The sequence below is a fragment of the Zea mays genome, chromosome 2, assembly GCF_902167145.1.
Source record: "Zea mays cultivar B73 chromosome 2, Zm-B73-REFERENCE-NAM-5.0, whole genome shotgun sequence".
NCBI classification, from domain to species: domain Eukaryota; kingdom Viridiplantae; phylum Streptophyta; class Magnoliopsida; order Poales; family Poaceae; genus Zea; species Zea mays.
The window spans coordinates 6,325,626-6,396,307 of NC_050097.1; the positions used below are offsets into that span (position 1 = coordinate 6,325,626).

General features: G+C 46.6%; 2 protein-coding genes, 2 long non-coding RNA genes and 3 other non-coding genes across 29 annotated transcripts; 5 read left to right on the forward strand and 2 right to left on the reverse strand.

Annotated features, from left to right (window-relative positions):
- Positions 1 to 17,622: 17,622 nt before the first annotated feature.
- Positions 17,623 to 29,445, forward strand: LOC103645863 (uncharacterized). 22 transcript variants are annotated; one of them, XR_004856077.1, is made up of 20 exons: positions 17,623 to 18,254; positions 18,343 to 18,460; positions 18,572 to 18,679; positions 18,845 to 18,948; positions 19,841 to 20,564; positions 20,680 to 20,899; positions 20,987 to 21,108; positions 21,280 to 21,577; positions 22,458 to 22,887; positions 24,778 to 24,911; positions 25,171 to 25,239; positions 25,557 to 25,700; positions 25,914 to 26,084; positions 26,163 to 26,306; positions 26,374 to 26,486; positions 27,985 to 28,144; positions 28,423 to 28,575; positions 28,708 to 28,768; positions 28,860 to 28,949; positions 29,110 to 29,445. It is a non-coding gene; the product is annotated as an uncharacterized lncRNA (long non-coding RNA). The 22 variants fall into 22 exon arrangements; XR_004856073.1 differs by having other exon boundaries at positions 22,458 to 22,533; positions 22,795 to 22,887; positions 28,860 to 29,445; XR_004856075.1 differs by having other exon boundaries at positions 25,557 to 25,760; positions 28,860 to 29,445.
- Positions 23,065 to 23,838, reverse strand: LOC118476277 (uncharacterized). Of its 2 annotated transcripts, XR_004856090.1 has the most exons (4): positions 23,652 to 23,838; positions 23,437 to 23,514; positions 23,272 to 23,340; positions 23,065 to 23,184 (listed from the first exon to the last, which is right to left on the reverse strand). It is a non-coding gene; the product is annotated as an uncharacterized lncRNA (long non-coding RNA). The 2 variants fall into 2 exon arrangements; XR_004856089.1 differs by having other exon boundaries at positions 23,065 to 23,340.
- Positions 27,188 to 27,285, forward strand: LOC111591067 (small nucleolar RNA snoR99). Its single transcript, XR_004856830.1, has one exon. It is a non-coding gene; the product is annotated as a small nucleolar RNA snoR99 (small nucleolar RNA).
- On the forward strand, positions 27,457 to 27,554 carry LOC111591068 (small nucleolar RNA snoR99). The gene has a single exon (XR_004856831.1). It is a non-coding gene; the product is annotated as a small nucleolar RNA snoR99 (small nucleolar RNA).
- Positions 27,668 to 27,767, forward strand: LOC111591066 (small nucleolar RNA snoR99). The gene has a single exon (XR_004856829.1). It is a non-coding gene; the product is annotated as a small nucleolar RNA snoR99 (small nucleolar RNA).
- Positions 29,446 to 34,843: 5,398 nt separating the features above from the next.
- On the reverse strand, positions 34,844 to 38,701 carry LOC100279501 (uncharacterized). Its single transcript, NM_001152502.2, has 8 exons — positions 38,523 to 38,701; positions 38,265 to 38,333; positions 38,060 to 38,146; positions 36,708 to 36,814; positions 36,498 to 36,619; positions 35,924 to 36,000; positions 35,606 to 35,719; positions 34,844 to 35,188 (listed from the first exon to the last, which is right to left on the reverse strand). Exons 1-8 carry the CDS (start codon positions 38,628 to 38,630, stop codon positions 35,072 to 35,074), a joined length of 801 nt encoding a protein of 266 aa, NP_001145974.1. The 5' UTR covers positions 38,631 to 38,701; the 3' UTR covers positions 34,844 to 35,071.
- Positions 38,702 to 62,708: 24,007 nt separating this feature from the next.
- LOC103645864 (ABC transporter B family member 19) lies at positions 62,709 to 69,718 on the forward strand. The gene is made up of 9 exons (XM_008670571.4): positions 62,709 to 63,316; positions 63,460 to 63,514; positions 63,930 to 64,306; positions 65,858 to 66,117; positions 66,219 to 66,535; positions 66,629 to 66,852; positions 66,935 to 67,760; positions 67,841 to 68,082; positions 68,210 to 69,718. The coding sequence occupies exons 1-9, from the start codon at positions 63,026 to 63,028 to the stop codon at positions 69,416 to 69,418; spliced, it is 3,801 nt and encodes a 1,266-aa protein (XP_008668793.1). The 5' UTR covers positions 62,709 to 63,025; the 3' UTR covers positions 69,419 to 69,718.
- The last annotated feature ends 964 nt before the right edge of the window (positions 69,719 to 70,682 follow it).

Sequence of the window (70,682 nt, forward strand, 5' to 3'; positions counted from 1 at the left end):
ATTAAGTCAGCCCTTTAGACTTCATTGAATAACCATGCATATTATCCATGTCATTCAAAATATATTGTGCATGAGGGCTCAAAGGAAATTTAGTCCATATTATGATGTTTCTCTATTTTAGCAACTCGTTTGCCCTTCACATATAAAGGGTTGCTAAATAAGAAACTAGTGCTTGTGCTACTAATGTCATCTCTTGTGTTGAGTTTATCCATAGAAAATCTATGTTAAGAGATGGTGCTTGTTTTAAATTGGATAAATCACAAGCTTAAAGGATACTATTCAACTAAAGTAAGATGAAGTTGATAAGAGGCCAAGGTATGAAAACTTCCTATCCTTCAGTTGTTTTAGTATTCTATCCTTAGTGGGATGTACCATAGTGTAGGTTAAATTCATTGCATTATAAAATGTTCAATAGTGCATATAACTTTGACATCAACTATATGTGTGCACTAATTTAAAGGAATTTAGTCTATCCTTTTGGGTTTCAAGAATGATGGTTCATTTTCATCCACATATAAGGATCATCATTTGTGAAACCTTCCCATGTGTTTTAATGCTCTCTTTTCTAAGTGTTTGAACAAGGTCCTTCCAAGTGCTTTCAAGATGGATTCAAAATCTACGGATATTAGAGTCTTGGTGATTTCAATCATTGAGTTTCAATGGGTCTCATATCATGTATGATTGAACCATGCCAAGATGAATGAAGTTCAAGATTGCCTGGTTGGATGAAATCATAAAGAGAAAAGAAATCATAGTGATTCAAGAAGGGAGTTACACTTTTTGTCAACCAAATAATGAAGATGTAGTGACATATTTATATGATATCCTTCATTATGAGGTTTGAGGTTCATATTAGCATGCTTTACCCTTCAGAATTTCAATTGATATACTTTCAGTTCTTAAACTTTCAATTGGTTTAATTTTTATCATCTATGTAAAGCATGTTATGTTAAACCAAGATATAGTACAAACATCTCCTTTAACCTCGTATTGTTGATGTGCATAAGTGTACTTTGTGTACTCTTGCATGCACAAATTGAGGGAGAGTTTAGCCTATATCTTGTGAGACTAATGATTTCTTTCAAGTTCATGTTGTGTAGTCTCACACCTTGGTGAAAGAAGAACATCAAATGAGGATGAGTGGTTTCAAAGAAATGATCAAATAATTACCACATGTCACCCCATGGATTAGTTCTTTTGGGGAACAATATGTGTTCTCTAGCATAAATTCAATTGTTTCAAATATATTATGCCTTGACCAAGATATATGATGAACTCCTCTAAGAATCTTAATTGATTCAAGTGCATGTTACAAGTAATTCGAGTACTTGATGTATACATTTAGGGGGAGCTCACTCTATATCTTGTGTCCTTAAAGACTAACATTTTCTTTTAGTGAATTTGTGTAGTTCTTTGAAGAGAATGAGTTTCTCTTGATCATTTAAAGAGGATAAGTTTCTCTTTGAAATGTTAAGCCAAACAAAAGCTAAGATAAAAATTCATGATTATAATGAAGACCATATGGCATAGAACAAAGGTGTGTCACTCCATAAACTATTGTATTGCATTTGTGTATCTAGGATCCTACAAGTTAGTGTATGCATGTATATGCAATATCTTAAGTCACATCATAAGGTAAAACAAGTATTCATCACTTGTATGCACACATTTAGGGGGAGAATGGTCTATAATTTGAATCTTTGAGACTAACTTCATTTTCAAGTCTATTATGTGTGTAGTCTCAAATTAGAAAGGAATCTTCAAGCAAAGACAATCGCTTCCACTGCAAATTTTGATGGGTATCAAAGATTCTTTGCTCCAATAAATGTATCTTCTATACATTTCATAAGAGAATGAGTTTCTCTTGTATATGCTACTCCAACGTCATCTAACATTGGTAAATATGTATCACATCCTTTTGGATTGCAAATATCTGAAGTAGGATGGCTTATAAATTCTCTTGTCTAGAACTCAAATTGATTAAATAGTGCACATGTTCCTTATGTTGCATGATTATGTTCAATTGATACTCCTTGTATGCCAATGGTATTTTAAGTTGCAAATAAGTACTTTCAACAGGTATCAATTGAATTCATATATATGTGTGCACTAAAACTTGAGGAGAACTTAATGTAATATGAAATTAGTGATATGTTTATCTATCAAATTATATCAATTGGTGTTTTTCAATTGATATTCTCGTAAATGATCACTAGTTGTATAATCCATACTTGTGCAATTTTCATGTTGCCTCTTGTTATGACAAGAAAATGCTAGGTGACATCTAGACTCCAAGTATCAAGATTTATCTTTCAATTAGTATGACAATATTCATTTGATATCTTGGACCTATGTCAAAATTATACCAACAAGAGCTTGCAAATGAATTGTAAATCCAACACAAGTTTTGAACTCCCCTTGAAAAGGTAAAATGCAAAGGTACATCACTTCATGTCACTTATCCATTACCTTTGTGCCATCTAAGGACCCTCTTCATGATAGTGTGTTCAAATCTTGCTTAATCATAATTTCTACCCTTTATATTCTTTGTATCCTTTTTGGAGATTTATGACAAAGGGGGAGAAATTTTGCATTAAAGCTTACCTTTAGTCTTATGTAACTAAGTGTTAGAAGGCTTTAAAAAGGGGAGAAATAATTAAAAAAAAGGAAGTCATAAGAAAAATAAGATGTAGAAAGTTGATGAGTGCATACTATGTCATGATCATCACGTTTATTTTATGACACACTGCACCCTATGAATAGTATGATATAAGTTGTCTCCATACTTCGACCCAAATATGTGCTTTTGGCATTTGAGTACAAAATTGGTATTTTCTGAAATGCACATATTTAGGGGGAGGAAACTATATCATAGGATTCAAAATCTTATTTATCAAATCTTATGTAAGCTTTAAATGTGTTGTCATCAATCACCAAAAAGGGGGAGATTGAAAGTGCATTCATCCTTTTTGTGAGTTTTGGTGATTTGGATAACAACACATTTAAAGGTCTAACAAGTTTGCTAAGTGTTGAACAGGAAATTCAGTATGATGAACATACTTGAATAGCGTATAATGATCAGTGAACAAGGTTCAACACAAGGTCAAATAACCAGTGAGACAATGCAAATGGATATAATATGGTCTCTATATTGGTTTGGATATATGGACAAGTCCTGAGAAATCACTATGCATAAATATGATCATAATAGAGGTTGAAGTGATTAAGAGGATTGGTCAAGCCAAAGTGAATAAGACATGAGGAATCGTGAATTGGCTTGACCATATTACTATTAGTCCATATATGAATATATGAGAATCAAACTAGAGCTTGATTGATCTTAGCAGTTATATCTAGATGTCATTCAAGCAAGGTTCGCAATATTGAAGAAATGATTCTCTCAATGGATGCTCAATAGGATGTGACTCAAGAATGGCTTGATAGGGTGAAGATAGCAAGGAAAGGGCTTCGAGGAACTAAGCGAAGGTGAAGGCCAAGCGACGGCTTGTAGACCAAGGTACCATGGCTAAGGTGAAGAAGAGAGTACTTGCACTAAGTCGATGAACTAATCAGCTATAAAGAGTTACAACATGTTGATGCATCAGTAAGGTGACTTGAAGCCATGATTTGAACTCATATATGGTGAAATGGCACAAGTCACAGGCTCGATTTGTGTTTGCTTCAAAAGGTGAGACAAGGATGTTAGTGATCCTTATGAAGCAACACCATGGAGAAATCACACATGAGACACCAATTACTCAAGGAGTTTACTTAATTATATTTTATTTAACTTGAGTATAGGAATCGTCGTACTATCAAGGGAGATCCAAAAAGAAGGTTGGTGTTGGTACTAAAGCTCAAAATCCTTGATCTAAAACTCCCATTTTACCCTGGTTTCACTTCGGTTTTCTCAAAATCTGTGCAACAGTTCAAAAACCGGTTCAACCGGATCTAAAACCGGTTCAACCGGTTTCTGCACTGTTCCCCTCTGTCACTGCCAGTCTGCCAGTCAGTCCTGTCAGAAAAAGTCATGTGCAGTTTTTTGGAAAACCGGTTCAACCGAATTTTGAATCCGGTTCAACCGAATTTGAAACCGGTTGAACCGAATTTGAAACCGGTTCAACCGAATTTGAGTCCGGTTCAGTCTCCGGCTGAGTCCGCCAGTGAACCGAAAACCGACTGGTGGAATCCGGTTTAACCGGTTTTAGAACCGGTTCAACCGAATTTCAGTCAGATTTCCCCAACGGCCACCAGCTTTTGGGGCACCTTTATATACACCTCCCACACTCTTCCCCACAGGAGAGCACGCACAAAACTTCATTCCTAACCTGAGAAACACCTCCCACTCTCTCTCACACACCTCTTGCCTCTCCCATTTCAAATCTTTGGAGAGAAATCTTTGAGTGAGTTTGAGAGCTGCAGTTTTTGTGCTTCATCTCCAAATCTCTCTTGCTCTTCTTGATTCGAGCTTTGGTACTACATCGAGTTCTTTGTGGATTCATTACTCTTGGAGCTTCTAGCTCCTAGACGACTAGGTGTCGCTTGTGAGTCTCCAAATCTTGTGGAAGACCACAAGAAAGTTTGTATTACCCGCTCGTTTGAGCAAAGATTAGTGTGTGGGCTTGACCTTTGTGGTCGGCAAAGGGAGGACTAGGGTTGAAAGAGACTCGGCTCTTTGTGGGCGCCTCAACGAGGAAGTAGGGCACCTTGGTGGTGTGACCGAACCTCGGGATAAATCTTGTGTCTCTTGTGTTCTTGCTCATTGTGTGTTTGTGTTCTTCACTCTCTCACCATTACGTGGAAGATTTGTTCATATCTTTTTGGTGTGTGGATTTTGAGAAGTGCCCTTCTCAGATCTACTACTTTGAACCCTGTGGATCATTTAGAACATCTCATTTCCAAAGTTAACTAGGTGAATTTCGAGATCAATTCAGTTTTACCAAGTTTGCTTCTAGTTTTTGTTGAAAAAGTTTTAACTTGCCTATTCACCCCCCCTCTAGGCAACTTTCACTGGCCTTCAAGCCAGGTGAGGATGTTGATGACTTTGCTCTCCGCCTCAACACTCTGTTGCAGAAGATGGTGCAGTTCGGCGACGACACCTACGATGAAGAGAGAGCTGTTGAGAAGCTCTTCCGTTGCATCCCTGAGAAGTACAGGCAGATTGCTCGCTCGATCGAGTCTCTACTAGACCTCTCCACGATGACGATCGAAGAGGCGATTGGTCGCCTCAAGGTGGTCGACGGCGACGAACCACAGGCTCTCTCTGGGCCTATCACTATCGGCGGGAAGCTACATCTCACTCGGGAGCAGTGGGAGGCCTGCCAGGGTGACAAGAAGAAGGGGGAGTCCTCCTCGACACGAGGCCGCAAACGCGGCAAGCCGCGCAAGGCGCGTGGAGGCGCCCAGGCCGGGGCGCGAGGACATGCTGAGGGTGGTGCACGTGGAGGTGCCCAAGGCGGCGCCGTCGGCAACAAGAAGCCGACACGAGACGACGGCTGCCACAACTGTGGCAAGCTTGGCCATTGGGCCAGGGATTGTCGGCAGCCACGACGTGGTCAGGCCAACGTCGCACAGGCGGAGGCGGAGGAGGAGGCCCTGCTCCTGGCACATGCAAGCATCGAGCCATCTCCAGCGGCACCGGCCGCAGCGGCACTCCTCCACCTTGATGAGTCGAAAGCACGCGCTTTCCTCGGCGACGGCTCCAACAAGGGCATGATCGAAGGATGGTGCCTCGACACCGGCGCCACTCATCACATGACCGGCCGACGGGAGTTCTTCACCGAGCTTGACTCTAGCGTCCGAGGCTCCGTCAAGTTTGGGGACGCCTCCGGCGTAGAGATCAAGGGCGTCGGCTCAGTCGTCTTCACCGCCGCGTCTGGTGAGCACAGGCTGCTCACCGGAGTCTACTACATCCCCGCGTTGAGGAACTCTATCATCAGCTTGGGACAGCTGGATGAGAACGGTTCGCGCGTGGAGGTCGAGCACGGAGTCATGAGGATCTGGGATCCCTCTCGTCGCCTTCTTGCCAAGGTACGTAGGAGTGCAAATCGGCTTTACATCCTCAATGTGAAGGTGGCACAACCTTGCTGCCTTGCTGCTCGTCGAGACGATGGGGCATGGCAGTGGCACGAGCGCTTCGGGCACCTTAACTTCGAAGCCCTGAAGCGGCTCAGCGCCAAGGAGATGGTACGAGGCCTGCCGTGCCTTGACCATGTGGAGCAATTCCGCGATGTCTGCGTGTTGACAAAGCAGAGACGACTCCCCTTTCCCCAGCAGTCGAGCTTCCGAGCCAAGGAGAGGCTCGAGCTCGTGCATGGGGACTTGTGTGGCCCGGTGACACCAGCCACACCAGGAGGACGACGCTACTTCTTGCTGCTCGTCGACGATCTCTCCCGCTACATGTGGGTGATGATCCTTGGCAGCAAGGGAGAGGCTGCGAACGCCATCAGGCGTGTGCAGGTCGCCGCGGAGGCGGAGTGCGGCCGCAAGCTGCGCGTGCTGCGCACCGACAACGGCGGCGAATTCACGGCGGCTGAATTCGCGTCGTACTGCGCGGATGAGGGCGTTCAGCGCCACTACTCCGCGCCGTACAGCCCGCAGTAGAACGACGTCGTCGAGCGGCGCAACCAGACGGTTGTGGGGATGGCTCGGGCTCTCCTCAAGCAGAGAGGAATGCCAGTTGTCTTCTGGGGAGAGGCGGTGGTGACAGCAGTTTACATCCTCAACCGCTCGCCCACCAAGGCTCTCAACGGGATGACACCGTACGAGGCTTGACATGGGCGCAAGCCGGCGGTCTCTCACCTACGGGTCTTCGGCTGCCTCGCGTTCACCAAGGAGCTTGGCCACATCAGCAAGCTCGACGATAGGAGCACCCCGGGGGTGTTCATTGGCTACGCGGAGGGCTCGAAGGCCTACCACATCCTTGACCCAAGAACACAGCGTGTGCGCACGGCGCGCGACGTAGTGTTCGACGAAGGGCGAGGATGGGCGTGGGACAAGGCGGTGGACGACGGCACGACTCCGACGTACGATTTCACCATCGAGTACGTCCACTTTGAGGGAGCTGGGGGAGTAGGAAACTCTTCTCCGAGCAGGTCTACCCCAGCCCCCAAGTCTCCACCGACTCCAGCGCCACACTCTCCAGCTCCTGCTACAACGAGCTCTTCACCACCACGCACTCCAGCCACGACTCCGGCTACAGCGAGCTCTTCGCCACCACGTACTCCAGCACCGATGGTACCCTCTCCGGGAACGTCCTCTCCGACACCATCTCGGGTCGAGCACGACCCAGTGGAGCTCGTGACCCCTCTGTCCCGCGACGAGGAGCGCGTCGACGCGTGCTACGATGGCGAGCCGTTGCGGTATCGAAGGGTGGAGGGCCTTCTCATCGACCCGTCAGTGCCAGGCCCTGCATCTCGCATTCTGGCAGGAGAGTTGCATCTTGCATGCGACGATGGTGAGCCTCGGTCTTTCGCGGAGGCCGAGAAACATGCGGCTTGGCGTGCTGCGATGCAGTCGGAGATGGACGCGGTTGAGACGAACCGCACTTGGGAGCTCGCTGATCTCCCTCATGGTCATCGCGCGATCACCCTTAAGTGGGTGTTCAAACTGAAGAGGGATGAAGCCGGCGCCATCGTCAAGCATAAGGCTCGCTTGGTGGCACGCGGTTTCTTGCAGCAGGAGGGGATCGACTTCAACGATGCCTTCGCCCCTGTAGCACGGATGGAATCCGTGCGACTCCTCCTCGCGTTGGCAGCCCTGAAGGGCTGGCATGTTCATCACATGGATGTCAAGTCGGCGTTTCTTAACGGCGACTTAAAGGAGGAGGTCTATGTACACCATCCGCCAGGTTTTGCGATCCCTGGCAAGGAGGGCAAGGTGTTGCGCCTGCGCAAGGCTCTCTACGGCTTGCGACAGGCACCAAGGGCGTGGAATGCCAAGCTGGATTCCACGCTCAAGAGGATGGGCTTCATGCCAAGCCCGCACGAGGCGGCCATCTATCGGCGGGGCAATGGAGAAAATGCCCTGCTGGTGGGTGTCTACGTCGACGACTTGGTGATCACCGGCGCCAAGGATGTAGAGGTGGCAGCGTTCAAGGAAGAGATGAAGGCCACCTTCCAAATGAGTGACCTGGGGCATCTCTCCTTCTACCTGGGGATTGAGGTGCATCAGGGAGACTCCGGGATCACACTTCGCCAGACCGCCTACGCCAAGCGCATTGTTGAGCTGGCTGGGCTCACCGACTGCAACCCAGCTCTCACTCCGATGGAGGAGAGGCTGAAGCTGAGTCGCGACAGCACGACGGAGGAGGTGGATGCTACACAGTACCGGCGTCTTGTGGGGAGCCTTCGCTACCTCGTCCACACACGGCCTGACTTGGCATACTCCGTCGGCTACGTTAGTCGGTTTCTGCAGCGACCGACGACGGAGCATGAGCAGGCTGTGAAGAGGATCATCCGCTATGTTGCGGAGACTCTCGACCACGGTCTCTACTACCCGAGGTGCCCTGGGGAGGCACACCTTGTCGAGTACAGCGATAGCGACCACGCCGGCGACATCGACACCAGCAAGAGCACAAGCGGGATCCTCTTCTTCCTCGACAAGTGCCCCATCAGCTGGCAGTCGGTCAAGCAGCAGGTGGTGGCTATGTCCAGCTGCGAGGCCGAGTACATAGCGGCGTCCACTGCTTCGACTCAGGCTCTCTGGCTGGCTCGACTGCTCGGTGATCTCCTCGGGAGAGACACTGGAGCGGTGGAACTCAGGGTGGACAACCAGTCCGCTCTGGCATTGGCCAAGAACCCCGTGTTCCATGAACGGAGCAAGCACATACGGCTGAGATACCACTTCATCCGAGACTGCTTGGCAGAAGGGAGCATCAAGGCGCGCTACATCAACACCAAGGATCAGCTTGCAGACCTGCTCACCAAGCCCCTTGGGAAGATCAAGTTTGTTGAGCTTTGCTCCAGGTCCGGGATGGCCCAACTTTCTCACAAGACGACGCCCAAGACTTAGGGGGAGAATGATGGAATAAGTCTTGAGCATCTAGAGGACAGCCTGCTTTTGACTGTCCTCTGTAGTCCTTTAGCATCTAGAGGACAATCCTGTTGTGTAGTGTGTGTGAGAAGGTGTGGTAGTGCAGCCCCTAGGGCTATAAATATGTGTCCCCAACCCCTCTAAGGGTATGACATTGTGTAGTGTTTGAGGAAATAAACAGAAAATTGCCCCAACTTATAGTGAAAATTGCCCCAACTCATAGTGTCATCCTCTTGATGAGAGTTAGAGTCCCTCTACTTACACGCCGAAGCGACACAACACCACCAACTCCGCAGCATATGCCGACTGCTGCCACGCTACGGGTCTTGGTTGTCCAATATCTCAGACCTGGACTCCTCAACGTCAAGATAACCTAAGCGTGGCAGGCGCCACCATGTCCTCCTCGATGACACGCACAGGAGCATGACCGACTCGCCCCGTACCCGCGTCGACGAGCGTCGGTCGGCTCGCGGCTGCAACCGTGGATGGGGGCAGCAGGTTGGGGAGGAAGAACAGGGCGAAGGTCGGGAAGGCGAATGGGACGTACGGACGGCGAAAATGATGGTGCGCGCATGATGTGAAACGTCTTCGTGGACGTGCAATAGCCACTGCGCGAGTCGGTGTTGGGGCTGGTGTCGGACGAATGCGGGGAGGAGGCGCATGCTTCTACGCCCTCTGCCGAGAATGGGGTGGTGCGGAGGTGGAGGCATGAGGGGAGAGAGAAAAGGAGTAGAATGGCGAACGAGGTGGTGGCCGCTGAGGCGAGGACCATCATTATCGTACGGAGGTATAGATGGCCAGATGGGCCATGTCAGCGTGTCTGGCGAGCCGATCCGAGGCACGACCAATTTAATAGTGCCTGGGCCAACCCGACACGAGTGTCATGCGGTGCTTGGGCCGTAGCCTTGGCCCGTAGTACTGGTCCGGCCTGACACGATTATTTTTTTTATTTTACAAAGAATCATATATACATATGTACAATTTATATTCATTATTATAAACACCTGAGTATGATGTTCTACTTGTTAGACAACTTTGTCTAGTGTCTCCCACCCTTCTTCCATCAAGGTGTGGATTCAATCCTCAACTCCTGCTTTGCTTTTTAATATAACCCACCTTTTCCACCGCTTTTTAACATTTTATGCTGAATTGATTTGGAAAAAATGTAGGGCCTTTTTTGTAAAAAGATGACCGTTGAAACTGGTGCTTTAAGTATAGTATAGAATTGAACAAGTAAAGATATCAGAATACTAATATTTTTTCTCAATGGCTTTCCCAAAGCAATATACTTCACTTTTTTTGAAAATTAATCTTAAGTCCTGACATTTGCTCAAAAAGGACCAGGATAAATTTCAGATTTCTTGCTTTTTCAAGGCTTTCCTGGAGAAGGAAAATTGTACATCTCCATACTATAAGAAGGCACAACCATTTTCAAATATATGAGGCACCAAACTAACTACTAGTCCCATCAACTGAGCTTTTTTAATGAGACTGGCCAGACCATCAGCAACCAGGTTGAAAAGGATAGGTGAGAGAGGGTCACCTTGCCTGACCCCTTTGTGAGTAGAAAAAAGGGTCCATATATGTCATTTGTCCTGATAGCAACTTTGCCACCTCTAACTGTCTTCATCATCCAGTCTTTCCACATGTCATCAAACCCTTTGATCTCTAGCATTTTATACAGAAAATGCCAATTCACTTTGTCATAGGTTTCTCAAAAACAATTTCGAGCATGTTGCCTCATTTCCTCACAGGATGGGATTCACCCTCGAAGAATCAACAAGTTTAGTTGTGACAGGGGGCCTAGATGTTCACTCTGTGTATGCAACAGTGCTTCCAAAGGCACATCCTAGTTTTTCTCTCCAGCATGCCTTGAAAATGTCTGAAAGGTGGAAGGCTCGCCTTGAAAATGTTTGAAAGGTGGAAGGCTCACCTTGTGCCAGAGGAATCAATCCATCTTTTCATCGGCATCCTGTCTGCCACAAACCATTTGGAATGACAAGGCGGTAAAAGTAACCACGACTTGCATACGGGTTCCTGTGATGTGTGCGCATGATGAAAGTATCAATCTACAGTTTGAAAAGCCACTTGATGAGGATACTACAAGAGAAATGTTGAGAGCAGCTTTTGGTGTTACCATTATTGATGATCGTGCTTCCAATCGCTTCCCTACACCTCTGGAGGTATCAGCTAAAGATGATGTAGCAGTGGGTACGATTTGTGAGGACTTGTCCCTAGATGATAACAAAGGGCTGGTGCGGAATCCAGGGCTTCCGCTATATTTTCAAGCTCGTTGAGCGTTCGACATGCTTGCTACGGTTCTCTGCACACTTGCAGAAGCTGAGTCCTCTATCATTGTCTACACTATCAGCGGCTTGGGGGCAAATCGCATTTCAAGCAGTCGGGAATGTCAGCAGCAGTACAAGGAACATGTTGGGAAGCTGAGGATGGAGCATAGCGTGAGGAATCAGAAGACACCGGTGCAGAGCCACGACAGAAACCAAGGGTGCGTTTGGTTGGGGAGCCAACTAGGATGGAGCGGCTCCATTCCATTTTCTAAGAATTGAGCCATTTCATTCTGTGTTTGGCAAGCAGAACGAAATCGCTCCATTTTTTGTTTGGTTGAAGAGTAGAATAGAGCGGAGCCGCTCCGTTTATTGTTTGGTTGGAGAGCCATATGACTGTTGAGTGGAGGAGAGAGATGAGAGCGCTCGCATCCGGTCGTTTTGGTGGAGCGAGAACATCCCAAATATTTGCTATTTATAGACTCCAGGAGCCGCTCCGCTCTCCTCCATGGTAACCAAACATCAAAAAAATAAGAATGGAGTCGTTCCATTCCCCTCCGCTCCTCAACCAAACACACCCAAGTGACGATGGAAGACGCGCGAGGAGAGTTAGACGCTACAATACTCACGTGATTGGGCTCCAATGGGTCGTGTAATGCGTCATGGGCTAAGCCGGTGCAGCTATATAGCATCAGGGCTATAAGAGGAAACACTATCAAAGAACTAAATGGTTGTGCAAGACACCCATACTCCTCTTCCTCCTCCTGTTCCTGTCTCCTTCCTTCGTTCTTCCCCTCACCGATCCCTTCTAGCTGCCACTACCATAACCAAGGTGCTAACACGAAGGAAGCTAGAGCAAACACAGGTAAATAGTCGGCGTAGGTCTTGATTAAACACCGTCATAGATGCAATTCGCGAGATTTTGTAGGTCCCGTGGATGCTGGAGCTGCTGCACGCCCACAACATCCATCTCGATCGCATTCCATGCTCGACAACATCGATCCCTCTTTGATGATGTCTGAATGCCCGCAATTGCAACTTCGACCGCAATCGATGTTTGGCAACAACGATCTGTTGAGCACCAAAATGAGCGGGCGGACGGTCCGGAGGCCGGACGGTCCGCGCGTGCGCAGAACCGATTAGGGTTCCGAGTTTTGTGCTACGGTTGTCAGCTAAATTCGCGGAATTAGCCCGAAAGATTAGTTTGTAAAGGGACCAGCCCCCCTCCTCTATAAATATAGAGGATTACGACCGATTAAGAATCAACAATTGAACCTACAATCAATACAATTTACATTTTATCTTGTACATTTAGGAGTAGTTCTAGTTTAGTCTTCCAATCCCCAAATCCTCCGCTTCTCCTCGACTCTACGTCGATCAGAGAAGTCTAGGTCGACCTGCCGAGCCTAGACAACACCTAGGATCTCTCCTCCCCGACGGGATCCCTCCCGGGAGCAAGATCCAAGCGCCGCCGGTGAACTCCGCCGCCCCTGCGCACGTGTGGACCGTCCGGCCCTAGGGCGCGGACCGTCCGGCACGTCAGGCAGGGAACCCTAGCCCTGCGCCAGGTCGCGGACCGTCCGTCCACTGGCCGCGGATCGTCCGCGCCTGTGCAGAGAGCACCACCGCCGGTTCTCATTATAGTGATTGGCGCCCGAAAAGGTGTCAACACGATCTTTCTTGGATGTGTGATCGTAGGTTTGTATTCCTAGACCTTCAGTTTACTGATTTGATTCGTGCATTGTTTGGTTGGTAGTCTTGTTAAAAATACGTGGTACTGATTATGTGATGTCTGATTAGTGTAGTTATTTATAGTGGCACTGTCTTGCTTGTTAAACTTGTTGCTTGTGCTTGTTTGAACAATACTTGCAATTTGCTTCATGTGGATGGAATGCTAGGATCATGATATGCTATTATGTATTCATATTTTGCAACACTATGGAGTCCCAGGATGGGTACTTCACTTCTTTATTGAACCAAGAATGTGTAGATGGATTTGGCTCTTATGATTGTGTGGAAGTTGACAATGCAGTGGCAGAGTTGCCGATGGCGAATGAAATGAACTTGCAGCCGATTAAAAGGGGTCGATCCAAGAATTTCAGTGAAGAGGAGGACCTAATGTTGGTTTCGGCATATATGAATGTAAGCAAAGATCTTATTACTGGAAGAGATAAAAAAAGAAGGCACATTTTGGGAAAGAGTATGGAAATACTTTAACAAGAATAGGACATTCGAGTCCGATCGTAATTGGTCATCATTAAAACATCTCTGGCTTCCTATTGAGAAGGAAGTGAATATTTTTCAAAGTTACTATGATGCCATAGAAAGGAAAAATCATAGTGGCAAGATGAGCGATGACAAGGTGAATCATACATATTGAACCAATATTTATACTTCTTCACATTACATGCAACTTCTCACGTGAGTGAATCTGTGTTTTTTGTAGTTTGCTGAAGCGAAAGCAGAATTTCGAGAAAAACAAGGGAAGACATTTTCTGTCTTCCATGAGTGGGTGATTCTTAGGCATGAGCCAAAGTGGGCGTTCAGAGAATCAAAGCTCAAAGACCACCATGAAGCCAACAATGGTAATAGTGATGCACCTGTCAACATTGACATATCGCCGGGGAGGAAAAGCCGAGAAGGAAAAAGCACGCGAGAGAGAGCATGGTGCTTGTGATATTAATGGTGATCCTTTCTCTACTAACTATTAAGACTGCAGTGTAGACTGCCCCCGCCAATCCACTTCGCCGCAAACACCCGCACGCCCCGCCGCCAACCGCAAGCCTCGATTCGTACGCCGCGAACCCCGCCTGCCATCCCGTCGCCGCCAACCGCAAGCCTCGATCCGTACGCCGTGAACCCCGCCCGCCATCCCGCCGCCAACCGCAAGGCGCGACCCCGTTAGCCATCCCGCGGCCAACCGCAAGGCGCGACCGCCGCGAACCGCGCCATGCCGCACTCGTGTCGCGAACCCCGACCGCCGCCGTGAACCCCGCCCGACGCTATCCGCCCGACCCGTACGCCGCCAACCCCGCCATCCGCCGTGAACCGCCGCGATATGCCAGCCGCGAACCACGCCGCGAAGCGCCAAGTGGATGAGGCCCCGAAGCTTCCAAAACCCTAGCCGCCTGAAGCCTTTGGGTCACAGTAACGACACCAGTGGAGAGAACACGGAGAGAGAGAGAGGGGTTGCCGCCACGACGATTCCTTGGAACGTTGTCGTTCTTGCTTCGGGGAAGGCGAGATTGGAGTTCACTGGCGCGTGCGGATCGTGTGGGTGTGCGCAATTTGGTGTGTGCACCACCGGCGTCAACCGGATTTCTCGCCGGTGTTGGGTGGCGCCGCGGATTCGTCTGCCGTCGTGGCCTGAGCTCTACACTGCGAACGCGCCGGTAAGAATCCCCTCCTTGTGCTCGCTTGGTTCTCCTACTTGTGTATGCGTCTCTGATTGGGTTATGGGGCACCGGAGGTCGAGCTGTGGGTGCTCCGGCGGGCGCTCCGCCGTGGTGTTTGGTCACCGCCGCGATGCCTTCTACTTGGGCTAGGAGGACGGTTTGTCTGAGTTAGAGGCAGGAGGACGGTTCTAAATCATGACTTCAAAGGGCCATCATATTTTCCTTCATTTCTTGTTGACTCGATGTTACTAAAGCAATAAGCAGCCTTTGCATCTCTGATTCTGTTGTTTTTATTTCAGACTGGTCTTCGGTAAGGTTCTAAATCTTTAGATGAAGCCCAAGCAGCAGGATTCACTAAAGAGAGTTGAACTTTGGGTGATATATGGGAGACTGTACCAAGCAGTGATCCTGTTTTGCTACTAATATCTGATTCTGCTCAGGTTTGCTTCTTCACTGATCTATATATGTGTTCATAAGCTTTGCACTTTGTATTGATCATTCCTGTCAATGAGACAATTGCATTTTTGGGACTTCAAATATGGCGTTTCGCAATAATACCATCCAAAACATTTATTTTGTAAAAATGGGACAATAAACATCTTCCAATTGATTATACTACTATTTATCGTATTTTTTCACTTTTCTAATTTCTTTCCACATATTTTATACTCACATTTACCCTTACATCTCTTCGTCACCTGCTAATCTGCTATGCGCCGCCATGGACGAGGAGAGAAAGGATCACTCGATCTCTCAAGAACTGCCCGACGCCAGACGGTCGCCCCTACCCCCCATGCTGGCTAGAGACGTGCAGGCCGTCGGGCTAGCCCTCGCCGTGGTGATTGGGTTATGGGGCACCGGAGGGCGAGCTGTGGGTGCTCCGGCAGGCGCTCCGGCGGGCGCTCCGCCGTGGTGTTTGGTCGCCGCCGCGATGCCTTCTACTTGGGCTAGGAGGACGGTTCATCTGAGTTAGAGGCAGGAGGACGGTTCTAAATCATGACTTCAAAGGGCCATCATATTTTCCTTCATTTCTTGTTGACTCGATGTTACTAAAGCAATAAGCAGCCTTTGCATCTCTGATTCTGTTGTTTTTATTTCAGACTGGTCTTCGGTAAGGTTCTAAATCTTTTGATGAAGCCCAAGCAGCAGGATTCACCAAAGAGAGTTGAACTTTGGGTGATATATGGGAGACTGTACCAAGCAGTGATCCTGTTTTGCTACTAATATCTGATTCTGCTCAGGTTTGCTTCTTCATTGATCTATATATGTGTTCATAAGCTTTGCACTTTGTATTGATCATTCCTGTCAAAGAGACAATTGCATTTTTGGGACTTCAAATATGACGTTTCACAATAATACCATCCAAAACATTTATTTTGTAAAAACGGGACAATAAACATCTTCCAATTGATTATACTACTATTTATCGTATTTTTTTCACTTTTCTAATTTCTTTCCACGTATTTTATACTCACATTTACCCTTACATCTCTTCATCACCTGTTGATCTGCTATGCGCCGCCATGGACGAGGAGAGAAAGGATCACTCGATCTCTCAAGAACTGCCCGTCGCCAGACGGTCGCCCCTACGCCCCATGCTGGCCAGAGACGTGCAGGCCGTCGGGCTAGCCCTCGCCGTGGTGATTGGGTTATGGGGCACCGGAGGGCGAGCTGTGGGTGCTCCGGCGGGCGCTCCGCCGTGGTGTTTGGTTGCCGCCGCGATGCCTTCTACTTGGGCTAGGAGGACGGTTCGTCTGAGTTAGAGGCAGGAGGACGGTTCTAAATCATGACTTCAAAGGGCCATCATATTTTCCTTCATTTCTTGTTGACTCGATGTTACTAAAGCAATAAGCAGCCTTTGCATCTCTGATTCTGTTGTTTTTATTTCAGACTGGTCTTCGGTAAGGTTCTAAATCTTTTGATGAAGCCCAAGCAGCATGATTCACCAAAGAGAGTTGAACTTTGGGTGATATATGGGAGACTGTACCAAGCAGTGATCGTGTTTTGCTACTAATATCTGATTCTGCTCAGGTTTGCTTCTTCATTGATCTATATATGTGTTCATAAGCTTTGCACTTTATATTGATCATTCCTGTCAATGAGACAATTGCATTTTTGGGACTTCAAATATGATGTTTCGCAATAATACCATCCAAAACATTTATTTTGTAAAAACGGGACAATAAACATCTTCCAATTGATTATACTACATACTATTTATCGTATTTTTTTCACTTTTCTAATTTCTTTCCACGTATTTTATACTCATATTTACCCTTACATCTCTTCGTCACCTGCTGATCTGCTATGCGCCGCCATGGACGAGGAGAGAAAGGATCACTCGATCTCTCAAGAATTGCTCGTCGCCAGACGGTCGCCCCATGCTGGCCAGAGACGTGCAGGCCGTCGGGCTAGCCCTCGCCGTGCTGGGCACGGGCACACGACCGCGCCCTCCGCCTTACTGGTCAGCGAGATACTTTAACATTTTTGCTTGCTATCCTGCGTTAGAAACAAAAAATACTTTAACATTGGCAGGTAGTTGAATAAGTTGATTCTAAATTTGCATTCTTCTGTCTTGGAACATGGTTTCATGCGCTCACTGCTGGCATTTTTGCACGATGTGGATGTTGCAGCTGAAGTTCTTAACAATGATGCCCTACAAGGATTAGAAAGGAAACACATATCTGGAAGAAAAACTTCACACAGCCAATTCGAGAGAAATATGCGGCCAATGCATGGGATGCGGCGGCGTCTGCTAGTGGCCGGAGAACGGGCGGACGCGCTGACCTCGTCGGGCGTGACCATGGCAGGGTATGATTAGATCATTCTATCGCCGACCGATTTAGCGTTTATAGTGAATATCTCTACTACTCCTTAAGTTGTTAGCGTAGGCGTCCACAGGTTAGGTTGGTGCACGGTTCTGCCATACCCCCTCCTCCGCGATTCGCGTCTCTGCCGCCATGCCCGCTCTCCATCGAAGGAAGGCGCCATTCCAGGGATTATCGCACCATTCTCGCCCTCGTCCGCTCTCCGGCACCATTCTAGCATTCCAGGGATTACCGCCTCCCCCTCGATCCGCGGCACTCTCCCCCGTCCTTCTCGAGTATGGCACCGCCAGTCCGCCTCGCGACCCCTGCCTCCTCCCCCCTCGCTCTCTTGTTCCCCCAGCCACCGCGAGGAACTCTGAACCCCATTCCCCACCACCGTACCAATCCCCGCATCTACGCCGCTCCCCCCGCCCCCTGTCAACTACGCCAGGTCCTCGCCATCGATGTCGCCCAAGCGCGTCGTCCTCGCCCCCGACCTCGGCGTGCGGGATTCGGTACCGAAAGAAGAGACAGGAGGAGAATACAAGCCCTCAGCCTCGGTGTTCCCCATTCACCGCTCAGGCGCAGTCCATCGCTCCTTCGACGAGGGCTCCAGCGACTACGGCTCCATCGCTCCTCATGGTGATGCCGCCGAGGGTTGTCCTACGAAGCCGTCCGCGATGCCGAGGGTTGTCCTACGAAGCAGACACGCCCTGCGGCTGCCCACACAAAGGGTGCGTCCGCCGCTGCTCATACACGCGATGAATGCACAGTCCCTATGAGTTCTTGGATCCCGAACTGCTTCTTGATTCGTGATCTTAGGTTTGGTTCTTGTTCCTCCAAGCTACTGCGCGTGTGCTTTCACATTCGGCACAGTGGGAGCCCTCATGGCAGCAGACGACGTGTGACTCCAGACTCGGCGTAGACGACCCACAAGGAGGTTTGTCCCCCCCCCCCCCCCCCCCCCCCCCAAATTTTTGGTTCGTTTCCCTCATTTTTGGTACTGGCATCATGTTAGTTTTCACTGACCCTCATGATTTGCTGCTGGCAGCTGCTAATGGCGGAGGCTGAGCGCCGCCATGGATCTGACACGGTGTGGAATGGGAGGAGCCGAAGCGGAGATTGGATCAAAGTGCACTGGGCAGGAGCCAAGCAAATCGTGAGTATTTTTGTTTTGTGGCTTTGAGTATTTGGATCCCCGTATTCCCTCCCTATTGTGCAAAATTAAGCACCTGAACCCTAAATTGAGCTATTTGTATTCGAATCATTCTTATTCCCTCCCTATTGTGCAAAATTGAGCTATTTGTATTCGAATCATACTTAGTGGTGGACGCCTAAGGATCAGGACGTGGTGCCTCCCGCACTGGTCCGCGGCTGCTGGAGCAGCTGCCACGGCTGGCATCGCAGTGGTCTTGTTAACCTCAAGAGGTAATCTGGTGGTCCGATGCGCGGAAGTTTTGATCTGCTGCTATGGCCTATATGAGAATGGGTTAACCGTTTTGTTAGTGTCACTGGAGTCGTAGTAGTAGTATCTTTACTATCAGCTGGATAATAGACTAGATGAACATGTATGGCAAGTACCTTTACTTTCTGAAGTTTTCAATGGTAATAAGAGTTGTGAACACAAACATGAGGTATAATTGAGTTCTTGTCTGATCTTTTGAGTTGCACCTGATTCCAGACTTTGAATTATTATGACTTGGATGGTTTGTACTGTTAGAGGAAAGATGGTGCTACTTTGTTTAGTTGATGCCTGAGATGTTTTTTATTGCAAATTTGAAATATGCATGATTGTTTGCATGTCTCTCACAGCTTGATGCTTGTAGAGATGTTTGTTGGATGATATGCTGACTGCTAGGCTATCTCACAACCCCATATGTACTAAAATTGGCAACATGAGAGCCATCATATGCATTGCCTCTTGAAGTCTTGATGGATCGAATCCAAAACAGTAGGAGTTGTCCTTGACTGAATTAACATCTCTACAAAGTTGAATCCAAACAGAGTAACAATAAGCTCTCATGTTGAATCCAAACATATCAACAGTAGAAGTCTTGAGGCTGGTGCACCTTGTGGGCTGCCACAAAGTTAAGATATAGTTTTTTTTCAGTCCCTAATACATGTTATCGTCATGTTCATTTTGCACTTAAAAATGATATTAATTAAACCAAAGCATGGATAGTTGAAGTTGTTTTTCTTCATGTTTTACTGTGTTCCTATATATTACTAATAGGGTCTTGGTACAGAGCTACAACAAGATAGCTGATTTAGTGTCTTGGTACAGTCCCTAATACATGTTGTCTGTTTATATGTTGTGCAGCCAAATGATTCAGCTGAGTTTCGGTCTCATATTGGTGGAGCTGTTGTATCTGCAGCAAAGGTGATGTTTCTGAACATTAGTATGTGCTTAGAAGACAAATTTGTTGCTCTCAGTTCACTATTGTTGGTTAAGATCTTTTCATTATCTACCCGCTAAATTTTCTGCACCAATATAGAATGACAAATGCGCAAGCAATTTGCTTCACATGAATGCCAATTCAAAGTTATATGTATTATCTAATGGATCATTTTAGTAGAATTTTTTTCTAATAATACTCAACAGTTGGCAAGCTACCTAACATTTTCATGCTATCTATCATAAAACAAGTGGTTCTTTCTTTGTTTTCTCTGTTGATACGTTTTTAGCAGTTATTCTGTTTAATCCTTCTATTTCACATATAGGGTCATTTATTGGATTGTTTGTGTTGAAGGCAGTTGGTTACTACAATGCTGGAACAGTGGAGTTTATTGTGGACACTCTTTCTGGAGAGTTCTACTTCATGGAGATGAATACTCGACTCCCTCCTCCCCTCCTAGATCCTGTGATCTGCTACGAAGCTGCCATCAACGCCCTCCTCCCCCTCTCCGCTCAGCTCCTCCTCGCTCTTTCGTAGAGGAGAGGATTTCACACTGATGCAAGCGCTCATCAAGGCAGATTTCTGGCTTCTGTTTTTCTCGTCTACCAGATAATCAAGAAAGATTTTAGTATTGCAAGATTTGCTCAGGTGCCTATGCTACCTCATCAGTCTTATTTTGTGCTATGTCCTAATGAGTTTAGTCTCCTGTATTTCTTGTTACCGCCTTTTAAGCACTAGACCAATAACTATACTTTCCATGCAGATGATGCGGAGGTTAAATTTCTTTGTGGCATTCTGTTGCATTGGGCATATATAATAGAGCATGAGATCATTGTCAAGGATCACTTGGTCTGTTTAACACATACAATGAGGTACCATCAATCATGGCTATTAAGATTGCTTGCTGCTTCTTGTCTGTAATTTTGATATGGGAAATCCCTGGGGTATTTGAATTATTGTGGACCCCTTTACATTTCTGCTAGGTAAGTTATTGATGTAGTTTTGTATGACATTCTACCTACCAGTCATGCTCAGGAGTTCAGGACCAACCTTAATTATTTCCTATTCAGGCTATAAAGATCCATCACCATCCAAGGCACACTTACCCCTGCTACATGAGTGGCATTTCCGATCTGGCCTCGATCGATACATATGGATTATTGGAATGATTTATGCTTACTTCCATCCTAATGTAAGTATTTCAGATATGGACCTATATTACCCTGATCACCCTCTGCGACTGTATCTGCGAGATTTTATTGGATACGTCTCGATATATTTTCCCTAATCTCTATATATATTAAGCATCGTTTCTTTTGTTCAGATCATGCTAACTTTAACATGTAGCTTTTGACGTAAACAGGTTGAAAGATGGATGGAGAAGCTGGAAGAATCTGAGACTAAGGTTAGATTATCAATCAAGGGAACCATTGTCACTCTTTCGTTGACGGAAAGTTTCCACAATCTCTTACCTTTGTTGTTGTGGAAACTGTTGGATTTCTTTAAATCAAGTACTTGACACCACTGTGTTGTTAATACTGTACTGACTTGGTGTTGTGTCTCTTCTTCTAGGTTGGCTTTCTATGGTATGAACATATATACAAGCTAGACAAAGGTACATACAACAAGTAGCATCCCTACACATCATGGATCCCTATAACGTACGTATAAGAAATTTAACATGTATTCATAATCGATGTGGCACTGGAAATTTAACATGTCAGTTCGATGTCATGATTTTTATGGGTGGCAATTCATTGCTACTGGTGGTGTTAGGACATAGGAGTAGGATCCCTTTTTTATAGAGAAATGTAGGCACTTCAAGTGTATTGATATTTTTTCTTCTTATTTTGCTGTTCGGCATGTGGTAGATGGGAATAGATGAGTCTTGTTAATATTTATATCTGGGGTAATGCTCTTAAGTTAACTGAAAGCATCCTAAATTCTCTGCCAGGTTCACTAATCTTTGGATTGTTTATGTTTAGAGTACTATGATGCAGTCTGCCCTTATGTGATTCTGGATGTTTCCATAGGACGCTTATCTTATATTCCTGAATCTTCAGCTTTACTTGAATGAAAAACTAATTAGAAGAAAATGTCCTTGTTTGACATATTAGCTGTTCAAAGCCCGAAAAATTATATTAGTATTTGAAATTGTATAACCAAACTATCAAAAGGTTTCATATCTGTAAGGTTATATCAAATATTTATATATTAGTAACTTCCAGCATTGTCCTCTGAACATTGAGCCAAAGGCCCACTGTAGAACATACCACCTGAAAAATTCCAGTTTGCGATTAGCGACGATGTATGGCCCAGGCCCACTGAAACTGATTTCAGATCAGAGGCTCTCTGAATCATTTATTAGAGACGCCTCTGGATTTTATGACGGTTCAAAATAGCTTTCTGATTTAGAGATCCCTTCCATGGTTAACATTGCCCAGTCTTACTTCATGTTAGCTGTCTGATTCAGAGACGATCTTTATATTTCGCTGGTTTCCTATTTTATCATGTAAGCTGTAAGCAATATAAACACCACAGATTGCCGGTCTCAGACGAAGAGCAGCAGTAGCAGCATGTTCTGCTTACCACAGCATCAGCAACGAAGTATTTTATTGTAAGCAAGCTGGGGTAGACTCCGGTTAAGAAACTCAGTAGAATGCACGGTTCAGGCATATAGATAATTGTTTTTCAAGAATAAATCTTAGATATATCCTTCTTCTTTTATTGCTTATTTCCGTATCAACTTCAGTTTTATCTTCATCTTTTTCTATTGTTATCACGCCTTAAAATCCTACTATGCTTCTTCAGCTTGGCTCAGTCTGCTTATATTTCAGATTATCTTGCAATAATTGGATGTTGTTTTTGGCTGAGTTAGAAGCCCCGTGTAGGTCGGCTCAGGCTTCTTATGTTTCAGATTCTCCTGCAACCATTTGGTGTTGTTTTTGGCTGAGTTAGAAGCTCCGTCCAGGTTGGCATATAAGAGATTTTTTTCTTATAGTGCCGCTTGCTGCTACTTACTAGCATGAAGAAGTTCCCTTAGTTTTTTAGCTGTCAGGAATTCTAAAATCTTACATGAAGTTCACTGCCATTAAAAGGCCCAGAAACACAAATGCACACCCTTGCCAAAAACATCGCTGGGACTTCTTTGGTCTACACAAAATATTTTAAAATGATAGAGGAAGGCACCTACTACATACTGGAGATATGCAGTTGCACAAGCCATGTCATCGTTCAGATCCACAAAGGCAAGCTCAGGTTCAATCATCTTGACCCACAACAATAAAACAGCAAAAGATGTGAATTCAGTGTTTATGTCGGATTCTAAAGATAGAGGTTTGAGGATTTCAAATACCCAAAATTCAGCCAGATGCCTTGAAGTGTTTGAATTTTCAGCCCTAAACGTTGGACCAAATGTGTAAATCTGGAGCGAAAAAATCAATGAGGAAATAAAAAACTAACTAAAGCCATCAAACATGACAGGGTTAATTGTTTCAAATGAATGTGGAAAAAGAATTACATCAGATAGAGCTGAAGCATATGTTTCACCATTAAGCTGTCCAGACACTGTCAGAAATGCTGGTTTGCAGAAGAAATCCTAGCATAAGTAACATTAAAAATATTCATATTATTCGTACAGTTTTGAGCAACTAAATAACATTAAATATAGGGCATTATATGGTATAACTATAACCAAATTGACTCAGGTAACATGCTAACAAAGGCAAAGGCTACCTGTGACCAATCAACCCTTCCATCCTTAGTAGCAGGAATATCTTTGAGTAGAGAACCACCTTCAGCGCTATTTGAAAGCTATATTATAGAAGTGGACAAAAATATTAAACGTATTCAAACCAGAATGCAACAAGAAAAACCAAGGAGCAAGAAGGCAAAATGGATGGCTACATAAAGGAAAAGTTGCGGAAAGACCGATGCCACAAGTAATCATGAACTTAGTTATATTCTTATACATATATGCATTAAAACACATATGGATAATGACTGAAAGATTCTGATATGACTGTTATAGTATAGTTTCAATGATTACATTTACAATTCTCCTGCTTGCAACCTGATGATGATAAATTGATACTTCTATGACTTCCATACATCAGAATATCAGATACCTGATAGGCACAACTTTGAGGAAGTTCTATAAGGCTATAAGCAATATTGGTAAAAAAAATTGCAACATGTCCACTCCAAAAATGATACAGCTGTATTGAGAAGCTTATCAGGTTGTATGGTTTCTAATTCAGAGAATACACTCTGATCGAAATATTTGGGTAAACACAGAGATGGGCATAGATTCAGTTTAACATAGATGAACAGAACATTTTCTATGCAGCAACCAAATTCTAATAGTGTAAGTAGTCTATCTAAAGAAACATATTGAAGAAAAACTAACCAAAGTAGTCACGTAAAACTGCTCCCCAGCTCCTTCACAATCTGAGGCAGTAATAATTGGGCTCGAAACCCAAACAAATCCATTGTCTTGAAAAGAATTTATGAGTTGCGTATGCCAGAGTATTTCTCACTCTTGCAACCTAAATAGCACACATATCCAGTTCCAGTAAGCAAATCCACAAGAGAAGCTTGCATAATTACTGAACAAGAAAACTTAGGATAAAACAATAATAATGTTCTGCTTACCACAGCAGCAGCAGCGAAGTATTTTATTGTAAGCAAGCTGGGGTATTTTATTTTATTGTTTTTCAAGAATAAATCTTAGATATATCCTTCTTCTTTTATTGCTTATTTCCGTATCAACTTCAGTTTTATCTTCATCTTTTTCTATTGTTATCACGCCTTAAAATCCTACTATGCTTCTTCAGCTTGGCTCAGTCTGCTTATATTTCAGATTATCTTGCAATAATTGGATGCTGTTTTTGGCTGAGTTAGAAGCCCCGTGCAGGTCCGCTCAGGCTTCTTATGTTTCAGATTCTCCTGCAACCGTTTGGTGTTGTTTTTGGCTGAGTTAGAAGCTCCGTCCAGGTTGGCATATAAGAGATTTTTTTCTTATAGTGCCGCTTGCTGCTACTTACTAGCATGAAGAAGTTCCCTTAGTTTTTTAGCTGTTAGGAATTCTAAAATCTTACAGGAAGTTCACTGCCATTAAAAGGCCCAGAAACACAAATGCACACCCTTGCCAAAAACATCGCTGGGACTTCTTTGGTCTACACAAAATATTTTATTATGTCCAAATTCAACATTTGTGATATGCAAGTCCTGATCCCATGCAAAATGTTTGCAGGATAAACGATGCTCCATAAATTATGAAGCAGATGCCCCCGCCACCTAAGGATTTGGAGATTGCTATAGTGTAAGTAGAGTGCAGTGATCAAGTAGAGTGTAGTGATCAAGGGGTCTTGATAATGTTAAAAGGCTACAAGCATTAGCCGGGACATAGTCCAAGCCTGATACAAGAAAAGTGTTACTTAACGTTATGCCCAACTTTGTTTTGTTTGTGCTACGAGCTATATAACTATTTAAGTAATTATGTAGCTATTTTTATTTCAGTTTCACTAGCATTGTCTAGAACATGGTGTTCGGTATACATGTTTTATACTAATTTTTAACTTCTGTGGCAACACACGGGCACATAACTGCATCTCAGTGGATCATGCACATTGTTTGCAGTCGGAGCTCGAGCTGCCCTTCGATCGAACCAAGAACAACCCTGCTGCCCTCACAACATCAAAGTTTGGTATCAGCAAGATGGAGCTTCTCAAGGCATGCTTTTGTAGGGAGTGACTGCTGATGTAGAGGAACTCATGGATGAAGGTATACGGTACTAGCTGACTTAACAGAATATCCATCAGTATTCTACAATGATCAATACAGGTTGTCCAGTTGTTTTTTCATGTCTGTGTTCAGTTGCCTCCAACTTTCTTGCATATGCACAATACTTCTGAATATTTGTGAATAATTGTTGCCTCAGCCAAGCTGTTTATTGTTTATTTACTGAAGCACTCACCAGTTTCTCTTAAATTGCAGATCATTGATCCCTTTCATGTCATGGTCTATTCAAAAGGAAAATCCACTTCTGAGATTAACAGTTGAGAACTGTGAGTTGTCCAGTATTGGTGTGATTATACTTCTGGACTGCCTCACAAATGCGAAGCAACTCCTTGATGTGCTATCTATTGCAGACAATCATCTAGGGAGGTGAGTTGTATGTCTTTTCATGCATTTTGTTCTGTTGTGCTGTATTAAGTCAACATATTAATTGAAATGTGATTGCAGTCCTGTGGCAGCTGCATTGGCCAGATTCTTGGGTTCACATGTACGAGCTTTAAATGCTACAGATATCGGCTTGGGAACAGTAGGCTTCCAAATACTTGAGGAAACATTGCCAACAGAAGTAGCTCTTTCCCACATCAACATCAGGTAGAACCAAGCACTTCCACTCAACATAGATGTCAGTTTTCTCACTGACATTATTTATATTTTGTAGTAAGAATCGTGGTGGGATCAGAGCAGCATATTTTGTTTCCAGATTAATATGTCGAGCACCAAACCTTGTCTCAGTCAATGCAGCAGGGAATCTGTGGACCCTCTTCAATATGTGTATGATAGGATGTGTCATACGTGTGTTGATATATGTTAACTGAATTGGCAAAACACTTGATATATATTAAAATATGTTGACCCCAATAATCCTATCAAGATTTTCCTTTGGTATTATATATGTTTCATACAAATTTTTTTACTCCCGTCGCAACGCACGGGCATTCACCTAGTCCTGTGAATAAGTTGTTAAGAAGGAGATCTGTCAATGCATGCTTGTGACTTAGTTCTGATTAGCGCTCGTCTAATTAGTCTTTTTGCTGGTTAGTTTATCTCGTCTATGATGCACCTTTTAACTATTTCCAGTTCCTCTGATGGACACACCCCTGATTGTTTTCAGATAGCATTTACTGTTCTGATTAGTACATGTAAGAAATAAGATACACATGTCTCGTGATGTCTTGATAGCCGTGTCTTAATGGTCAACTGCCTTCAGTTATACTCCGTATTTTACTATTTGCCTTTTAGCTGTAAGATGTTTACCATGTGTTCTTATCCGACCAATTTAAATAGGATGTATGTGAATAGAATCTGCTATCCTTAGTTGCCGTGATCGTTTTTGTGCTGAGTTATGCAAATTTTGCAATGATATTGGTGGGATCATAATACCCGATTTTAGTTTAGCGAGCTTGAAGTTTCATGTATAGGGTATAACATATGTTTGTTTGGGACTTCATGTCTGCCCCGATGGCAGGTCTGTAGTGCCTGTGGGATGAAAATGTCCCTGACACGTTCAACCATTTATTTACTTTGTCAGTTGATATTTTGTTTTCAGCTGATCATGAAGGATGGGAAATTTCCATACGTGGATGTGATCCATGTTTCTATCTCTGCCTGTCAACACTTGCCACAATTTTTTTGTTAATACTTAGATACAACTTAAAATTGCTAAAGAGCAACCTTTGCTTCCTGTCTGATCTGACATGCCACATATCTGGGACTTCTACGTTGCCCCTATGGCTTTTATGTTGTGCTTGTGGGATGAACAGGTCCCAACATTTGTTCCATTTTTTTTACTCTCAGCTGTTGGCCATAATTGTTTAGCTGATCATTAATAATGGGAAATGGTTAAAAGTAGAATTTTCTTGCTATGTTATATGTTCTGCTTGCCTCTGCTTGATCACATCTTATTTGAAATACCATGTTTTTGGGACTAATATGTTGCCCCGATGGCAATAACAGTGCCTGTGGGATGAACAGGTCCCAATATTTACTACCATTTTGCTCACTTTGTCAGCTATTATTCACATTATTAGCTGATCATTTAAGGATGGGAAATTCTTACATTTGTTTTATTCATGTACTGGCTTGCCAAGTGCTATTCTTTTGTGCAAACTTTGTCAGTGCTTAGACCTTAATTTGTCCTGCTACATGTAATTTAGATTGCTATAATGCATGCTGTTTGTTCTTGGTATCCTTATGTTTTCCCGTTTTGTCTCCTCAATGCTATTTTGCGGTGGATAATAATAAGTTTATTTTCGCATTGTGTTCTGTTCAGGAGGATTGGCCTGCTGGTGGACAAGGAGGCCCCCGCCCTGGTCCTGGTGCTGCTGCTACAGCTCCAGCACCAGCACCGGTTGCTGCTCGCCCATAGGCTTTAGCTTTTCGACCGTGTTGAAAGTCTTCTGCCCACGCAGTTTCGGAGTTGTCGCCTATGGGTGTGTGAAGCTGCTATATAGAGTTACTTTTTGTCTAAAGTCTGAACAATTTCAAAGAATCTGAATATCTGAACATTTGAATATCTGAAGTTTCATGTATAGGGTAGAACATTGCTTGGTTATACCCGTAATTTTGATCTGATTTGTTTTTTTTTAGATAAAAAAGTGAAGCAGTCTGTTGATATTTGATAGTTTGATCTCTGCTCTGGCAATCAGTCCTGGTTTTATTGTCAGGAACAAAGTAGTAGAATTGAGTTTGTCTTGTTTGCTCTTGCTAGGTGAAAAACAAGAAGATGGAAAATACAAGCACTCTGTGGATCTCCCGAAAACAACATTTGAGCTGAGAGCGAATTCTGTACAGCGGGAGCTAGAGCTCCAAAAATTATGGGACGATAATCAGGTTCTGAAAAGGGTTTCTGAGGAACACTGGGGTGAGTTGATATATTCAAGTATGTAACTTCAAATATTTAATAGACCTGTGAATCCGATTTAGTTGCTTGTTCTGTTTGGATGATTGATTAGACTGCTTTTGTTCTCCACGATGTCCCTCCCTATGCTAATAGTGATCTTCACATGGGCCATGCGCTCAATAAAATCCTCAAGGATTTTATAAATCGCTACAAGGTATTAACTGTCATTCATATGACTATTGCTGTTGGTTAGTGTTTTAGAATCACAGCTTTGCTTATACTTTCTTGAGTTCTTCTGTATGCAGCTGCTTCAGAATCATAAAGTGTCCTTTGTTCCTGGTTGGGATTGCCACGGCCTTCTAATAGAACTAAAAGGCAAGTTCATTTGTACAAAGGTCTATATTCTATTTGTTGCCCAAGTCTTATCTGCATTACTAAATGCTATTCACGTTTGCTATTTTAAAAATTGAATTTTGAGAATCTTCATGTATTTAGAGGTTGTATTTGTATATGATGCTAATCTCCTTATTGTCGCACATGTTCACGCTGGAGAAGGTGGCTTGTGCGAACGAGGCGTGGCAATCGATGAGCAGTGGCAAACCCAAAAATCTTCAAAAGCCTAGGCAAAAGTAGTAACTAAAGATACATCACCTTGTCCAGTTTTTCTGCTTTTACTTCGACTATATGTCATTGTGCCACAAAAAACTTGTTTCATCGACTTATGATGAGTCTTCTCAATTGTTTCTTGAATATGCTTTTTTAGAACCAAATTGAATTTTACAAGGTGCAATATTGATTAGAAAAAGGTGTGATGCTGACTGGGAAAGCGCTACTCCCTTGTATGAATTAGCTGGTCGATGATTTTGTTTCCCATCCTTTTTAATTTCTTGACATCCGTTTGTTCATTGGGGAGCACATATGTAGAATGATGATTAATGTTTTTAAATATTAATAGATTTTATCATAATATATTGCCGCCGTAACAACGTACGGGCATACAACTAGTCATTGAAGAAGTCAAAAAGATGAGAGAAGCACGGTAAGAGACAGAGAGACACCATGAGAAGTTCTTTGAGTTCGAAAAGTGTAAGCTTGAGATGGAACAGACTAAACTTGAATTGGAGCGAGATTGGCAGGACAAAGAGATAATGCAAACGAATCAAAACAGTACAAGAGATTTTGACTCGTCGTTTCGGGAGTACTTAGTTAGGACTTAGCTGCTCTTTTCAGTTAGTCAGTTTGTCAGCTAGGAGTTAACTGCTATTTTCAATCAGTCAGTTTGCTTTTAGTTCTTCAGTCAGAATAAGCTGGCCCGGTAGTTTGTGGCTGCGCGAGTCTAGCGGGGTGTGTGTGGTGATCGCTTTGACATGGGATGGCACGTCCAACAATAGCGGCACTTCAAAACGCTGTTCGTTTTTTACAGCATCAAAAACACATGTCTTGCTGTAAAAAACAAAGTTGTTGCAAAATATGAAATACAAAGGTGTTCAACTCATTATCTCTTTGTCTGTACAACACGACGTAAGGAGTTTGTCTGTATACTTGAAAAAACAAAGGTGTTCAACTCATAAGTGCACTTGAATGATTTTTTTGTTGTTCTTCCATTCGCTAATTTAGTATTCCAGTTCTGGTTGCAGTTAGCTGATGTTTGTATGTGGTCAGCTTCATGAGAAATTTATATGCTTGTAATTCAATCCATGTACTGTGTCGATATGATTGGATATTAAGAACATATATACATGGGTGACGTTTTCTTATTCTCGGACGGTTTTGAGAGTGGGACACTTTTTATCAAGTGGAGACAGATGATTGCCATTTGCAAGAAAAAAAAACAGACTATATGATGGTGCATAAATGTATAGATAGCCAGAGTCCTTAAGTGGGCAGTGCACAGCACAGGCTGATGTGCTCAATCAGAGGCCCCCAATTGCTACTGCAGCTTATGGAAACTGACACTGAAAGGTAAGATGGAATTAGTGGCCTTTGCAGGTTGACATCACACAGATCTCTGAATTCCAAATCTCTTCGATCCCAAAAATGACCTGTCGGTTTGATTTGCATGGTAGAGAAAAGAAGCATTGCAGAATTTGCAGTCCCTGCCTGTCGGCCTGTGAGCTTTGACAGTGAATTAAGGGCCCAAACAGACAAACTAATAATGGACTATTTTTTAGTTCAATTTCAACTAGTTGTTAGTTCACCGATTGACAAAGGTGAACTAAATCAGACTCAAATTTCAGTACACAGAATTGTCCAAAACGGCTGCAACCAGATTACCATAACTCAAGTGGCTTGCAGCCCTGCGCCCTGCTGCTGCTGCTGGATGGTAGCCCGGAAGCCTGCTTTCTTATCTGGTACTCTGCATTGCTGGTAGCCAAAAAGCAACCAGAATTAAAGTAACAAAAATGGATCAAACAATTACAGAATTCGGTCTCTCGTGTCTTAAATATAGTATCTCATGTGCTGGAGTCATATCCTTGTTTTCTACGCTATTCCTAACATTTTATTTTCTAATAACATGATATATTACTCAACAGTTTTTTTTTTATCGAATACGCAGGAGGGCTGCGTATCATTAAATTAAAGTAGAGGGAAAAAGGGCCTGTGGCCCGGGACAAACAGAACACACAACACAAACACACACTCTAAACACAAACACACACTTACCCTTACAAAGCACACACCACACAGACACAAACGACCCCAACACTCCCGTCTTTTAGTAGGCTATAAGGCTTTCCTTTCTCTATCCAGGGTCAAAAAGAGAGCGCAAGTTCTTGGCTCCAGCAGAAACCCACAATCTCATCTCATCTTTAAATCCATCCTCTAAGGTATTAAGGCAGGGTCGAGCTCCTTCAAAAACACACCTGTTTCGCTGCTTCCAAATACTCCAAGCCCCAAGGATTATCATACTATTAAACCCCTTTTTTTTGCTCTTTGGAATCTTGGTTGAAGCCTTTCTCCACCATTCAGCAAAAACTGAATCTCTTCTCTTAGGACTCACAGAAGAGAGACCAATGGGGGTTAAAATCTTATGCCAAAACTGTCTTGTGAAGACGCAATTAGATAGAATATGCTGCACAGTTTCGTCTTCCTGGTCACATAGAACACAAAATTCAGGATGCTGAAGTCCCCTTTTTTTAAGTCTGTCCGCTGTCCAACATTTGTTATTTATGGCCAGCCAAACAAAGGTCTTACACTTAGGCGCTGCCCAGCTCTTCCAAATTCTTTTCCAGGGCTCAAAGGATTCTGCTCCAATGAATAGAGCTTTATAGGCAGATTTGGAGGTGTACAGACCATCGTTGCTAAATTTCCACACATGCTGATCATTTGAATTTTGAAGCTGAAAAGATTCAATTACCTCCCATAATTGTAGATATTGCTCAATCTCAGCTAGGGAGAGATTCCTCTGGATATCTTGAACCCAGAAATGAGAGGTGAGGGCCTGCTGCACAGTCCTTACTTTTTTAAACTTCATCGGAACTGCAGCAGCAATAAGGGGAGCTATATCTACAATAGAATACCCATGAATCCACTTATCTTTCCAAAATAAAGTTGAAATACCATTACCAATGGTGGTAGTCACTGCTATCTGAAATAAAGCCCGGGCCTGGGAAGATATTTTAAGATCCAGGCCACTCCAAGGCTTCGAAGGAGCAGTTTTTTGTAGCCAAAGCCATCGCAATTGTAGGGCCCAGTTCATCTTTTGGAGATTAGGAATTCCAAGGCCCCCTAAATCAAGAGGCCGAGAGATTTTATCCCAAGCTACAAGGCAATTACCTCCTCTAGCCTCCTTTCTTCCTTTCCACAAGAAGTTCCGTTGAATTTTATCAATGGCTTTGATAACCCATTTAGGAGCATTAAGAGCAATAAATAAGTAAACTGGGATGGCAGAGAGGACAGATTTGATAAGAGTGATTCTTCCCGCAAGATTTAAAAGCTCAGCCTTCCATCCTGGAAGCTTGGCAGCAATTTTATCTATCCAGTGAGCGAGATCCCCAGCACAAAGTTTTTTGCAGCTTAGAGGGAGACCAAGATAGGTTGTGGGAAAATTTTTTGAGGCACATCCCAAGGTCTGAACAGCCAGCGCAGTCCTCTCAGTATTGCACTGGATTGGGTAGGAGAAACTTTTTTGCAAGTTAGTATGAAGACCTGAGGCAACACCAAAACACCTCAAAATTTCTCTGACTACCACAAAGTCCCCAGAAACTGGTTTTACAAACACAGCAACATCATCTGCAAACATTGAAACCCTTTGGCTAATGTTTCTGCCAGCAAGGGGGTGTAATAAACCACACTCATCTGCCCTGATAAATAGGCTATTAAGAACATCCATGACTAGGATGAATAAAAGGGGAGATAAAGGATCACCTTGTCTCAACCCACGCTTGAGATTTATAGGCTGTCCAGGCACTCCATTGACAAGAACTTGAGTGGAAGATGTCCATAGCAGGTTCAAAATCAGATTGCACCAACCCTGCCCAAAGCCTAAGTGTTGAAGAATTTCCAGCAGAAATGCCCAATGCACTGAGTCAAAGGCCTTTTTAATGTCCAGCTTCAAGAAAATTGCAGGGATTTTTTTCTGGTGCAACATCTTGGCAGTTTGACTAACCATAATAAAGTTATCATGAATACATCTTCCCCGAATGAAGGCACTTTGATTTGTGCTAACCATTTTATCCAGTTCAGGAGCTAACCTGTTAGCTAGAATTTTAGTGAGAAGTTTCGCAAAACTGTGAACTAGGCTGATTGGTCTAAAATCACCCGGAAGAATAGCCTCAACATGTTTTGGAATGAGAGTAATATATGCTGAATTCAACAAATCGAGCCTTCCAAGAGAACCTTGTTGGAGGAATAAGACTGCAGCCAGTAGGTCCCATTTGATTATGTCCCAACAACATTTATAAAAACGCCCTGTGTACCCGTCAGGTCCAGGGGCTTTATCATTAGGAAGACTTAAAACAGCAGAATTAATTTCCTCCAAAGAAATGGGATTATCAAAATGTGAGAGCTCCAAATTGCCTTTGTGAAAATTAGCAAGGTTAAGACTAAAATTTCGCTCAGACGCTTTACCAATCAGATCCTTATAAAACTGAAACATAGCCTGCTGTTTAGCCTCTTGAGAAGTAACAAGATTCTCGTCGACCATCAGTTTATGAATGAAGTTCTTCTTTTTCCTGAACCTGGCGTGTGCATGAAAGAAAGCCGTATTGGCATCACCAGATTTGATAAATTTCACTCTAGACCTTAATCTAGCAATGGTTCTTTCCAAAGAAGAAAGATGCAGACATAATAATTTTAATTTTTTCCGCAACCACTCTTCAGCCGTCCACAAGGATCTGCTGTCTTGGGCAATTTCCAGAAGATGTAGAGTCATCTTGGCCAAAGCAAGTTGAGTAGAAACATTACCCACAGATTTTTGGCTCCAGGATTGCAGGTCCTTTGCAAGTCTCTTAAATTTAAGGGATAATCTCTGCATAGGACAAGCAGCCAAAATAGAAGCATTCCAGGAACCAGCCACCACCTCCTGAAAACCTTGCATCTTGGGCCAAAAACTCTCAAAATGAAAACGCTTCTTTCCCTTAAAGGTCTCATTAAGCCTTAGGATCAGAGGACAGTGATCAGACATATTAGAGGCAGAACTCTGCAAAGAACAATCAGGAAATAAGTCCTCCCAATCAGAAGTGTAGAATACTCTGTCCAGCTTGACTAATGTAGGAACATCTCTTTGATTTGACCAGGTGAATCTTCTTCCAGTGAGAGGCAACTCCTTGAGGGAGTGATTATTAATCCAAATATTTAAACTGTCCATATTACTCAACAGTTGGAACTGTAAATATTTCTGTAGCCCCAAACATATGCTATGTTTTTTTGTTAGATTAACTTGTCTATTTAAAATAGATGCAAACATATGTGCACGCTGTAATAGACAATCAGAAAATTAATTGCATGTATTTTACACAGGTTTCTTGCATTGTTCCAAAGTTTAGTTTCCTCAAAGAAAAATAGAAAATATTACTTCTCATTATATATATAACATAGAAATTTAGTGTCTTCACTGCCATTAAATTGAAGAACTGACAGTCACACATGTTTCTTATTGCTTCGGTCGAGGTAACCAAGGCTCCCATTAGTGCCGTCAACCAAAGATCGTCTGCCTGGCCCCACTATACCAATTAGGCATGAAGGCCACGTTACCTGTTCGCTGCGGATTAAAGCCGACTATTTAGACTGTTGCAACTGCAATCCATTGAGACAAAAACACTGTAAAAGTAGTAGACGCCGGTACAGATTAGTCAAGTGAACAGACCCTATATTCTCCAGAGGAACCATACAGGGACAGTCACATCAAGCATGAATGCGTAATAACTAATTAACCCCACTCAAGTTCTTACAGGAAAACTGTTTTTGACAGCAAAAAGACTTGTGTCAAATGTTATTTTACGCATTTACAGACTCAAAACTAAGACGATCAATGATGGAAAATAAGCACCAAAATTAGCTCATGTAGCCGCACATCTCACTCGGTTTCATTTGAGAACAAGCTTGGTGACTTTGTGATTATATCATTCGCCTCAGGTAGCGGTGAATCCTTTGCATCAGCTGCATAAAGTATCTTCCGGACCGCCTTAGTCATCTATCACAATAAAGTTCAGGTTAGTGGCATCACCTAAAAGGAATTAAAAGTCATTTTGCCACCCCCAAATTATTCAGATCATGAGTGATTGTGGTAGAGATGTAAAAGATTGGTAGGCTACATATATGAATAACATCAATTCCCCTTTGTACTTGGCTACTTGTTTCAGTATCAACTAGCTGTGAGAAATATTCGAAAAGGAGACCATAACATTTCTTAACTGAAGCTACAAGGGGTTAGTGAACAGGGTTTGTTGGTATGAGTTTTGTTGGTATCCTAGATAAAATTCTTGGTCAATGAGATGAAAATATTGATCTCTATAAACATAGTGATCCAAAATCTAGAACGCAGGTCCATAAGATCAAACCAGTAAACATGTGCATACGCATGAATATTTATATAGAATTTATCTTATACCGGTAGATGCTCTAACTCAGGCCGTTGACACAGTATCTCAATATCACGCAACTTCGAGAAGTAGAAGTCTCTTTCTTTTTCAGTACTATCGACAGAAACTTTCAGGTCTGCAATCTGCAGTTCAACAAATAAAGTAGACATCAAGTAGCAGCTATGAAGAATCCAATGCCACCCTCACAAGTATGGGATTTCCTCCAACACTACTGTTGTGAACTATTGCACAGTACTATCAACAGAACAAACAAGTAAGGCTGCACTCTTGCTTTAATGTGGAGAATCCTTAAATTGACTCAGCAACTAGAAGTACATAATGCATACCTTTTCAGACAACTTCTGAATCTGTTCTATGTAATGCTCTTCAGAAAAAGTGTTACATACTTTCCCAACTCCATGGCCTGCATAATTGGATTAGCATGTAGATATTAATAACAAACAGAAGCATAAAAATTGTAAACTTTACAACATCCCTAAACCTCTGCATTTTATACGGGTAAGACTTGGCGCTTAAAGATACCCTTCCCCAGACCCCGCACAGTGCGGGAAGCCTACGGCACTGGGTACGCCCTTTACAACATCCCTAAGCAGACAAAGGGTTGAGAGCAGTAATTCCCTCTAAGGGCTAGTTTGAGAGCCACAAAACCGGAGGGGATTAGAGGGGCTAAAATCCCCTCCTTATTCAATTTTGAAAAAGAAGATGATTTTAGCCTCTCCAATCCCCTCCGGTTTTTGGACTCCCAAACCAGCTCTAACAGTTACATCATTTCAGAACAATAACAATCACACTGTGTAGTAGCACTACCTATGCGTATGTCAAAGAAAAAAAAGGCTGCTAGATGCACCCTCATGATTTAGTTAGACAAGCACTTAATCAATGATCAGATAGACTCTGCACCTCCATCTGTTGGATCAGCACCAGAAAGCCTATTGGCTTGCAATGATTTAGATGGCTTATTGGAACCCTTTGAGACACGTTCTTTGCATCCCTTTGACCTCCTTTCTACAGGGTTGTAGTTTCTGGAACAAGAACAAAGCTTTCTCAATGCCTTGGTCAGGAACAAACATTTAATTACAGTCAAACATAATCAAGGTTCAAGGCACATACTCGTTCATAATTCCACCATTCACAGAATCACAATATCTTTTCAACCACTGAAGGAACTCCAAGTTGTCCAATGGCCGTCCTTTAACAAGCTTGTTGACCTCAATATTCTGCATGGTAGAAACCAATCATTAATAAGAGCAAGGAAGAGCTGTGCTGCTAGATATTATAGCAGAAGGATACATATGAAACACTCTTGGCACCACTTGTCATAAAAAGAATTGTAAATCATTTAGCATAAGTACCATAAATTTGCTATCTTTTGTGGCAGTCAAAAAGAAAATTATCCATATCAATATTCTTGTTGTATAATACAAGATTTCCCAATCAAATTTCAATGGAAACAACCACTACTACTTAACTTGCACAACCTAGTCACATTAGAAAAAATATGGTACTTGTGTTCAGTGTCCCAACAGCATGTCAATCGACTAGAATCTACTACTTTGTACCATTGCTGCACAACTAGCGCTGCATTATGTAGACTCTATTATTTACACACATAAGAGCTAAATTTCAATTAACTATGAACTCCAGCTCGCAATGCACAGCACAAGCACAATTTCAGTAATCAATACATTGAAAGGTCATACATCAAATTTCTTATATCAGTATTCTTGTTTCATTGAACTTAAACATACCACCAGAAGTTAGCTTTGAAGTGCTGCACAAACATTCTTTTCAGTTTTCACCAATGACAGACACAGGATTTCCCAATCAAATTTTGAATGGAAAACAACCACCACTATTTTCTCTAGCACAAACCTAATCACAGCAGCACTGTATTGGAATCTATTATTTATACACATAAGAGCTACATTTCAATTTCCTGTGAAGTCCAACTTGTTATGTCTGTGTACATCACAAACATAATTTTAATACTCAGCACATTGGGAAGGTCACGCATCAAATTCTTATACCACTATTCCTATCTCAATGAAGACTGATCTTAAAAAAAGCACCAGAAGCGGCCACTGAAGCAGTGAAGCCATTCTAAACATTATTTTCAGTTTTCAGCAATGACAGACACAAGAAGACCATATACAATCTCCATGGATTGAAATGCAACAAGCACACAATCAAACAACAACTCTCTGCACTCCAATTTACATAAGACCTAAATCTCAATTTCCTTTGAACCTCATCTCGCTGTGCACCAGAATGAACATAATTTTGGCAACCAGTACAATGGGACACCATGTAGCAAATCCCATACACGGTTACAAGTGACAACCATTCCAAATTGGAACCAAGCTACCAAACAAGGAATAGGCTGACACACTTTTTCATCAATGACAAACATAACATCAAACAGATATCGATGGATCGAAATGCAATAGGCCGACAGCGAGTACCTTGCCTATCCGCAGCTTGTTGAACACGTCCTGAAGAACCTTGTAGTTCTGGATCATGTCATATTCTGTCTTCGCATCGAAATTGACCTGGGGGAAACCCGCACAGAAGACAGTGGTTAGAATCCACTAGACAACCTGTTAGCACCACGGGCCTGCACCCAGCTACAGATCAATCAAGTCGAAGTTGGAACGAATCGGAATCAACCTTATGCATGGGCACCACTCCAGGGTGAACCATATCCATGAGCTGGCACTGCACTGCGCCAGACGCTGCCTGCAGGAAAGCAAGAGCAACTTCAACACGAAATTCCGCGTCAAGCCGCACGCGAACTAGAGACCACAATCCCCGCGTACGGATCAAAACCCTAATCCTTAACTGGCTTAACAGCCCACCAAGCCCAGCGAAATCGAACCAAACAAGCGTGACCAGAAGGGGGCGAGAGCGGGGGGGGGGGGGGCTGACCTCCTCGACCTTGGCGAGGGAGAGCTGGAGGGTCGCATTGATCCAGTGCAGGATCTCGCCCCTGCCGACGAAGTAGGCGCCGTCCATGATCCCGATGCTCGCCGCCATGGTTTTAGGCCTCCACACTCCTCAGTCCTCACCGCTCGCGAAACAGACTTTTTCGAAACGACTCCCACGCGAAACGGCGGAGCGGCAGGGAGGGCGTTCGCGTGCGGGTCTTGGAGCTTTGCTCGCGTCGGGTCACCGTGCCTTAAGTAACCTCACAGCGGGGGTGGCTTCCTTACCGTTTGAAACGCTCTGGAGCGAGGAACGTTGGGGAATGGGGAGAGGAACCGCGGACGGACGGGTAGCGTGGTTTGACGGACCGACGGTGACGGGACCCCTAAAATTCGAAATCGCGGCGTGGGCCCGAAAGCCTTTACTGGCCCCTCGTCCAGTGGCCCGCACGGATCGGTGTGGATCGACCACGCCGCTCTCCCGCTGGCAGACGGGTCCGCCTCTGTAGCCTGTACCGGGCGGATCCCACGTGCTGGAACTGGAAGCGCCGGCGTACTACCAGTACCAGTGACGTTGTATCACCGACTCGTGGGCGCCACTCCTGCATTTGGCCATTTATTATTATGCGGGTGGTCTGGTCGCGTCGATGGGCCTGCATTTATGTTTGTGGGCCGGGCTGTGAGGCTGAGGGCTTGGGAAACTGTAGCAGAGTCGGAGTAGTACTGGGCCTGCATCTTCTCATCGCTATTTTCCCGCGAGTGTTGGTTGGTTTCGTGGGGTTCGGTTTTCTGCAGTGCGCCGTGAGTGTTCTGAAACTCATGAAACGTTTGTATACTGTACAGAGACAACGGGACAAGGACATGTTTCATCAATCATCAATCGCCTTCCCAGAAGCTGCTGTCTCGTCGTACCGTCATCGTCGTGCAGACGTCCACGGACGGACGGACAACAGGGAGGAATGCGCACAAGGGTCTGGGCCCGCGCCGTGCTTGCCCAGGACGGCGAGTCAGGTATCAGCGAGCACGGTGACGGCGCACCTGCACGCAGACTGTCGCGAGCACGGAACGGGAAACAGTCCAGCACAGCACGGCCGGCAGCCCTCGCCCGCCACAGTGGACGTACGCAACGCATCCGCCTCATCTGAACAGTCTCGCCCACAAGCAACGTACCAGCCGCTGTCCACTGCCACTGACTTGGAGACACTTTGGTTACCGTGCCAAAGCTGTTAATGGACTTTTATCCTTGATCCCGCTCTTGCTCCAGACTCTTCTCTTCTGCCTTTAACCAGCAATTCGGCGTGCATACTGTATCAGAGACGGTCAGACAGCGTAATGATGCTGTCTACCTCGGGGCTACGATTAGTTTAGCATCAGGCGATTAATTAGCTACTAGTATACTCGTCGTAGCTAGCGGTGCGGTGGGGGAGCGTGCGGCGCCTCACACAGACACACAGGGCACACAGCTCGGAGCTAGTATGTTGGCTTTTCCCTGGCCTTTTCTGGCCGCCAAGCATATTCTTGTGCGAGTAGCAGTGGTTGGGGGAGATCGATCGATTCGAGACACAACCAGCCAGCCTCGATCATCATCTCTCCAAGTCCAATCCGTTCCTCGGCATCGCAGGAGGGGACCAGGACATGGCCAGGCCAGGCATGATGGAACACACGGCGCGTAGTACTCTATTTATTATTCACGCGGCTTCGGATCTGGCTAGTTCAGTTTTTTTTTTCTAACCAGCTTTTCTGATAATCCGTTTGTAGAGAATCTGATTATCATTAAGATTAGATGCAAAGAAAAATGAGGGTATACATGTGTTTAGGATTTAGAAAGTGACAGATTCATACTGTTACAATGACTCGACGATTTATATGTTTATTTTGATTTTGTATAGTTTTTAACAAATCGATTTTTATACAAGTTGGTTGAAAAGCTGAGTGTTTGACAGTCCCTATCAGCTTTTGGTGGCTAAAAGCTATAAAAAAAGCTGAAAGAGACAGGCACCATATGCCTCCCCACTAACCCTAATGATGCACGATGTTACCTTAACGCTTGTACTCGAATTGCGCTGGTACAAAAGCAAGGCTGGCCAGACGCAGGAAGAGGAGTCGCATTTTTCGCACGGGTCCAGTCCAGAGAGACGCCCCCCCCCCCCCCCCTGAGTCCTGTCTGAAAGGAAGAACTGTGGTGAGGACGCACGCACACGGAGCACCTCAGCCTTTTGTTATTACAGGACTAAAGGAGCAGTGGGGAGAGGAAGGAGAGAGAGGAAATCGTGCCCATGAGCAAGACCGCAGACATACTAGTACCACTCACTGCGTAGCAGCAGCAGCAGCTAATTCTGTGTACGCTATCGACAGTGATAATTGTATAATAATAATAATGGTAACAGATTATTATTATTATACAGTTCTGTGTACGCTAAACGACACCTTCCTCTCCTTCCCGCATCGGGGATGAAGCTTCCTGCCGACGCTCGCAAAGCTCTCGTCCATCACGCCGGGGGCTGAAGCTCTCGAGCAAGCAGAAGGTCGCAGGGGCGGGCAAGCGGCAGGCGCGCGAGGAGGGAGGGCGAGGTGTACATACCGGTGCTGTGCTGGCTCGTCGGCCCACGAACGATCTCGCGTCGTGCCATGGTTGATGGTTTGGTTTTCTCGCGTCGGTCGGCCGACGACGTCAGCACAGTGCCGCGACCGCGACCCCGGACAATAACAAAAAAAAAGGCGAGTGTACGCTTCGTTCGAGCCATGGACCCCGTTTGGAACCGTAGGGCGTACTACGGTGGAGTACCTAGGCCGAACGTGTGATTAGGGGGGTGTTTGTTGCCCCTGCTAAAGTTTAGTCCGGGTCACATCAGCGTTTGACTTTTAAATAGAAGTATGAAATATAGACCCAACCAACTGGACTAGATTCGTCTCATCTTTTAATCTTCGGCTGACAAATTAGTTTTATAACCCAACTACATTTAATACCCGAAACGGAGGTTCAAACATTCGATATGACAGGTGCTAAATTTTAGTTTGGGGTAACCAAACACCCCTAGATCGGACGATACAGATTGATGACAACCTAACGGCTCTTGGAACATGTACATGCGTGAGTTCGGTCTGCTACTAGCCTACGATCTGACACCGCCTCCACCACGCGTGCGGCTGCGGCGCATGTGGCAATAAGGGTACGTACGTACAGTCACGTCAGTGGACCTTGGAAAACGAAAATCCCGCGACACGGCCCCTGGCGCTGGCTGGCCCGGCCGGGTCCGCGCCCTCGACGCCCAACCAGACCACCCACAGTCCCACAGGCCACAGCAAGCGGGGCGAGCTCGCTTTCCTTTGCCATAGGCCAAACGGGACCGGACGGCAGGGAGCGGTAGTGGCTGCGGATGCCGTCACAGGGTCCGGCCCAGCCGGCCAGGGCACATGGGCGGGAGCGCCGTGACCCTGAACCCTGAGAGTGAGAAATCACTGCACAGGCAGGCAGGAGCAGCGACCCGTGCTACTAGTAGTGTAGTAGTCCCAGGAGCACCACTCTTGCCTGTGCTCTGCGGTTGCCGTGGTCCACCCACCACCGCAACCGGCTCGCCTCCACTTAGGGGTGGATAACGAGCCAGCTCGGCTCGGCTCGTCCGAGTTCGAGCTGGCTCGTTAAGCTAACGAGCCAGCTCGGCTCGGCTCGTTAAGGTAACGAGCCACAGAGTCAGCTCGGCTCGGCTCGTTTACGAGCTCGAGCTGGCTCGTTTAGCTCGCGAGCCAGAGCAGAAAAAAAATAAAATGTATATAATAATTATTTTTAGTTAATTTCAAACTAATTTAACAATAAAAAATAGTAATTATACTCATAGTTTCACAAACTATGTCAATATAACACCAAATTAGCACAATTCATCACTCATTAATTCACAATTCACATGCATGTTCATCAGTTTAACCCATAATTATATTTGCATAGACCAAATTAACACATAGGCATAGTTCATTAATCATTAGTTTAATTTATAGGTCATAGACACCTCACATATATATAACATGTTCATCAATTATTCTATAAATGATATGTATATAGTTTCGTTTTATTAGAATATGGTAGCTCGTTTAGCTCGCGAGCTGGCTCGTTAACGAACCGAGCTGGCTCGTTAACGAACCGAGCTAGGATGTCAGCTCAGCTCGTGACAAAATTCAAACGAGCCGATCCGAGCCGAGCCGAGCTGACCACGAAACGAGCGAGCCAGCGAGCCACGAGCATTTTGTCCAGCCCTACCTCCACTCGTCTCCTCCGGCCTCCTCTCCTCTCCTCCGATCGCTCTCTCTCTCCTCTTTATTTTTAGTACTTCACTCTTCCCCATGCGCTGCCTGCGGGCTGCGGCTGTGCCCCGAAGGGTAGCGCCACCGGCCACCGCCAGGGTCCTCCAAGGCGCCGCTCACTCGCGACTGCGCTGCCGAGCTCCTCCTGCACAAGCACAACTGTCTTGCCTGATTGACGAGGCCTTTCGTTTAGGTAGTGTTTGGTTGAAGAGTCAAGCAGAACGGAGTCGTTCTATCCCAGTTTTGTTGCTGTTTGGTTACAAAGTAACTAGAACGGAATGGCTCCAATTAGAGAATATTCTCCTCAGATCCGGAACCATTCCGCTCCAAAAAATCAACCGGACGGAGTCGCTCCGTTCCTATCCCGCTCTCACAGTCACGCTCCATTCCGTTCACTCTGCAACCAAACAAAAAACAGAGCCGCTCCGTTCCAGATTACCAAACACAGAACAGAGCGGCTCCGTTCCTAGAAACAGGGATGGAACGACTCCGTTCTACTTGGCTCCTCAACCAAACACTACCTAATTTGCTCCTGCCGCTGCCTCATGTGACTGTTTTTTCTTTCACCAACCCATCAACAAATACTAGATAGTACTAGTAGGCCATCTTATGTTTTAACTAGGTTAGTGCCCGTGCGTTGCAACGGAAACATATAATATCATAACTTATATATAAATGTGTTATATTATTATAAGAAAAGATTTTGTAATTTATTGGTGATCCTGGCTATACATATAAATTTTGTTATTTTCATCTACCTGTTTCACCACTATATTGCAACCATCAATATCATGCAGACCTATATATACGGAAAAGATATGTACAACCCGTGTTTTCCCCAGTACGACACGCTCCAGGGGCTACATCGTCATCTCCCCGCCTCACCACGTCTCCTCCGGTCCTCTCCCATCTCTTCGTCGGCTTCCATCTCTTCGTCGGCTTCCATTTCTTGCCTGCCAGTCACTCTCGTTCGCCAGAGATCGAGAAACCGCCACCACCGCCGCCACCAACCCCCCCTCCACCACCGTAAGGTATGACCATGACAGCCTAGCAGCACCAGTACCCCAAGCGCCGCTGCGTCGCCCTCTCCCTCTCTCCGTCCCTCGCGCGCATCCCCGGCGCCCCCACGCCGTCGCTCGATTCGTTGACCGATGAGCTTCTCTTCCTTGTCCTGGACCGCGTGGCCCATGCCGACCCGCGGGCGCTCAAGTCCTTCGCGTTGGCCTCCCACGCCTGCCACGCCGCGGAGTCTCGGCACCGCCGGACGCTCCGCCCGCTCCGCGCAGACCTCCTGCCCGCCGCGCTGGCACGGTACCCGACCGTGACCCGCCTCGACCTCACCCTATGCGTGCGTGTCCCCGACGCCGCCCTCGCCTCGGTCGCCGTCTCCGCCCTCCACGCCGTCAACCTCTCCTGCTCCCGCGGGTTCAGCGCCGCGGGCGTCTCCGAGCTCGCCATCGCCTACCTGGGCCTCGTCGACCTCGACCTCTCCAATGTGGTCGACCTCGGGGACGCCGCGGCGGCCGAGGTGGTGCGGGCCAGGGCGCTCCGGAGGCTCTCGCTGGCCCCTGGAAGCCGCTCATCGACATGGGCCTCGGATGCATCGCCGTCGGGTGCACGGAGCCGAGGGAGCTCTCGCTCAAGTGGTGCCTTGGGCTCACGGATCTGGGGATCTAGCTCCTCGCCCTCAAGTGCGGGAAGCTCACCAGCCTGGATCTCTCCTACACCATGGTGAGCGTTATGCGGGTTTCTTGATTTCTCTGTTCGTTTCATGGACACAAAAAGAGGCGACAGATGATTCTATTTTTGTTTCCTTCCGCGAGGCGATTTCAGATCGGATGAGGAAAGGGATCGAGGAAGGCGGTGACACGCACGCTCCTCCTCGCCATCATGGTGGTTTTGAACATGAACTGAGCGAAGCGGAGGGAGCGGGCGAACCGGCGGAGGTCGTCGCCGCGCAGCTCGCTCGGAAGTTGCAGGGGCGAGGGGTAGGACAAGTCGTTTGGTTGGCGGTGGGGGAGAGGGAGCTGACATAGGCGAATGTTGTTACGGGAGGGGAGCTGGCCTAGGTTTCGCAGAGGTTGGTTCGACAACGGGGACGGACGGAGGGGCGCACGTGCGATCAGCGTGGGCACGAACGGTCCAGATTGATCGAAGGCAGAACGCAAGAGAAGCAGGCTACCCCCTTGCAGCCTTAATATAGTAGTATAGATATAGACCTTATTTAAATAAAATATATGTAAGAATTCGACATTCCAAAAAAATAGGTACCATCACATTATTATACTAAATATTCATCAAACATATAAATCACAAACATAATATTACCAGATATTTAAATGACTATATGTTGTACATGCCCTGTAAGGTGTTACTATTTATTGCACATGCAAGTGTTTAGTTATAATACAATAACATTTCATGAATTCTCTATGTCCCAAAAAGAGTGTCATTATAGGGTTAGTGATGGTAGGGTTAGCGAGGGTACACAAATTATTTGATTAAATATTAGTACACAATGATTACACGAAAAACGAATAACTTATGTTATCATTGACCTCAATATCTTAGCATTTCTCTGAAAGGTTAGTAGTTGCGTACATTGCACAAAATTAAGTGTACTTCAGACGATGCAAGATTCACTATTGACAGAGTAGTGACCATCAGCGTCAAGACTGGGCACAAGAGTGGCTTTGTCGGCTTCCACCTACATACTAATTGAGCAACTTGCCAACACTTGGCCACACCTGTCATTTGGGGTGCCAAGCAACCGCCCATCTGAGAAAGCAAGATGGATCATCGTTAGTAAAGAGATACCCACCAAAAGTTTCAGTAAACAATTAACTATAATACTTGAAGATGTGGAGCAGTTGCTGCAAGTCACCAGGGAAAGTGGCTGGATAGTGACCAACTGAGCTACAATTTACACCAGATTAGAATGTCTAATATGTGCTGTTGTGAATTATGAAGCAGTCTGCACTGAGTAGTGGTGTTTGAGTTCATCAAAATCGTACTGAACATGCACTCAACAGACCATATGTCAACCGGCGTGTAGTAGTGTGTGGCTCCAAGCAGAATCTTGGGGAGGGAGGGAGAGAGGGGGGTTGTACCACATGATAAGTATTTGCATCAATGTTGCAGATTAATTAATCAGATCCAAAACATAGGGATCAACAGGAATCATCTGTACAACTATAGTGTGAAATGGTGCAGTACAAACAATTGTGTAATGTAAACTTGATTGCATCCAAAATCAGAGACACATTTTATTTAGACAGCAAAGCGAACTATCTATTTCTTACACCAAAGACAACTGCAAATAAAAAACTCAATGTCCCAAACATATATTATCCAAAAAGAATATGCACAGAGCGACATAGCATTTGAAATGTACAAAAGCTAAGACAAATGATACGTTATTAGAGAAACTAACCGAAAGCGAATGGTAAATATAAGGATGTTTTATTTTTGACCTTACAAGAAAGGGAAAAGAGTAGAAAGTAAAATACCAAATTTGACAATTATAACTTTCTTTTATTTTCCGAGCATCTTTGAATTCGAAAATCTACCATCTTTCTTGTACGCAACCTGCTCCTCCCTCCAAGGTCTCGCCTTTGTCTCTCTTCATGGCAGGAGTTTGCAGAGGAGCAAGACTGGTGCAGGCAGTGAAGGACATTAAGATGACGCTGGAGGAGCAGCTTGTGAACCCTAAATTGCATAGAAATGCTCCCTCTGAGCTCTACAAAGTCCATGCTAAACAATAGTGGAAGCAGTCTTAATTATTGGTGTGAGAGTTGGCATATAACTGTGGAAATTTAACAATGCCTTTATGATCGATTCTTGGTGTGTGAAGGAGGTGTTGTTTGTCCTCTTACAGACTTTATCATGACACTATACCAAGGCAGATAAGATTAGATATGACACAACAGATGAACACTTTTTGCCCTAAATGTAGTGGGTCAGTATGCTACTTGAATTCCATTTGTGTATATCTTCCAGCAAAGTTGTTCAGGAGAGGATGGTTCTTGAGGTTCATATTAAGAAAGGAATCAACTATTGCCAAAAGATTGTGTTCCAGGGTGAAGCTGTGAGCTCAATTCACCACCTGTGACAGCATCCGCAGTATGATAACAGAGAGTAGTTTAGTTTCTCTTAAAACGATGGCATTAGATAACACATAACAGAATCAAGTACCTTTTAGAGTTGAGACCCAACACATTTGAGTGACTTATATGATACCCAACCTCCTCGCCTAGCTGCCAACTGTGAGATTCAGCTATCGCTCGAGCAATGGTTACCACTGCAAACCTTCTAGGCGCATAATATAGGCTCCATATTTTCTTCTAAAAGGAACTGGGAACCAGAGAACTATTTTCTACAAAGGACAAAGAACTGAACACAATGGCAATTGAATATATGTAACCAATGAATGTCAACAAAATTGTGATCACATATTCGGGAATCCAAAATGTGAATCCCAAATGAAACACAAGCACAAGCAGCTTACTCAATGAGCGAACAGACGAGTTGACGAATCTTCTTCGAGCCATGCTTTCGAAGAGGTTTCACAACCATTTAAATCTTAGTAACCTATATAAGTGATTCAAGAGATATGAACAAATGCATAAAGAATGGTTCATCAAGCACATGCAGCGCCAGTTTCATTGGCTCACCCTGATGGCGTCCTCCATGAATTCTAGTTGGCCAAGCCTCCCCAGAAGCTCTAGCAACTCGGCCTCTGACTGCAGGAGAGTCGAACACACATCAAAATCACAAAATTGATCAGTTAATGCCGACATTAATAAATCAAAAACGTAATTAGCAAAGTGAGGAAGCAATGGAGGAACCTTCTCTTGGGCAGTGGCGAGAGACCACTTGACACAGAATGCCTCGACGACCATGTCATCATCGCTCTTGTTTCGCTGCGCGACGCCGCCATCGTTGTTGACGACCTCGGCACGGTCCAAGCTGCAAAGGCTGGGCAAGCAACCGACACCATTAGGGAGGAGCGACCGATGTCCTAGTGTGGCTGCCCTGGCACCTCCAATGCAAGAAGGGCGATGAGCACGTTGTAGAGGCGTTCGCCGATGGCGTCGGGGTGGTCGGTGATGGCTTCTTGGATGGCGGCGTCAAAGATTGAAGCGTCCCGATCCTTTGGGACTCAAATGTGAATCAATTACTAGTCCCAGGAGGCTAGTAAACACATTCCTTACTTCAAATAGTACAGAGTTTAGATAAATTTATTACAATACCGGGGTACAAGCTCGAGAGAGCCAAATAGAGAAGCGCAGTAGGAAAATACACTAGCCCAAGCCACAGGCAGAACTGGGTGCAGACACAGCCCTCTTAATCAAGCATAGCAGAAAAGAAGTACTCGGCTGCTGAAAAACATAAATAAATCTGGGTGAATACACTAGGTATTCCGCAAGCCCACCCCGCTCCCGTAGAGAGAAAGAGACCTATGATGTACATGCTCAATTTGGTGGAGTTGATGTCACTCATCATTTTCTTAGAGAAAGGAAGTTGCTTGAAGGTTTAACCCATTGTCTTTAAAAGTAACCAAAACTCAACCACCACTGAGCTTCCCGCTCCCGTGGCCTTAGTTCTTTCTTAACACTTATTCACTCGCACATTCCCCCTTTTCTTGAAATTCATAGAGAAAGTTCTAATTGTCATACCACACCGGACTCATCCATACCAGTGGACACGGACTATTCGAATAGGTTTCAACTCTGCGCAGAGGGGTACACTTTACCCACTAGCCCGGTTTCTGCGATCTCACCGTCGCGAGACCCGAATGCCGGATCTCTTTCCTTACCCGTACGTCCTAACCTTAACGGTTATCCGGAAGGAGTCAGGCCTCCACCATGCCCAAACCGGACAAAACTTTCCCCCTCCTTATCCTCCCGGTGCTCCCCAGCCTTCTTAACCCTGGGGTTGGACCGTACGAGTTCGGATCGAGTGACTGCCCACACAGTCTCGAGTGGTTGTACGATAAAGGAGTACAGGTAGTGAAAATGACAAGCCGGTCCTTATATGAGGGGACGATCCTTCTGCTCACGCCTAAACCAGCTGAGCCAACACCTTAGGCCCTCCCCTAAACCAGGGAGTCCCTGATCATCCCACTCTCAAGGTGATGAGGGTGAGTACCCTTCATCGCATAACTTTTCAGAAAGAGGTTTTATTTGAAGAAACACTTTGCCCTACTTCCAGATCCACATTTCGTAATCGGAAATAATATGTTAATGCGGGCCATCTCTTACTCACAATGCAATATTCCCCCATAGCTCCCGGCCTAGGCAGTGGTAGAGAGAATAGGAAATTTATGCATCAAGGGAAGGATGGACTTGCCTTCGTCGAAGCTTTCCTGGCACAGAAGACCTACTTCCGGAAGTTCGGGCTCTGGTCCCTCTTCCGGGGCTACGGGTTCCGGATCAACGATCCCTGCTTCTTCTAGGAAAACAGGCAATAAAACAATACATCAACAGGGATTTACAAATTATAGTGTGTCATTTTCTAATATCAATGTTGTATGAGATCTTTAGAAATTCTTTGGATAATTTTTGGTGCATAAAATATTGAAGAATACTAATTAAATGGGAAAAAGGGGTGGAAAAAGAAAAGAGAAAGGAATCCCTCTTATCTGGGCCAGGGGCAAGGATTTTGGCCCACCCCGGGCGCGAGCGCGCGCGCTGAGGCGCTTTCAGCCCAGGGGCGGCCCACGAGCGGGGAGAACGGCGCGGCCGTGGGAGGGGGGTGACGGCGTCGCATAGGGCCCACTTGCCAGCGAGAGGGGGGGAAGAGAGGGAACGGCGTTACGGTTGACGGGGGGGGTGAACCGGCCGTCCGCGGGGAGGACTCGGCCGCCGGTGGGCTCGGTGGCGGTTCGCCGCCGGTGGCCCGGTTCTTGGGCAATGTGCAGGTGGCTTAGCATGGGGAGGGGATGGCGGACCTAGAGGCGGGTTCAATTTGGTCAGAGGAGGTCGGGAGGGGGCTGCCCGCGGGGAGGTGGCGGAGCTTCGCGGCGGGGGTTGCCGTCGGTGAGCTCCGGGCGAGCAATCGGGGTGGGGGAGTGGTGTATTGCGTTTGCGGTAAAGTGAGGAAGCTGCTAGGCTAACTCAATCGCTTGCTGGGCTAACAGAGAGGAAGAGAGAAGAGGGGGAGGGACTCACCGGAGGGGAGAACGACGTCGGCGCCTCGCGAATTGTGCTCAGGGGAGAGGAGGAGAGGGATGGCCGGGGCTGGTGCGAGGAAGGAGGGGCTCGGGGCGAGCCTTTTATAGGCGCGCGGGGGAAGGGGGGGGCGGTGGAGCTTCCTGACTCCGGCGAGCTTCCCAGTGCCGCCATAAATGGCGCACAGCGCTGCCGAGGGGACGCCACGGCGAGGTGGTACCGGCGAGGACGCTGGTCAAGGGGAGGAGGACGGAGCGGTGCCAAACTTCCCTGTGCGGCAGGATGGCAGAGGGGAGGACGGAGGCGACGGCCGGAGGTGACTTCGGCGAGGGGACGGCGGACGGACGACGAAGCAGCTGACCTGTGGGGTCGCTTGGTCAGAGGGAGCGAGTGCGCGAGAGAGAGAGCGGCTGACGGGTGGGGACGCCTTGTCAGCGAGAGCGAGGGCGAGGAGCGGGCTGGCGCGCGCGCGCAGAGGCAGGCCGCAGTTGGGCCGAAAGCGGGGAGCGCGGACGCGTGGGAAAGGGGGGGGTCGCGGGCTTGGGCCGGAATTCGGTCCAACAGGGGGGAGAGAGCTTTTCCCCTTTTTCTTTTTACTTTCTAATTTCTATTTCCCATTTTGCCCCTTTTTCTTTTGAAAAGAAATATTTTGTGGATACTCTAAGTGTTTAGAAAATAGAATCTAAGTGAGGTGCTTGTGATCAAACAAAATGTATGCATATGATGAAAGAAAAACTTAGTGAAGAACTTAGAATTAGAGGGTGAAGGGAGGGAAAAAGGTGGATTAGGGTTTCAAACCTAGATTAGGATTTTTGGGATGCTACAAACCTACCCCACTTAAGGGAATCTCGCCCTCGAGATTCAGACGGGGCTCGAGAAAAGGTAAGGGTATTCCCTCCTCAGAGAGTCCTCACTTTCCCAGGTGGCTTCTTCTTCTCCATCTCTGCTCCACTGAACCTTACAGAGCTTCACTTCTGAATTGCGGGTCCTTCTGACTGTTGAGTCAAGAATCTTCACTGGCTTTTCCCGGTACTGGAGATCTTTTTGAATCTGAATTGCTTCTGCCTCGATACGGGTTTCTGGTACTTTTAGGCATTTGCGGAGTTGGGACACATGGAACACATTGTGAATATCTGACATGGATTCTGGTAGCTCAAGACGGTATGCCACGGGTCCTATTCGGGAAATGATAGGGTAAGGACCGACGAAACGGGGTGCTAGCTTTCCTTTCATCTGAAACCTCTTGACACCATGCATTGGGGAAACCTTGAGATAAACAAAATCTCCTTCCTCAAATCTGAGCTCCCTTCGCCTATTGTCTGCGTAACTCTTCTGTCGACTCTGAGCTTCAAGTAACCTTCTGTGGATCAAAGCAACTTTTTATTCGGCTTCTCTAACAAAGTCGGGTCCTTCTAATGTTCTTTCTCCTACATTGGACCACATTAGGGGAGTCTGGCATTTTCTTCCATACAGTGCTTCGAATGGTGACATTTTGATGCTGGCCTGATGGCTGTTGTTGTATGAGAACTCGGCGTACGGTAAACTAGACTCCCAATCTCTGTCGAAGGCTAACACACAGGCTCTGAGTAAATCTTCAAGGACCTTGTTGACTCTTTCTGTTTGACCATCTGACTGGGGGTGATAAGCAGTGCTGAAATCCAGCTTGGTGCCCATTGCTTGCTGAAGGCCCTTCCAAAATTTTGAAGTGAACTGCGTTCCTCTATCTGATACTATCTTTCGTGGAATGCCATGCAGCCTGACTATCTCCTTAAGGTATAATCGGGCGAGGGCTGCTCCTCCAAAGGTGGTCTTTACTGGAATGAAATGGGCCACCTTGGTGAGACGATCGATGATTACCCATATGGAATCATTTCCTCTTTGTGATCTGGGTAGTCCGGTTACGAAATCCATGCCTATTTCTTCCCACTTCCATTCGGGTATTGGGAGGGGTTGAAGTAGGCCTGCAGGCTTCTGATGTTCGGCCTTTGTTCGCTGGCAGGTGTCACATCGGGCCACATACTGTGCTATTTCCCTCTTCATCCCTTTCCACCAATATCTGGCCTTAAGGTCTAGGTACATCTTGGTGGTCCCTGGGTGGATAGAGTAAGCTGAGTTGTGGGCTTCATTGAGCAGGGTTTCTCGTGTTTCTCCCACTGGCACGCACAGGCGATCCCTGAACCAGAGGGTTCCTTGATTATCTGCCCTGAGGTCCGGAAGTTGCTCCTTTCGTGCTCTTTCCATAAGCTTGGTTGTTTCTGCGTCCATGCGTTGGGCCTTGCATATGAGATCTTCTAGATTGGGCTTGACTTCCAGGCTACCGTTGTCTCCCAGACATGCATTTAGCTGAGCAGATTCTTTCTTCCAATCTTCCAGAAAGTTTGCTCCCTTAATCCCAAAGGGTTTTCTGCTGAGGGCGTCAGCTACCACGTTGGCCTTTCCGGGGTGGTAGTGGATTTCGAGGTCATAATCTTTGATCAATTCGAGCCACCTTCTTTGACGGAGGTTGAGGTCCGGCTGCGTGAAAATGTACTTTAGACTCTTGTGATCAGTGAAGATGTGGCATTTGTTCCCAATCAGATAGTGCCTCCAAATTTTTAGGGCGTGCACTATGGCTGCCAATTCCAGATCGTGGGTAGGATAGTTCTGTTCTTGTGGCTTGAGTAAGCGAGATGCATAAGCAATGACTTTCTCATTTTGCATTAAGACACACCCCAAGCCTTGCTTGGAAGCATCACAAAAGATGACGAAATCCTGGTGTATGTCTGGCAGAGTCAGGACTGGTGCAGTTGTAAGTTTCTCTTTAATGATTTGGAAACTTTCTTCACGCTTGGGAGTCCACACAAACTTATTGTCCTTTTTGAGAAGTTCGGTCAAGGGCTTTGCTATGCTGGAGAATCCCTTGATAAAACGGCGGTAATACCCTGCCATTCCCAGAAAGCTTCGTACTTCGCTGACATTGGATGGTTGCTTCCAATTTGAGACAGCTTCTACCTTGGATGGGTCCACTTCTATCCCTTCTGCAGTCAAGATATGCCCTAGGAAAGCTATCTTCTCCAACCAAAACTCACACTTGCTGAGCTTCGCATAAAGTTGATGCGCTCTGAGTCTTCCGAGGACGATTCGAAGGTGATGCTCATGGTCCTTGCGATTCTTTGAATAAATAAGGATGTCGTCGATGAAGACCACGACAAACTTATCCAATTCTTCCATAAACACCTTATTCATGAGGTTCATGAAAAAGGCGGGTGCGTTGGTTAGTCCAAATGGCATCACTGTGAACTCATATTGCCTATATCTGGTGACGAATGCAGTTTTCTGAATGTCTGCCTCTTTGATTCTCAGTTGGTGATACCCTGACCTGAGGTCTATCTTGGAGAAGTATTTGGCTCCTTGTAGTTGGTCGAAGAGGTCATCGATCCGAGGAAGAGGGTACTTATTCTTGATTGTAACCTCGTTCAAGGATCGATAATCAATACACATCCTCATACTCCCATCCTTTTTGGTAACGAAAAGAACGGGTGCTCCCCAGGGAGACGAACTGGGACGGATGTACCCTTTTTGTTGTAGTTCCGAAATCTGAAGCTTCAATTCTGCCAACTCAGTGGGGGCCATGCGGTATGGTCTCTTTGCAATGGGTGCAGTGCCGGGAATGAGATCTATATAGAACTCTACTTCTCTTTCTGGTGGCATCCCGGGCAGCTCTTCTGGAAATACATCTTCAAATTCCTTGATTACAGACATGCTTTCTACTGCCAGATTAAATATCATTGGGTCATTTGTGGGCGGTTGGGCTTGACAGGAAACTGCCTTTCCTTGGTGATCTATGAGAAGAACAGTCTTGCTTGCGCAGCTGATAACACCCTTGTGCTTAGCTAGCCAATCCATTCCTAGGATTACATCAATTCCTTGGGATGGCAAGATGGTTAGGTCTGCCAGGAACACTACCCCACTTAAAAGAATTCTGACTTGGGAACACCTGAGTTTGCACAGAAGGTCTGACCCCGGGGTTCGGGTGACCAAAGGGATAGCTAGAGGTGTAGAGGGTATGCCATGTTTCTCCACAAACTTAGCGGCTATAAATGAGTAGGATGCTCCTGAATCAAAAAGCACAGAAGCGGGAGTAAATTCAACAAGGAACTCACCGAGCACTACTCCCGGGGCTTGCTGGGCTTCCTGCGCGTCGACGTGGTTGACCCGGGCCCTGCCCTGGTTCTGAGTCCTGCTCTGCTGGCTGTTGGAGGGGAGCGCCTTGGGGGTGGGTGCTGATGGAACCTTGGGGCCATTCACCGAGTTGGAATAGGTTGGCCCTGGTGCCTTCAACTGGGGGTAGTTGTTTTTGAAATGACTGGGGTCCCCGCAGTGCCAACAGGCGTTTGCTGGCGGCTGGTTGCTTGCAACGGAAGGTGCCTGATGGGAGCTCTGACTCTGCTGACTGTAGCGTGATGGAGAGGGCCCAGATTGTTTATGAAAGCTTGGACCCCTGGGTGGGAGCCCAAAGGGTCGAGCTCTCTGGTGACGTTCTTGCTGTTGTGCTCGGAGGACCTGGAACTTTCTCTTGATGTGCCCTTTTTCTTCCTCTTTTGCTCTCTCCACTTGAATAGCTTTGTTGGAAAGGTGAGAGAAGCTGTGGAAGTCCTGGCTGGCGAGGATGGTCTTAAGCTCGGGTCTTAACCCTCTTAGAAAACGAGCCATCTTTCTGGCCTCGGTGCTGACATCCTCGGGCGCGTAGCGGGCCAACTCTGTGAACTTGTGCACATATTCACTGACTGTTCTTCCGCCTTGGGTTAGCTCCCGGAACTCATCTTCCTTGAGTTGCACTATCCCCTGGGGTACGTGGTGCTCACGGAAGGCTGCTTCAAATTCTGCCCAAGTAGCGTCTCTGATGGCTTCACTGAAAGTGTCCCACCATGCTAAAGCCATTCCTGAAAGCTGATGAGCTGCCAGCTGAACACGTTGATTCTCAGGACAAGCGATGGCTTCCAACTTCCTCTTGATTGTGCGAAGCCAGTCATCTGCATCGAGGGGATTGCTGGACCCCGCGAACGTGGGCGGCTTCAGTCTCAGGAATTCTCCCATCCTGTCCTGGGGCCTTCCACCGCCTGGGCGCTGGTTCTCCAGGCTTCGAGTGAGGACTTCAATGAGTCTGGTTTGATTGGCCAGAATTTGGGCTAGGTCTAGTGGTAGTTCTGGAGGTGCGGGGAGGTGGGTCTCACCCCCTTCTCCGCCAGCCTCTCCCTCAGCTCCTAGAGGAAGTCTTGCTCCAATCCCGGAGGCGGTAGGCGTGGTTCTATCTGAAGCCATCTGCCATGGGAAGAGAGTTGCTATTATGCACATGCCATTTTTTTTCTACTAGTTATTTTATTCATTACATCAAGCCATTACATTACATAGCACACCACTACCACAAGCTTATTACACACGAGTGCTACCTAGGGTACCCCCGAACTCTTTCTCTAAGGTGTCACCAAATTCCAAGAGAAGGTCATCAAGACTGGCCAGGGACATGTCCTCGGGGTCGGACTGGTTCCTGGGAGGGTTCTCTTCCTGCTGCTCAGTCTGACATCCTTGGCTTTTGGTCTTCTTGCGGGTTTTTCTTGCGGGGGCGAGCTTCTTCAGTTTCTTGTCGTAGTCCAATTTGAGGGTGCGGTAAGCTTCACGGGTATTGGCCTCTTCGCCTTCAGCTAGCGAGAGGCTCTCTTGAAGGGACGCTTTTTCTTCTGAAAGTTCCCTGACTTTCTGCTCCAGGCTTTCCACCTGGGAGGTTAGGGAGGTGCAGTGGAGGGCGAGGTCATCATATTGGTTATCAAGGGTATGAAGGTATCCTGCCATGTAGACAATGGTGGGATCATTCTCAATAGGATCTCCTCCTGATAGGGCCTGAAGTCTTTTCCTCCAGGTGGGGGTATTCTTGTTGCTGGGTGGAAAGTAGCGAAGGGGGGTTTCAATGATTACTTTGTTGTAGTTCTGACAAAGCTGTCGGAGGGCTTTTCGGGCGACATTTTGGCAAGCATCGAGGAAATGGGCTCCGGTAAAAGTGACTTGGAAGGAACATTGGTTGGGATAGCTTTGGCTCTCCCCCAGGTAGACTGCCATAGAGCATCTTATCATTCCGCCCTCGAGATGTTCCGTCCAGACGTATTCCAGCTTCTTACGGATTCCCATGCGGAGCGCACAACTTCGCAAGAGGCGTGGGAACCCTTCCACTTCCGAGCAGTAGGATGACTTAATGGCCAGAGAGGCTTCCATCTGGAATAGGAAAAGAAGGGTCTTGTTAAAATCGGGGAAGAGAAAACTTTTCTTGAGGTAAGAGGTATTTTCTTTTTAGAGTAAGTTTTAGGGTCAGGGCTGCGACCTACGGCCAGTCCTATGGGCTCTGATACCACCTGAAGCGTCCCGATCCTTTGGGACTCAAATGTGAATCAATTACTAGTCCTAGGAGGCTAGTAAACACATTCCTTACTTCAAATAGTACAGAGTTTAGATAAATTTATTACAATACCGGGGTACAAGCTCGAGAGAGCCAAATAGAGAAGCGCAGTAGGAAAATACACTAGCCCAAGCCACAGGCAGAACTGGGTGCAGACACAGCCCTCTTAATCAAGCATAGCAGAAAAGAAGTCCTCGGCTGCTGAAAAACATAAATAAATCTGGGTGAATACACTAGGTATTCCGCAAGCCCACCCCGCTCCCGTAGAGAGAAAGAGACCTATGATGTACATGCTCAATTTGGTGGAGTTGATGTCACTCATCATTTTCTTAGAGAAAGGAAGTTGCTTGAAGGTTTAACCCATTGTCTTTAAAAGTAACCAAAACTCAACCACCACTGAGCTTCCCGCTCCCGTGGCCTTAGTTCTTTCTTAACACTTATTCACTCGCACATTCCCCCTTTTCTTGAAATTCATAGAGAAAGTTCTAATTGTCATACCACACCGGACTCATCCATACCAGTGGACACGGACTATTCGAATAGGTTTCAACTCTGCGCAGAGGGGTACACTTTACCCACTAGCCCGGTTTCTGCGATCTCACCGTCGCGAGACCCGAATGCCGGATCTCTTTCCTTACCCGTACGTCCTAACCTTAACGGTTATCCGGAAGGAGTCAGGCCTCCACCATGCCCAAACCGGACAAAACTTTCCCCCTCCTTATCCTCCCGGTGCTCCCCAGCCTTCTTAACCCTGGGGTTGGACCGTACGAGTTCGGATCGAGTGACTGCCCACACAGTCTCGAGTGGTTGTACGATAAAGGAGTACAGGTAGTGAAAAATGACAAGCCGGTCCTTATATGAGGGGACGATCCTTCTGCTCACGCCTAAACCAGCTGAGCCAACACCTTAGGCCCTCCCCTAAACCAGGGAGTCCCTGATCATCCCACTCTCAAGGTGATGAGGGTGAGTACCCTTCATCGCATAACTTTTCAGAAAGAGGTTTTATTTGAAGAAACACTTTGCCCTACTTCCAGATCCACATTTCGTAATCGGAAATAATATGTTAATGCGGGCCATCTCTTACTCACAATGCAATATTCCCCCATAGCTCCCGGCCTAGGCAGTGGTAGAGAGAATAGGAAATTTATGCATCAAGGGAAGGATGGACTTGCCTTCGTCGAAGCTTTCCTGGCACAGAAGACCTACTTCCGGAAGTTCGGGCTCTGGTCCCTCTTCCGGGGCTACGGGTTCCGGATCAACGATCCCTGCTTCTTCTAGGAAAACAGGCAATAAAACAATACATCAACAGGGATTTACAAATTATAGTGTGTCATTTTCTAATATCAATGTTGTATGAGATCTTTAGAAATTCTTTGGATAATTTTTGGTGCATAAAATATTGAAGAATACTAATTAAATGGGAAAAAGGGGTGGAAAAAGAAAAGAGAAAGGAATCCCTCTTATCTGGGCCAGGGGCAAGGATTTTGGCCCACCCCGGGCGCGAGCGCGCGCGCTGAGGCGCTTTCAGCCCAGGGGCGGCCCACGAGCGGGGAGAACGGCGCGACCGTGGGAGGGGGGTGACGGCGTCGCATAGGGCCCACTTGCCAGCGAGAGGGGGGGGGGGGAAGAGAGGGAACGGCGTTACGGTTGACGGGGGGGTGAACCGGCCGTCCGCGGGGAGGACTCGGCCGCCGGTGGGCTCGGTGGCGGTTCGCCGCCGGTGGCCCGGTTCTTGGGCAATGTGCAGGTGGCTTAGCATGGGGAGGGGATGGCGGACCTAGAGGCGGGTTCAATTTGGTCAGAGGAGGTCGGGAGGGGGCTGCCCGCGGGGAGGTGGCGGAGCTTCGCGGCGGGGGTTGCCGTCGGTGAGCTCCGGGCGAGCAATCGGGGTGGGGGAGTGGTGTATTGCGTTTGCGGTAAAGTGAGGAAGCTGCTAGGCTAACTCAATCGCTTGCTGGGCTAACAGAGAGGAAGAGAGAAGAGGGGGAGGGACTCACCGGAGGGGAGAACGACGTCGGCGCCTCGCGAATTGTGCTCAGGGGAGAGGAGGAGAGGGATGGCCGGGGCTGGTGCGAGGAAGGAGGGGCTCGGGGCGAGCCTTTTATAGGCGCGCGGGGGAAGGGGGGGCGGTGGAGCTTCCTGACTCCGGCGAGCTTCCCAGTGCCGCCATAAATGGCGCACAGCGCTGCCGAGGGGACGCCACGGCGAGGTGGTACCGGCGAGGACGCTGGTCAAGGGGAGGAGGACGGAGCGGTGCCAAACTTCCCTGTGCGGCAGGATGGCAGAGGGGAGGGCGGAGGCGACGACCGGAGGTGACTTCGGCGAGGGGACGGCGGACGGACGACGAAGCAGCTGACCTGTGGGGTCGCTTGGTCAGAGGGAGCGAGTGCGCGAGAGAGAGAGCGGCTGACGGGTGGGGACGCCTTGTCAGCGAGAGCGAGGGCGAGGAGCGGGCTGGCGCGCGCGCGCAGAGGCAGGCCGCAGTTGGGCCGAAAGCGGGGAGCGCGGGCGCGTGGGAAAGGGGGGGGTCGCGGGCTTGGGCCGGAATTCGGTCCAACAGGGGGGAGAGAGCTTTTCCCCTTTTTCTTTTTACTTTCTAATTTCTATTTCCCATTTTGCCCCTTTTTCTTTTGAAAAGAAATATTTTGTGGATACTCTAAGTGTTTAGAAAATAGAATCTAAGTGAGGTGCTTGTGATCAAACAAAATGTATGCATATGATGAAAGAAAAACTTAGTGAAGAACTTAGAATTAGAGGGTGAAGGGAGGGAAAAAGGTGGATTAGGGTTTCAAACCTAGATTAGGATTTTTGGGATGCTACAAAGATGCTAGCCCACGCGACCGCGCGTTGCTAAAGAAGTGACGGACTCCCGTGCCATGGGGTCGAGGTCAGAGCAGTAGGCGACGTCGGTAGTCCCGCACGTGCAGCGCGCACTCTGGTGGTACCGCCCTCCACGGCGCGGCGAGCTCTAGCTCCCACAGTAGGCCGACGCCGACCTCCACTTGCTGTGCCAGCCGGCGGCACGCGCCCGAATCTCCTCGGGCGAAGATTGACTGTGGCGGCTGCCCGTCGGCTTCATAAACAAAGCCACAAAGGGGCAGGGTGAGGAAGGCAAGGGACAACTACTGCTTTTAGAGCCCCAGTGCCTCTTGGTGGTGGCCGCCCCGGTAGAGCTCGTCGCCTCCATACCAGCGCCAACGGCAGCCCCCGCCATTGTTTGCACGAAGGACCCAGCGGCATCTCGGGGGCCGAGTGAATCGAAGATGGGATTTGGAATTGTATAGAACTGAATAGACAGTCACCTATGCTGCGTGCATACGATTCTGTACAAGTAGTGCCAGGATGGTGCATTACCAGATCGTCAGGTTCACCGTCCCGTCGGGCAGCGACTCTGGCTTCACGATGAATCCCCGCGCTAGCACCGCAGCAACAGATCAGACACCCCAGCCGCCTGGCGAGGCAAGAGCAGAGAGGAACCAAGGCGGGGGCGAGTGGATCGAGTCATACCAGGACCTCACGGACCCGAGACTCACGCCTCTACCTTGCCGTGGCTACCGCGTGTGATCTCCCTCGTCCTCCACTCCCCGCATGACGCCCTCGCCGCCGACCTCCGCGTCTGCTCGAGCGCATCATGGCGCTGCGCCACGAACTCGCCCCGCTGCATGACTGGCTCTCGACGGTGTTCTTGTCCGGGCGCGGCAGCACAAAATGGCCCCGGAATGCCTCGGCGAGGCGGTCTGCGAGCGTGACGAAGTCGCGAAAGTGGCGGTGCATGGAATGGCGGCGCTGGTCGGGGTCGATGTGGCGGACGCTGGTGATGAGGTAGGAGACGTAGGTGGGCGTGGATCTGGGGACGAGCGAGGTGGCGGCAAGCTTGGCTTCAGTCTTCGGGTCGGAGACGGCGACAAGGGCGTACTCGAAGGGCGCCACGCGCGCGGATCTCGACGACACAGAGGAGGGCGAGGAGGCAGAGCATGGGGAGGAGACGGCACCGACGGAGGAGGGGTGGGTCAACGAAGGAGGAAAAGGTCTAGGACAGGGTGAAAGAGGCGCCACACATGGAGTGGTGGCGGTGGCGGTGGCGGAGGAGAAGAGGGGGTCAGGTGGAGGCGGCAGGGGCATAGGGGGTGATGATCTCGGCGCTGGGGGGCGAGGTATAGGGGGGCGACAGCAATCTCGGCGCTGGGGGAGGCGTCGAGGCTGGGCGCGAGGCGGAGGCTGTCGCATGCGAGATTTACGGAGGCGGGGGCGTGGTGTAGGTGTGGACGCCCTCGTTTGCTTCTTATAGAGTAGTAGGGATTTTAAACGATTTCCGTTCAAATTCTAGAACCACTTCGAATATAAAGACGAGAATAAATAATATCTGGACGGATACAAAACAAATATCGAATGTCAAACTCTGTTCACTTTCGTACTAAGCATTTGGCTTCTACCACCGCTATTCAGGTCTGTTTGTGTTATATAAATGAGAGATATTGTAAATACATTTATATACTAATAATTTAAAATAAAAAATATAATCGTGTTTGAATAAATATTTAATTTAAGGAAGGTCTACCTATATGATATATAAAAACCATAGTGATGTACGATTAACTAATTAGTATACAAGTCATAACAATTAGCACATATATGCCCTAAATACATAATAAATTTTAGCGTATTATAATTTTTTTAATTTTAGCCACAAATATAAAACTACAAAAAAAGTTTATCTTTTGTTTGGGGGGGAGGGCTCGCCCTGCTAGCTCCCCTTTCTACGCCACTGTTGGCGGACGATGTAAATTGTGTTTGAGAGGTCGAGCACTCATTAAATGTATCTAATATACCACTACATGGTATACCTAGAGAGGTCTACAACTATGATTAATCTAAGTATTGACTAGCTTTCTATTTATTCTGGATTGAGTTATTATGATCAACTACATGCTAGTGTTTTAACCTATTCAACAAACATGATGAGAATTACTTTATGGTACGATGATTCATTATGATTATGAACTTGTGGCATTTTAGGGGACTCAAGCTGTTTTCCGAGTACCTCTCCGCAAGACCTATTCGTTGAGAGACCACCCGAGACAATAGTACAACTATGAAGATGGTATGAGACACCCTTAGCTGATTAATTGGTGGAACCTGGGGGTGTAGTTTGCTTCGGCGTTGTGCCGTCAATGGGGGCTAGGGCATAATGCTTCTCTGCTAAGGGTGGGTGCCAAGGTTCATTCGATTTAGTTTTGTTAGTCACCCACCTTAGGAAGGAGTACTGTGTTTGTACGACTGACGATACCTAACGGACGACTATAGACCAGGAGAATCTTTGTAAAAGGCTATATAGTGAATCCCCCCGTTCATTCACTTCGGTAGTGAAGATCGGGTCTTGCAAACCTAGGATGGAAAAGGGATCATGACTCGTGGGTAAAGTGTGCAACCTCTGTAGAGGGTTAGAAACTGGTATATCAGCCGTTCTCGCGGTTAAGAGTAGCCTTGGGATCATCTTTAATTAGAGATACTATGAACTTATGTTGATGGTTTAATGATGATGGCTACATTTATGATATATGGTACTTTCTTCTCTGAGGAGGTGCTTTCTTTTGGTAATATCAAATTGGGTTTTATTATAAAACTTGGCTTGTACTATTGATATATACCTCACCAACTAAAAACAAGTGCTTTGAGTTTAACCCACATACAACTACCCACTATAACATACAGGACAATTGTTGAGTACGTTGATGTGAACTCACCCTTGCTTAAACACCAAACACAAGTTTGTCCCTATTGCAATCATTGCTCAGGAGAAGATGAAGGCAACGCGAATGATTTTCAGGAGTCTCAGGACTTCGAGTAATTCTAAAATAGACTAGCGGCAAACCCGCAGTCGGCTGCCTGTGAAACCTTATCTTACAACGTTTCGTTCATCACTTTGATTTATGTTAATGACTATATGGATGTTTTGGGCATTATGATGTAATAAAGTAACATTTATTTCCACTATTTTTGAGCATTGTGTGATAATGTCTAATTATGTAATCGTTTTGCACGTGAATTTCTGATCCTATTACGTATATGGTTCGCATTCGGTTTATCTTATAAAATCAGGTGTGACATAAGTGATATCAAATCGTATAACCGTAGAACTAGAATAAAATAGTCGTTTTAAGAATTATGACCCTTATTCTACCTTGCAATAGGCGAAGAAAGCGTAGAGCCAGTGAGCGGATGTGGCACTCCTTGAACCCGCGCCCACGCTGCAGTGCCCAGTGCCCTCCTCTTTTTTATTACTCGCCCCGACGCAGTAGCTTCTGACTGACCACCGCAGTGCGGAACACAAAAGCTCACCAGTCACCCCTGCGGCGCCACCCCCACAAACCTCGCCTGCACGTCACCAATACCGAGGCTATCCCCGGCAGGCGCTTCCGGATTCCCCCCTTTCTTCCTTTGCAGCCTGCCAGGCACCGCTGGCCAAGAGACAAGCAAAAACGGCGACACCTTCACCAATGCCGCAGGGCGCCGCTGCTGCGGCCTGAGAGTGCGAGCCCCGCTACCGAGGTCCGGGTCAGGCGGGGGGTGTGGGGGGGGGGGGGGGGGGGGGGGGGGGGGGAGCGCATTGCGATGGCGGAGTCGGCGGCGGCTGACGGGAAGTCGGACAAGGTGGCGAACGGAGGAGGGGGAGGCGGCGATGCAGCGGGGGAGGGGAAGAAGCGGGGGGACCAGGCCGTGGCGTTCCACGAGCTCTTCTCGTTTGCCGACAAGTGGGACCTGATGCTCATGGCGGCGGGCAGCATGGGTGCACTGGCGCACGGCGCCGCCATGCCGTTCTTCTTCCTGCTCTTCGGGGACCTCATCAACGGCTTCGGCAAGAATCAGACCGACCTCCGCACCATGACCGATGAGGTCGCAAAGGTCCGTCAGTTCTTCATTCTCCGCACACTCAAAATAACTTCCATTTGTACTTTGTTGCCGATCGGCAACGGTTTCTTTCGCCAAGATCGCTGCTTCTTGTCGCAACTGTCACCTGATTTATTTCCTCTGCTCTTCTATTGCAGTACGCGCTCTACTTCGTCTACCTGGGGCTGGTGGTCTGCGTCTCCTCCTACGCAGGTGACCATCCATCCGCCATTCCTCACCCCCTCGAGTTCCGGACGATTCCCCCGTCACATCCTGTCTTCTCCGACGTACCATGGCTCTTTTCAAGCATAGTAATGGAGTACAGGGGCCTATTCACGAAATAGGATCTAGTCATGGCTGGTGGGGCATCTCGAAGACCAACCCACTCATCAGTTACACAAGTCCCGTCAGGCCGTCACCATCACACCCAACGGGGAAAAGTTAACAATTACTCCGTACATCATCTGCCTCCTTTTTGTGTCGACGAATCCGGCAAGCGAGCTCGCCGGCATCCATTGCGGCCGGCTGCCGGCGGCGTGGCCTGCTGCTGGAGTTGCAGTCTTCCAAAATCCACACTATGGATTCTTGCACACCGACGACTGAAAAGCTGCATCCTCTCGTTCTCCAGAGATCGCGTGCTGGATGTACACCGGGGAGCGGCAGGTGATCGCGCTCCGGAAGGCTTACCTGGACGCCGTGCTGCGGCAGGACGTGGGTTTCTTCGATACGGACGCGCGCACGGGCGACATCGTCTTCGGCGTCTCCACCGACACGCTGCTCGTGCAGGATGGCATCGGCGAGAAGGTCGGCAACTTCATGCACTACATCGCCACCTTCCTGGCGGGGCTCGTCGTCGGGTTCGTCTCGGCATGGCGGCTTGCGCTGCTCAGTGTGGCCGTCATCCCGGCCATCGCCTTCGCCGGCGGCCTGTACGCGTACACGCTCACCGGGCTCACTTCCAAAAGCCGGGAGTCGTATGCTAATGCCGGCGTCGTCGCGGAGCAGGTAACGGCGACTCTTGTCTCCTGGTGTGTTTCCCGTGGGGAATTTGGCTGCTGCTGTACCGTATACTGCTGCCATTATATATGTATATTTCTCTTGGATTAGGATTAGGATTCGTGTTCGAGTAATCTATGCATTTCTTAGTGGGCGCTTGGACTTGGCATGGAATTTTGGGCTGGTGCGTTGGTAGTATTTCCTGGTGCTGTCTGCTGATTAGGAGCCAAAAATCTTGTTTTTTATGCTGTAAGACGACTAACCAACATGCCATTTGTTGCCTTTTATGCTTTGGGAATCCTATGAGCCATTCCACGAGCTTGGTCGGGGCAAGTGCCTTGTGGGTTTCTGCTTTCCACGACTTGTTTGGCTCAACTTTTGGTATGGTGGCACTGTCGCCCTATTTTTTACTTGTGGTTTTTAGAGGGCTGATCAGCAGTGAAAGTAGTAAAAGGGACTCAAGCCTGTTTAATTTAATATAAATGACGTCTGGTAGCCTGTGCCTAACAAAAGAACGTAATTTTGAAGAATCTATTGACCTCATTATTTGCAGTCGACTGTAGAAAAACTATGCATATTGATTCTGTGCACAGTTTCAACTGTGATATTTCTTTTATAGCCTGTTAATTGTGGCGCAGTACTGAGTAAAAATTTAATCATGTAACTTTTTTTGGATAATATTTTTTGGTTCTTTTGTGGGTAAAATATGATCACTGGTAACCATATGTAGTGTTAAGAGAGGATTCTGGGAATTGAGTGAACCATTTTTTTACCATACTGTGTTGTTGAGCAATTGTTGATAATGTAGAAGGCTGCTGAATGTATTTGTTCCTTTCCATAAGGAACCCACATACATTGTTTTTTTAAACCAAAATGACATATATTAGTCATGTAAAATTACAATTGCCTTAGATTCTGTCAGTTTCTCCTTTTGTAGTGTGAAGTACTTCTCTCTGCTATGCTGCTACCAGCAATAGCTGGAGTGCTTGTTTGAATTGTTCATTGCCACAGTTGTGATTTGGTACAATATTTCTTACCCCTCCATAGTCCATAGACATATTTGGCAAAACTTGCCTTGTGTGTGGTGAGCAAATTGTTACACCTTAGGCTTGTTTTGGCAAAGAATCGTGGCAATGACTAGAAACAACGTCGTCTTCAGGGGTGCACCCTCCTCCCTGCACATTCTCCGCCAACGATGCAAAGAAGAAGCACGCCTATGGAGCCCCAGGATGAAACTTTATGGGCTTGATGCCAGAAGCTGGTGCCCTGTATTTTGACCATTTGTAACCCTTGTGTTCAGTGTTCTGAATCATGTATCCGACTTCTGTAACTTTCACTCCTGGTTTCTAATATAATTCAAGCGGGGACAGATCCCCCCCCCCCCCAGTCTGTTTTCAAAAAAAAGAGGAAGGTAACCAAACATGGCATACCCAATTTAATTTGTTTGCCATACTATGTACATATTGTTTTTTTTACAATCTATAAGTCACTATGTTGTAATTTTAAGAATTAGTTTCATGCAATTCTACTTATTTGGTGACTGAATTAATTCTGGAACAGGCAATTGGACAAGTAAGAACAGTGTACTCTTTTGTCGGAGAGAGCAAAGCGCTCAATTCATATTCTGAAGCAATCCAGAACACACTGAAGCTTGGTTACAAAGCTGGGATGGCCAAAGGTCTTGGAATTGGATGTACTTATGGGATAGCTTGCATGTCATGGGCACTGGTATTTTGGTATGCTGGGGTCTTCATCAGGAATGGGCAGACTGATGGTGGAAAGGCTTTTACCGCGATCTTTTCTGCAATTGTCGGTGGCATGTAAGTGAAAGATGTTGATATTATTATAATTCTGTTTCACTTAATTTCCCCAGTCCATGAGCTATGTCTTGTGTGCAACAACGACTTAATTGTTTCTACAGGAGTCTTGGTCAGGCTTTCTCAAACCTTGGAGCCTTCAGTAAGGGAAAGATTGCTGGTTACAAACTGTTGGAGGTCATTCGCCAGAAACCCTCCATAGTCAATGATCATAAGGATGGAAAATGGTTGGCAGAGGTCCATGGAAACATAGAATTCAAGGAAGTTACTTTCAGTTATCCATCAAGGCCTGATGTTATAATCTTCCGGGATTTCTCTCTTTTCTTCCCTGCTGGTAAAACAGTTGCAGTTGTTGGAGGGAGTGGGTCTGGAAAGAGCACTGTTGTGGCTTTGATAGAAAGGTTCTATGATCCTAATGAAGGTAACAAAACACATCTTCTTAGAGGCTGTTGATTTGCTTCCTTCAAATTTATTGCTCCTTTTAAATCATTGGCTAACTTCGTTTGCATTGCAGGCCAGGTTTTGCTAGACAATGTTGACATAAAGACACTCCAGCTGAGGTGGCTTAGAGAACAGATTGGTCTGGTAAACCAAGAACCTGCTCTTTTTGCAACAACGATCCTCGAGAATATACTGTATGGAAAGCCAGATGCAACTATTGCAGAAGTTGAGGCTGCAGCGACTGCATCCAATGCACATAGTTTCATATCTCTTCTTCCGAATGGTTACAACACAATGGTATGTCTATATTTTTTTCGACATACATGTAAGTCTGGTCTAATCAATTAAATACTAATTTCTTCATTTTTTCCATCCACAGGCAGGTGAGAGAGGAATCCAGCTCTCTGGTGGTCAGAAACAACGTATAGCAATAGCTCGTGCTATGCTGAAAAACCCAAAGATCCTGCTCCTGGATGAGGCTACCAGTGCATTAGATGCAGACTCGGAAAGCATTGTGCAAGAAGCTTTAGACCGTTTGATGGTTGGGAGGACGACTGTAGTTGTTGCCCACCGTCTGTCGACGATAAGAAACGTTAACATGATCGCTGTGATCCAACAAGGCCAAGTTGTTGAGACTGGGACGCATGATGAACTCATTGCAAAAGGAACCTCTGGAGCATATGCCTCCCTTGTTCGTTTTCAGGAAACGGCACGGAACAGGGATCTTGGAGGTGCATCTAGCCGCAGGTCACGGTCAATTCACTTGACAAGCTCACTTTCCACCAAATCTCTCAGCCTCAGGTCTGGAAGTCTAAAGAACCTCAGCTATCAGTACAGTACTGGAGCAGATGGTCGCATTGAGATGATTTCTAATGCTGATAATGACCGCAAATACCCAGCGCCACGTGGCTACTTCTTCAAGCTTCTGAAACTGAACGCACCTGAATGGCCATATGCAGTGTTGGGGGCCATTGGTTCTGTCCTCTCCGGATTTATTGGCCCAACTTTTGCCATTGTTATGGGTGAAATGCTTGATGTGTTCTACTACAGGGACCCCAATGAAATTGAGAAGAAAACCAAGCTATATGTGTTCATTTATATTGGCACAGGCATATATGCCGTTGTTGCTTATCTTGTGCAGCATTACTTCTTCAGCATCATGGGGGAAAATCTTACAACCAGGGTTCGGAGGATGATGTTGTCCGGTACTTAATTTCTCCATTCCTCAGTCAGCTTTTGTGGTGTCATTTGAATATGTTGTGAATCTCTACAATATTCAATGCAGCAATACTTAGGAATGAAGTTGGTTGGTTTGACGAAGAAGAAAACAACTCTAGTCTTGTGGCTGCGCGTCTAGGTGTTGATGCAGCTGATGTGAAGTCGGCTATAGCCGAGAGAATTTCAGTCATCCTGCAGAACATGACTTCTCTTATGACTTCTTTCGTCGTTGGATTTATCATCGAGTGGAGAGTGGCAATACTTATTCTGGCCACTTTCCCTCTGCTTGTGCTTGCCAACTTTGCTCAGGTAATTTCTTGGCCTACTTTTAAGTGATTGATGTCTGCCCCTGGACTTGAACAGCAAAATATATGTGGTAATGACAACTTTCACACTAATTCTGAAATGAGAACGTTGTTTCTTTTTGTGCTTTCAGCAACTTTCAATGAAGGGCTTTGCTGGTGATACGGCAAAGGCACATGCCAGGAGCAGTATGGTTGCAGGTGAAGCAGTGAGCAATATCCGCACCGTAGCGGCGTTCAACGCTCAAAGCAAGATCCTGTCACTCTTCAGCCATGAACTGCGTGTGCCAGAGCAGCAAATCCTCCGCCGCAGCCAGACATCTGGTCTTCTGTTTGGCCTGTCACAGCTCTGCTTATACTCCTCAGAAGCGCTCATCCTCTGGTATGGTTCTCATCTCGTGCGGTCACATGGGTCCACCTTCTCCAAGGTCATCAAGGTTTTTGTTGTCCTGGTGGTGACTGCCAACTCGGTAGCCGAGACGGTGAGCCTGGCCCCAGAGATCATCCGCGGAGGTGAGTCCATCCGATCCATCTTCGGCATCCTCAACAGAGCAACGAGAATCGAGCCTGACGATCCAGAGTCAGAGCGTGTCACCACCATCCGAGGGGACATCGAGCTGCGGCATGTAGACTTCTCGTATCCAGCACGCCCAGACATTCAAATCTTCAAGGACTTCAACCTGAAAATCCAAGCTGGGCGCAGCCAGGCACTAGTCGGAGCCAGCGGTTCAGGCAAGAGCACCGTCATTGCTCTCATCGAGCGGTTCTATGATCCATGCGGGGGCAAAGTGGCCATCGACGGCAAGGACATCCGGACGCTGAACCTGAAGTCCTTGCGGCTCAAGATCGGACTCGTGCAGCAGGAGCCGGTCCTCTTCGCATCGAGCATCCTAGAGAACATTGCGTACGGCAAGGAAGGCGCGAGCGAGGAGGAGGTGGTGGAGGCGGCGAAGACGGCGAACGTGCACGGCTTCGTCAGCCAGCTGCCCGACGGCTACAGGACGGCGGTCGGCGAGCAGGGGATGCAGCTGTCAGGCGGGCAGAAGCAACGGATCGCCATCGCCAGGGCGGTGCTCAAGGACCCGGCCATCCTGCTGCTGGACGAGGCGACGAGCGCGCTGGACGCGGAGTCCGAGTGCGTGCTGCAGGAGGCGCTGGAGCGGCTGATGAAGGGGCGGACCACCGTGCTGGTGGCGCACCGGCTGTCTACGATCCGAGGGGTGGACCGCATCGCGGTGGTGCAGGACGGGCGGGTCGTGGAGCACGGCAGCCACTCCGACCTCCTGGCCCGGCCGGAGGGCGCCTACTTGCGGCTGCTGCAGTTGCAGCACCATCGTGTCTGACGGCGCCGTGCATCCTCTGATGATGTATATTAATTACACGATGACATCTTAGTTTCGGAGGTCTGGGGCGGTGGCGGCTTCCTTTTCGGTTTCTTGGGTTGGCGGTGGCCGGTGGTCGTGCATGGGGATGTTGATACTAGGGCAAAACGTGTTGCGTTCTTATGCATAAACTTGGAACATGTGATCTGTATCTTCACCTCTTCTCGTCCACCTCGATCTCCTCATCAGCCCTCCTCTCATTCTTTAGCAGTAATAAGTTCACCGTGAGATCAATGGTAATGTGGTTTATGAAGAGGAACAGATCCGAGTGCCCCGAGCAAGCGCAAGAACAGATATGGAAACAGAAATTTCATTAAAAAACCACGCTCTATATCTTTCTATACTCCAATATTTTTTTGATGTATTATGTACACTCTAAAGAGCTGATCTAAATCTCTAATTTTGACTAGCGAAAATCTAAAATAAAATATCAATATTTAAAGTTCTAAAAGCAACTCCAACAACCTCTTTTACATCCTTTCTAACACGTAGGAATAGATATTTTGATGAATAAAACCCTCTAGTGATCTATTTAGTTACATTTTTAAACAAATATATTTTATTTTAGATTTGTCGCTACCAAAAAAAGAAAAAAGAAAAACAGGGCTGGATCTATAGAAAATGCATTCAACTGACAGGATGGTATCATTTGATCTGGTGCATACAATTAAAATCTAATGGTAACAGTTATCAAATATTTAACCACCTATATCTAAAATCTAGTAGGTATTATACATTTAACCCCTTTCACCTAAAATATCAGATACAATTAGATTTTAGTTGGATATATAAAATTGTTTGGTTGTACGGTTTGTACTAATATAATATGAAGGTTAGCCGTGTGCCCGTGTTCAATTATGAAGCAGATGTCTTCATGGAGGCCCATTGCTGGAGCGCGGAGCTCTAACGCATGGAAGGTTAGCCGTGTTCAATTACTTTTTTTTCAGAGGAAGGTATAAACCGTCTTAAGCTGGGGCCCATGTTTTGTTTTGTTTTCTTTCAGGGAGTTCGGCCCATCACGTTCAAAAAAGAATGGTGACGTGTCTCCGGCCCATAATATCGTGTGGGCCAATGCAGGGTCCAAGCGGACCTCCTTCCTGTCTTTTTATACACTCACGTGTAGAAGGTGTCATTGAATCACGATCTAAATATCTATCTACAATAAGTTAAAGTCCTTATTTAATTTTAGTTTAAAAATAAATAATATTAGAACACAAACCTAATT

Excerpts from the sequence above, each read along its gene's own strand:
- LOC100279501 (NM_001152502.2), bottom strand. The coding sequence starts at position 38,630 with ATGGCGGCGAGCATCGGGATCATGGACGGCGCCTACTTCGTCGGCAGG. Across the intron at positions 38,334-38,522 it reads CCCTCGCCAAGGTCGAGGAG|GCAGCGTCTGGCGCAGTGCA; the intron begins GTCAGCCCCCCC and ends GCTTTCCTGCAG. Across the intron at positions 36,620-36,707 it reads AATGGTGGAATTATGAACGA|AAACTACAACCCTGTAGAAA; the intron begins GTATGTGCCTTG and ends TTCTTGTTCCAG.
- LOC103645864 (XM_008670571.4), top strand. The coding sequence starts at position 63,026 with ATGGCGGAGTCGGCGGCGGCTGACGGGAAGTCGGACAAGGTGGCGAAC. Across the intron at positions 63,317-63,459 it reads TGACCGATGAGGTCGCAAAG|TACGCGCTCTACTTCGTCTA; the intron begins GTCCGTCAGTTC and ends CTTCTATTGCAG. Across the intron at positions 66,118-66,218 it reads TCTGCAATTGTCGGTGGCAT|GAGTCTTGGTCAGGCTTTCT; the intron begins GTAAGTGAAAGA and ends TTGTTTCTACAG.